Source organism: Talpa occidentalis, unplaced genomic scaffold (genome assembly GCF_014898055.3).
Source record: "Talpa occidentalis isolate TD23 unplaced genomic scaffold, MPIMG_talOcc4v2.1 talOcc4.9, whole genome shotgun sequence".
Lineage (NCBI taxonomy): Eukaryota > Metazoa > Chordata > Mammalia > Eulipotyphla > Talpidae > Talpa > Talpa occidentalis.
The window spans coordinates 6739523-6810326 of record NW_023605305.1 but is presented as its reverse complement, the minus strand read 5'-3'; the positions used below and the strand labels follow the sequence as shown (position 1 = coordinate 6810326).

At 48.9% G+C, this 70804-nt stretch overlaps 2 protein-coding genes across 3 annotated transcripts; one reads left to right on the top strand and one right to left on the bottom strand.

The window, feature by feature from the left end:
- Window positions 1-20879: 20879 nt before the first annotated feature.
- On the bottom strand, window positions 20880-48529 carry PDPN (podoplanin). Of its 2 annotated transcripts, none has more exons than XM_037499302.2 (6): window positions 48191-48529; window positions 30220-30356; window positions 26781-26910; window positions 24055-24093; window positions 23397-23508; window positions 20880-22620 (listed from the first exon to the last, which is right to left on the bottom strand). In XM_037499302.2, the coding sequence occupies exons 1-6, from the start codon at window positions 48255-48257 to the stop codon at window positions 22614-22616; spliced, it is 492 nt and encodes a 163-aa protein (XP_037355199.1). In that variant the 5' UTR covers window positions 48258-48529; the 3' UTR covers window positions 20880-22613. The 2 variants fall into 2 exon arrangements, with proteins under 2 accessions (XP_037355199.1, XP_037355200.1); XM_037499303.2 differs by having other exon boundaries at window positions 23403-23508.
- LOC119235756 (60S ribosomal protein L21-like) lies at window positions 27712-28235 on the top strand. The gene has a single exon (XM_037499304.2). The coding sequence runs from the start codon at window positions 27738-27740 to the stop codon at window positions 28194-28196; it is 459 nt and encodes a 152-aa protein (XP_037355201.1). The 5' UTR covers window positions 27712-27737; the 3' UTR covers window positions 28197-28235.
- Window positions 48530-70804: the final 22275 nt, after the last annotated feature.

Genomic DNA, 70804 nt, shown 5'->3' with positions numbered 1-70804 from the left:
GGGGCCAAAGCTGGAGCAATTTGTCAATAAAATAAATAAATAAAATTGGATTATAAGCCGAAGTATAAAATACCGATGAGTGCAACTAACATAAATAAATGGAGAATAAATAAATAAATCTATTTTGGGTTCAAGAGTAAGCAAGTTTGTTTATTTGTTTATTTAAAATGCCCTTTAGAGACTTGTTAGCAAGTTGCCCATTGGCTGCCCTGGGACTTTGTCCCCTTGGGCAAATGCTTTATCTCCCTAAACTGGTTTCTCCTTTTGCTTAGGTGAGATGAAATAGTGAGGTGTGAGCCCCTGTTAACCTCTCAGCTAGTACAATGGTCAATTTCAAAAACTCCCTCCACTCCCCCATCCCTCCGAATCCCAGTCTGCATTATTTGTCAATACCTCCTTCTCCCGACTGGACTGGAATTTAGCAAGGATGGGGTCTGTGCTCTGTCTCTGAAACGAGCGTCCCCCGCTGTTCTAAGGAAGCCTGAGTTAAATCAAATGAACAAACCAGCAAATGAAGGGCAAGTGTGGTTAAAATATCAGCCCGCTGGCTGCAGACACTGGTGCCGATGAATCTGGCATCCCAGTTTTGAACATTGGGGTTAAGGAAGACAGGGTGGAAACCCTCGAGTTGGGGGGAGTGCTAGATTGGGGTCTGAGGCATTTGGTAATTTCCTGGCAGGAGGGGGCTCAGGGCTGACAGTCTGACCCAGGAGGGGCCAGGCAGGTGAGACATGTGCAGGTGACAGAAGCCTCCTTCGTGAACGGACACTCTTTAGGAAGCTTTGTGCCAATTCCCCTTCGGAGGCCAAAAGCATAGCCTTTAGAATGCCACTGTGTGTGTGTGGAACTTGTACATCTGTCCATACACACGTGTATATCTTTCCTCACTATCAACAGATGACATCGTGGTTGGTCTATCATTTTTTAAATATGTGTTCCATCCTAGAACTGTTAAACAAGATACTTGGCCCACAAAGTTTTATTATTTAATAATAGTCTTTTGAGATGTGTTTTCATTTCAACAAGGTAATTCTCATTCCTGGGAGCCTTCCTAGGAATAACAAGGGTGCATTTTCCAGTGCTCTCCTTACAGCCACAAAGAAGATAGTGAGCAATTGCATCTGATTTAATCCTGCCTCGTGGGCACCGTGAATTAATGCTTCATGTACTTGTGTGGATTTGCTAGATTTTCTGCGTGAGTAAATAGTCACAAGAGTGCAGTGGACCCTGGCAAAGCAGGTTAACTTGCAATGTCAAGTTGACCACAACTCCTTAACTCTCTTTTGTATGTACAAACCTACAAGGTATTGTCAGAACTGACAAGGGTGATTGGTGAGTCTGTTTGAAATTCCAGATTTTCCGGCACAGAGTGTTGGGAATGATGAATGAACTGGGTCTGATGGTTAATAATCACACTCAAGGCCAGGGAGGGCATCCTCCAGGCTGAATGAGGGCGAAATCCCTCGCTCACAAGCTCCGAGAACGTTTACATATGAAAGGGTCATTTTTTTCCAAACGCAAAGATTTTTCATTCCCTCCCTGAGCTCGACCTTCCTCTCAAGATTCTGACAACCGTATCACACAGGCTGCTCATTCGTTTTTCTGGTTAAACAGAACCTTCAGTATTTTAGATCAAAATGTCTATTATTTAGTAAAGAGGGTAAGAATCGTGGACCGTGGAAGGCACCTATAGAGTGATTGAGAAATTGAGACAAAAGGTTTCCTTAGGATGAATGTTCTATTTTTCCTGGCAAATAATGCCTCATTAATCCTTGCCACTAGGTGGCGCCAGGGCACCACCCAGCCAGCAGGTGGTTTCCTTGGCTCAGCCTGGGAGCTGGGGCCTGAGTGGGTCTTGCTCTTTATTGGATTTGATTTTCTTGTGCCATCTCTGCATCTCTGGTTAGGGAGAAGTCCTGTCTCATTCCTGCCAGGTGTGTGCCACCTTACGGGCATCAAAGATATTTCCACTCTTAAAGTCCCTTTCCATGCCAGAGTTTCCTGCTTTTTAAAATCACTTCCAACACATGCATTTATTTTAATATTATCGAATCTTCTAATATAAGTGGCCTATTTGGGGGGAAGGCTAGAGATTTCAAGACAAAGGCATGCTAATAAAAATACAAATACCCCAATTTGTTTTGCTAAAATCTTTCTCCAAAGAAACAACAGATCTATAGAACTAGCCAGAAATCTTTTTATTTTACAATTTTATACCAGACTAACTATGCAGGGTGTGATCACAGCACTTATATGCTTTCTTGTGAATTCACCCTTACACCCACAAACCAACACCCCAGAACTCTTCCCCTCTTCTGTATTTCTATATCCCTGACTCACTGTTATTTTTAAATTGTGCATGGTGTTTCCCCGGATGCCTGTTCAAAGCCTAATCGTAAAGCTGCTGGCAGCTGACCTGGCCTCCAGCAGCAAAAGAGGGGCTCTTTCCAAGAGGGGTTCATGTTCTCACTGCACTGGTAGTCTGCTACGCTATTTACCTGTTGAATGTTATCAAAAGCTCTTTGGGCATCTATTGAACCAATATCTGTTTCTCCTTTACTTTCTGAATGCAGTGAATAGCATTCTGTGATATTTCTAAGGAGAAACCAATCTGGCATTTTGGGGTACAAACCCAACATGGTTGTCATCTTTTAACCATCTGCTTAATACTAGATTTGATCTGCTAATGTTTTTATATGACATTGCCTGCAGGTTCATGAGGGAGATTGGCTGTTTTTCCCTCCTTCCTTGGTTATCCTGGGTGAGTATGGGATGGAGTTTGTGCTGCCCTCCCAAAACAGAGTTCAGTGGTGTCTGTGAAAGGACAGATGAGCCGGGGAAATGTAGGGAAGGCGAGGCAGAAACAGGAATGAAAATGAGACCTCTCTGAACATTTTGTTATAAAGCTTTGATTCTGGAATTGTGAAATATCTTACATATTACAAATGGAAAATTAAATCAAAAGAAGAGGGGAGAATTCCTTAAAATTTGGAAACAAATCAAAACCAAGTGCTGAGGGCCTCCCCGGTGGCTCAGCGGTTGAGCGCTGGGTTGCGAAGCTGCCCGCGGCCTCTGCAGCGCTGGTTCAATTCCCGGCTACTCCCTGGCCACCGGAGGAGGGTCCCACATGGCGCGCAGACCTCTCCTGCCGCCCGCTGCTCCCCTCAGCAGTGTCCTTCGGTCCTTCTGCCTGTTCTGCTCCCCGCTCTGGCTCTGGTGAATTCTCTCACCCTCCCGCGCTTCTGACTGTACCCAGTGCTTGTATAAATAAATAAATAAATCTTAAAAAAAAGTGCTGAATTATGTATCAAACTGATGTGCTCCCACAAAGATAAAAGGGTTATTTCAAGTCATTTCTGGATGCAGGGCTTGGACTGTAGATCATTAAGAGAATATTCTAAGGTCAGAAAGCACTGCAGAGAAAAGTTCAACCTTATTCCACAGTCTTTTTGTTCGTGGTGATATCAATATCGCAATTTTGAAATTATTCTATGTGTATTGTAGGACAGTAAGTTAAGACAGCAGTAAAAATTATTGTTAGGGATCAAGAATTTTTAGACACAAATATAAATTTAAAAGTTAAGAGAAAACCCATGATGTTCAATTTGTTTTTTCTTAATTTCTAATCATTCTTAGTAAGGAATTTTTAAATTTAATTTACAGGAGAGGATGATATTGTGAAAAATGGTCTTGTATCTCAGAAATATCTACAGAAGTAATTTAAGGCAAAGTGGCATGGCGTTGAGGAAAGGCTTTAAATTATTAAACAGAAAAAACAGAGGAAGAGGGCCTCCCCGGTGGCGCCATGGTTTGAGCGCTGCGCTGTGAAGCTGTCCACAGCCTCTGTCTTGCTGGTTTGAATCCTGGCCGGCCAGGGAGCTACCCACATGGCACGGCAGACCTCTCCTGTCTCGCCCGCTGCTCCCCTCAGCAGTGTATTTCGTCAGTCTGCCTGTTCTGCTCCCCACTCTGTCTCTGGTGAATTCTTTCACCCTCCCACACCTCTGACCTGTACCCCAGTGCTTGCATCAATAAATCAATCTTTGGGGGAAAAAAAAGATAGGAAGGTAGGAGGGCTAAAGAATGGTTAGATGAAGCAAGTATGACAAAATCAAATTTTTGGAATTGCTAAATGGAGGCACGGTTGACAGGGTTAAAGATCCCGGTCACTGTGCTTTTGCAATGAAACCACTGATGATAAAATGTAAAAAATCAAAGAGCAATATCATGAGGCCCTTAACCAAGAGAGACACTGCTTGGCACAGACAATAGCAGCTGTTTTCTTGACCTCAAGGTGAATTATGTGGTGCATTTTGAATTTTGGGTCTCTCCTTCTGTACCAGCTCCCTGGGACCTGCTCAAGCCTTTTCTTGGGATGCTCCACCAGAAGGTGCCTTAGAGGAGATACCCCCTCTCCCCTTCTCTCCCCTCCCCTCCCCTTCTCTGCACCTGAATTAGAAGATCTTTCACACTCAGTCTGTTTGCCTTTGTTCATACAATGCCTGGACCTTCTTTTAGAACATGCACCCCTTAACAGTTTGGGGCCCTGGGGGTCCTCCAAGCTGCACGCTTACAAACAGGCTGCTAGTCATATTGAATTTAGCAAAAGCATCCATGGTTCTAAGACTTGCTTCGGCTGCTTAAAATATTCTGTGTAAAACAAAGCAAGTCAGCTATTCCGAGAAAAGAATGTTTCTTTAGTATAAATGTTTCATACTATATAGTATAAACGTCCGTATATTTTCACTTTATGTAAAATAATATATATGTATATTTTATACAGAGGATAAATGTTTTGTTGTCACCTGGACTCAGAAGGAAATAGTGGAGCACAGGACCTGGTGGAGGAAGGGCCGGTGGTGCTGCTAAGCCACTGTGTGCCCTCCGGGGAGCTGCTTCATGGTGCGTAAGACCTTGCAGAGAACCCCAACTCTGCCGCTTCTTCACACATGGTCTTGGGAAATGGCAAACGTCCTCTTATGGGAGGTGCGTGAATAGAACCCGAGCTGCAAAGAAGATAATTCTAGAGTCTCTTCTGACGCCACGATCCTGTGAACCCCTGTAGTGCCAGTAAGGATGGCCACAGAGCAGGTTTTCCATGATCCGGCAGACCAGACAGGGTAAAGGAGAGTCCTGGATTCCTCGGTGGGTTTCTCAGGATTTTACTGAGCTTTTACAGGTAGTGCAGTGTAGGGGCAGGAGGCCACAGGGCAGGTTCTCTATGATTCCAGCAGACGGGTGAAGGAGAGAGTCCTGGAGCCCTCGGTGGCTTTTCAGGCTTTTATTGGGATTTACCAGGTACACGGCAGGCAGGGGTGCTGGGGGCCGGGAGGCTGGCAGGCCTCCGGGCCCCCAGCAAGTCTTCACTCTTTCTGGGCTCTCTGGCCTTCTCTCGCGTTCTCTCTGCTTTGCTGCTCTTCCCTTCATTCTTGTTCTCTCTGCTTCTCTGCTCTTCTCGTGGTTCTGCTGGCGTCCCCGTGACGCCGCCCTTACAAGCCCAGTCTTAGCCCAGGTGAATCCCATCTACCTGTGCCCACACCCTATTCCAGGTGCCGACCATCAGGCATGCATTCAGGACCGCAGGGATCCATCATCCATCCTAATGGCAGGAGGGCAGAAAAGCCTGATGCTTTTTATTTACCCTTCAGCAGCAACCAGGTACACGGCAGGCAGGGGTGCTGGGGCGCCAAGAGGCCGGTAGGCCTCCAAGCCCCCACCAAGTCTTTACTCTGGGCTTCCCTGGCATTCTTTCTCCCAACTCTCCTCCTGCCTCTGCTTCCCTTGGCTAATATCTCAATACTGAGCCATGGCCCACAGAAGTAAACAACACAGCTTACAACAATGTAACAAGCAGGGCCCCATCAGGCAGGGCCATCCTAATGGCAGAGGGTAAAAAAGCCTGAAAATCATTTACCCTACAACCCCTGACTCTGCTGCCAGCTGAACCCTGTGCTGCCATTAGCATGTCAACTGTGTTTTCAGTCAAAGGGCGCTGGGGAATCGTGTTCACAGATGAACGAGAACTTTCCAGGCCGCTGCTCTGGGGCTGGGCTGCCATCTTACCCCATCTGGGCACTTTCCACCTGGGAAACAGGTAGCTTATTTCAGGATGGGCTGGTGGCCCCAGAGCACAGCAGAGAGTGGCGTCCTGGAGTCCCTGAGGGGTCCTAGAGCCCTTTCAGGGGGATCTCCCTTTTCCTAGCTGATGTATGATTGGGGTTTTCTTCAACACCCTCAAGCCCCAGCTAACAGACTAGAAACAGAAATGGGGAAAAGTCCAGCTAGCCTCACTTACCAGACATCATGAGGTCTGTGAAAACAGAAAACAAACACTCCTCACAGAGTGGTTTTTGTTTTGAAATGTATAGTTATTTTTCATTAAAATATATTGCTTATGTTCCTGGGTCATGGTCTTATTGGGTGTGTGTGTGTGTGTGTGTGTGTGTGTATGTGTTTTGTGTAGGAGAACCGGTCGGTGTACAGGCCAGAGGTGCTGCTGGTGAGAGGACTCACCAGAGACAGAGTGGGGAGCAGAACAGGTAGATCCGCTGAAATCCACTGCTGAGGGGAGCAGCGGGCGAGACAGGAGAGGTCTGCTGCGCCTTGTGGGTCAGCCCCCTGGCTATTGTATTTTTAAATCAATAGATAAATATTGAAAATTTCTCTCAGTTGTCATTGCCCCTATGGTAAATATTGGCATCTGCACCACATACGCAATAGCTCTTTTGATGCTAAATAACATTGGAGTGCAAAAGGATCTTGAGATCCAAAAGTTTGAGAACTGTTGTTGGCGAGAAATCTGATCCCATTTACTTCCAGGCTTGCTTCTTTCTCCCCTGTGCAGCTAAAACCCTGCGACAGCACTTCAGGGAGCACACAGCTGCAGAAACAGCCTCAGGGCAAAGCGCCTTGTCCGGAAGTCACCCCCCACCCCCACCCCACCCCTCGGCAGACTTGCTCCCGGCTTCTCTGGAGTCGGGACTGGCTCCCAGGCCTGTTTGACATGCTCACTAGCAAGGAGAACCAGATCCATGGAGGACAAGGACTGCTTGCTCAGGGGTCACAGGGGTCAGGGCGTCAGCCACGTGCCGTCCATTCTCTCTTTTTTTTCCATTTTTTTATTTTTGTGTAGAAGAACTGGGGTGTACGCCAGAAGTGCAGGGGTTGAGAAGATTCGCCAGAGACAGAGCGGGGAATAGAACACGCAGACTGACTGAAATCCACTGCTGAGGGAAGCAGTGGGTGAGACAGGAGAGGTCTGCTGTGCCATGTGGGTAGCTCTCTGGCAGGGGATTGAACTCAGGCCATAGCAGTGAGACCACTGAGCCTGAACCCCTAGGCCACCAGGGAGGCCCCCATTCTCTTTCAAATGACAAGTCCACATCCTGACACAGGCCAGAGAAAGGTGCAGCGTCTCCCCGCGAGTCCACCAGTCCTCACTGGCTCCAGCGGCCTTCGTCCCATGATGTGGCATCAGTGGCTGGAGGTGAACCCCTGTGCGCTGGAGCCCACTACGCCCCCAGCTCAGTCTCAGTGTCCCTCTGCCCCTGGGGCCAGGCTCAGGGGTTTAATAATGGTGCTGTCAAAGTCCTTGTAGTGCAACCCAAACCGACTCCCTAATCGCATTGTCCCCGTTTGCAGAGCTCTCGCCGCTGCCTGGCCCCAGAACAGCATGAAATGTAATTTTCCAGAGCAACGGTTCGGTTGAAGAAACGATCACGTTTCTACTTCCTGAATGCAAGAAAACTGTTTGCTTTGAAGGAAAATTAGCGTCGAACCCAGGTTACATGAAAGTCAGCTGACACATTGAGGAATGAGCACACGCAAATATTTGTTCGGGTTTGCAGGACTCTGGTGCAAGACCCGAGACACTCAGCCTTTCTTCCAATGGCGCCCGTTAGGAGGAATGATAGACGGCCTGAAACTCATCCAAAGCGCCAGCCGGAGCCACTGCCAAGCCGCAGCGTCGCCTCCGGGACCGTCCCGTGCTGTTTCTGGAGGGGCTGGGGCATCTCTGACTTGGCAGCACGCGGATCTGGAAGCACAGGCGGACAGGGCTCCTCTGGGCCCCGGCTTCTCCCATCGTGATCAATCATCCTTTCATTTTAGCCTTTGGCTCATGTCCCTCTGGGTGTGTTACCTGCTTGGAAAGGAAACACAAAAATGAATTGGGGGATCATAAGAAAGGGGTTAGATTGATGTGGCAGAGCAGGGCCATCAGGCTGCCCATGGAACCCAGAATAGAGACCCAGATCCTTGCCAGCCCCCGAGACCTGGCCAGGCCTGGCTTGCCCACAGCCCGGCTGCCTCCACTGCTTCTCTCCCTCACTCTCCCAGGCGGGTCAGGCAGCCTTCCGCCCTCAGTCCACCCTTTCTGCCTGAGGCCTCTCCCCGGTCACTGCCTTCCCAGTGTCCTTCAGACCCCACTCAGACCTTGCGCCCAGGACGCTGGGCCTCTGTGACTCCCCCAGCCCCACCCAACTAGGTACCTGTCCCTGCCAGGTAGGTTCATCTGGGGGGTTGTCTGATAACTGTCTCCTCAGACCCCTGGAGAGAAATGGCTGTCAATACAGGCGGATTCAGTCTGTATTTCTGCTTTTACTGCTTGGTTTCCAGCATCTGCCATGGTCCTTGACATACTCTCTGCACTCAGGAAGTCCTTTTGAAGGAAAGGATGCGGCCTACCTCACTACCTCCTGCTCCACCTCAGAAAGCATGGACTAGTCTCCTTTCAGCTACCACTTGAACGGGGAGCAGAGCCTCCCCGAGCAGTCCCGAGGGTTTATTTGACAGAAGGATGGCTTCCACTCCAGTTCCCTCATGAACTTTTTGTCCTGCCTTCTAGAACTCTCTCTGGCATGGACCGGGATCGGCACCTTTGTCAAAACCCTGACGATGTGCCTTTGTGTATCCAAAGTCTCCCTTATCCTCTTGTTGCCTATGCCCCAATCTGTGGGGTGAAAGTATCTGCCAGAAAGCCCCAGAAGCACCAGGTGCCCCCCTACACCTCAGTGTTACTAGGAGGTGGACCTGGAAATCTCAAAGGACAGTGGGTTTTCTTTCCGGGAGATAAGGATGCTACTATGCGATGAGGTGTCTTGGTTTTTCAAACCACTGTGAGAAGGGGCTTAACCACGGTAACTCTTCATTGAATGTGGGGGACCCCCAGATGAAAAGCAGTCACCAGTCCTCACCCCACTCCCACTCATTACTAGGACTGAGACCCTCTAGGCCAGAAGCGACAAGAATGAACCCTGGATGCTGGATACTTACACCAAAAAATGTCTGAACCCACAAGGGCCCTGGCCTGTTAAAATGTCCTCAAATTGGATTCGCACAGGAGTTTTAAGTGTTGCCTCCTCGGCACAGAAAATGCAACAAGCAAGGGGGTTGTTGAATGGAGATCTTTGTATTTCCCCCCAACTGTTTGTAACCAGAGGGGTCTGTGGGTTTGGGCCGATGCCTAGACCCACACCCGGACAAAGAGACACATAGCTGGTACAATGTGGGGTGTATTCACTGAGCGGTCCCTGCTGGAGCGAGGCACAGACCCGTGACTCAGACCCTCGCTGCTGCCAGCACCGCCTCTGGGTGTCCTCCAGGCTGCCTGCTCCCCATCGTGTTGCCGCCCTGGCAGCGCTTCGTCACCCGCGGTGATGACCCGGGTGAGCTGGAATCATCCGGGTGCCCGTTTCAGGGCTGGGTCACAGAAGGCGAGCTGCCCAGGATGAGCCAAATTCTCCCGTATAAACAGCCATGCTCCATGTTCGGGGTCCCGGGGGGAGGGGAGTTCAGTGAGTCTTGCAAGTCCTGCTACAACCGTCGGGTTTGGAGAGCTAGGGGTCTCTTCAAAGACGTCTCCTCCATCAGTGGATGCTCATGCAGTCGTGACCGGTATCCTGAAACAGGGAGCCTCAGGCACCACTCTCTTGTGGCTGCCCCCCAAAGGTGCCACACAGCAGGGGGCTTATCCCATGAAACTGTGAGCTGTAGTGGTTCTGAGGCCACCAGTGCTACATCACGGGACTGGGTCACCACCGGAGGCTCGGGGAGGGGCCTCCAGCACCTGGTAGCTCTGTTGTTCCCTGGCTTGTGGCCGCCTCTCGGGTCCTGCAACCTCTTCTATCTGTGCCGGCTCCTCTTCCGTCTCCCTGGAAGGACACCCAGGCCATTTAAGGCCCCCGTGGCCAATCCATAAGGATCTCAAGATCCTTAAATCAACTACCTCAGCAAAGACCCTTTCCCAAACAAGTTCCCATTAACTGATTCTAGGGGCGTAGCTGGAGCCACCATTGAACCCAGCACAGCTAGACATGGGTTCTCTCCTAGCACCCCAACCCCTTAAAGTGGGTTGGCGAGCGTGGGGGACATGCATCTGGTTGCTTTTGATCCCGTGCAATAAAGTTTGAGAGCTTCAGACATTCTCTTGAGTTGAAGGAGAAGATGCACTTCCAGCCCTGTTCATGGTGGTGGGCTGTCTGGGGGGACCTGGGGGCACTAACAGGGAGTTCCCACCATGCCCCACCCACAAGCCCCAGCCTCTGTCCCCCAGCAGTCAGGTCTGTGATTTGGTTCTGCTGTTCTCTTCAGAGGGAACCCCCCAGGGCCTTGGGCCACTCGGACCCAAACCAATAGCTTTTCCTTTAGCCACAGGCCCAAAAGAGTATTTCTTTATGGTTGATGAGGGTAGGTGCACCTCCCTCCCACATCCTCCGAGGTGCCGGCTCACCCAATTTGCCCAAGGACTGTTTGTTGATCGCCCACGCGGTAGATGGGATTTTGTTTTCACGAAAGCATTTCTGGCCACTGCAGGCCAGTGCTGAGTAAGAGGGGCCTTTCAGGGTGAGTCACCACGAGGCAGGGGGCTGGGTCTGCCTTTGAGTTCCACTGGGGCAGCCAGGGGCCCGGGCCTTGTGTTCTAGGCCATATTTCTGTCACCAGGGATTCCTCCCAGGGAGCGAAAAGTTGGACTGATGCTGGGGAAGGTCTGGTAACATCTGTCTGTCACAAAGGAAGCCAGGGCTGCCAGCTCATTGTCTCATTGTTCGCAGGCACGAAGGGGAGGCCTGGGGTCAGAGTGGAAGTGGCGTTGATTTCCCTCTGGGAGGGCTGGATGGGCAGGGGCGAGGCCCCGGCCCAGGTGTCACTCAGGGGTGTGTTGGCGTCTGAGGGCAGCTGTGACTACCGCCAACAGGGTGGCGTAAGACAACAAAGTTGAAGTTGAGTTTCTCTCGGTTCTGGAGGCCACAAGCCTGAAAAGAAGACATCAGCAGAAACGTGTCTCCCGCGGCATCTAGGGGAGCCATGCACCCCCTCCAGCAGGGTGGCCAGGCCCTCCTGGGCTGTGGCAGCATCGCTGCCCTCTCTGTCTTCATTGGCCTCTCCCTGAGTTCTTCTTCCACCTGCTTCTTCTCATAAGAACACTTGTCCTTGGATTTAGAGTGTACCTAGTTACTTCAGGATGACCTCATCTTGTCATCCTTAACGACAACTACAAAGACACTTTCTAAACCATTTTCCCCCAGGGATTAGGGATCAGGATATGGAGGTGGCTTTCGGGGGGCGGGGTGTCCTGTTCAACCCTACAGGTGAGGTTGTTTCCTGAAAGTGATGTAGATAAAGTGATATGTGGAGAAATTCCCTATCAACACCCAGCAGAGCCCTCCATTCTTACTTGAGAAAAAATTTTGAATTTAGTTTTGTGGGCCTGGCAATTCTTCTTCATTTCAGAGAAGGTGTCTATTGTAAAATCTTTCCATTTTTTTCCTCTTTTGCATATATATTTTGGACTCTGGGTCGCTAGAAAGATATCTCTCAGGGAGCAATTTCACCTCGTTAAATTCTGATTCTTCTATATCACCTTCTACTTTTAAAAAGTGTTGACTTTGAAATGTGCTAAGTTGTATTTTTATTAGAAATAATGACCCAGTTCAAAAATCATTACATGGAATGTAGAGGAGACATTTCTATCATTTTGAGAACAAATAGTAAACATATTTTAGGCAAATGTTTTCATATAAAAAATTATCAGATGGTTATTTGTCAGAGGGATAAAAATAGAGAGGGAGAGAGGAAAGAGGACTATTGTGAAATGATTCGTCATTTAAATACGATGAATTTAGATCTTTCTATGAGATCACACTTACACGAAAGACGCCAAGTAATTCCTCATCAAGTCTGGATATTAAAATATTTTTTAAAATCTAATTTATTACATTTTAAGTTTAGGGGACAAAAATCCTGCTTTCTAGAAAAACTGAGGTTTCTTTTACTATAACCCCATCAGCTACAACATAATTTGAAATTCAATGATTTAGAAATATCTAGAAACATCTTAACTATCCATCAGCAGGGAAACGTATAAGTAAAGGCGGGGTAGTCAGGACCTGCTGCTCCACACCAGCTACTAGGATGCATTGAGCTTCTGTGAGTGGACAAAAGCAAGTTGCAGAGGATGATACAGTAGATAGAAAATTTGAAAACTTTCACAACAATGCTATTTCCTGACTATGGAAACACCCAAAGAAAATAAGAAGAGTTGAAAACTATCCATGTCCTAAAATAGAACGTACCCAGTTCAGGAGCATGGTCGCTGAGAAGGGAAGAATTGATGTCAGGAGGACACCCAGGAACATTATTTCTCAGGAAGAAATTATCTAGATTTTATGAGAAAATGTTAGGATCTGCCAGAGTGGATTGGAGGGTGGTGGGCCTTTGTTGTTATTCTCTGTATTTTTCTGTGTTTAAAATATTTCAGACTTAGAAGATGTCTTCTGTTTTCTACTGGCTGAAGAACTGTGTCTTCCACAAGGACTCCCGTTGAGTTGATCTGGAGACAATGGGTTTTATTTATTTTTATTTTTTTGAGAAAACACTTGAAAGATTTATTTGAAAGTCAGTTTTGTTTAGTGGTGTGGGTCATTCTGAATTTCAGTTATTATTGTATAGTGCTTAGACAGATGTCAACATTATAGAATATTGACTTGAATGTAAATTCTGGAGATAGCCAGGACTTTTGAAAAAAAAAAAGCATTTTTGCAAATCTCTTTTGTTCCTTTGCCTTATTCTTTCAAAAGAAGTAAGATTTTGTAGTAAAATTTTGATGTTTTTCCAGTTCTGTTTGTTGTGGATTATTTTTTTTAATTATACTTTTTATTTTATATATGGGTTTTAAAATCTGCAGACTAGCACAATTTACAATAGCTCAGCTTTGGAAATAACCCAAATGCCCAAAAATAGATGACTGGATCAAGAAGATGTGGTACATATACATCATGGAACATTACTCAGCAGTCAAAAAAGATAAACACATGCCATTTGCAGCCACATGGGTGGAGCTGGAAGGGATCATGCTCAGCGAAATAAGCCAGAAGGAAAAAGAAAAATACCGGATGGTCTCACTCATAGCAGGAATCTAGAAAATTTAAATAAGGGACCAGGAAAATGAATAACTATAAGAAAGGGAAAATCAAAATCAACAAACAACTATGAACCAGAGACACTCTGTGGGGGGTGGGGGGTGGGGAAAGGAGGGGTTGGGGTCAAAATAAGGGGGTTATAATTGTATGGGGAATATAAAAATAAAAAAATTTAAAAAGAGCAGACTAGACTTTTCATGATGGAGCCAAAGTAAAGAAGGAAGACCCTGTCCCTCCCAAAGCTGAAGCCAAAGCTCCAAAGGCCAAGAGAGGGGTGCCGAAAGGTATCACAGTTACAAGAAAAAGATCGCAGGTCACCCACCTTCTGGAGGCCCAAGACATGACAACTGCATAGGCTCCCTGTAGGGGCGGGAAGGGTCAGTGCAGGATCTTTATGACCCGAGTAGACGGGGTGAAGGAGGAGTCCTGGAGCCCTCGGTGGCTTTTGCAGGCTTTTTATTGGGATTTACCAGGTACACAGCAGGCAGGGGTGCTGGGGGGCCTCCCAGCCCCCAGCAAGTCTTCACTCTTTCTGGGATTTCCAGCGTTCTCTGGTGGTCTCTGCTGCTCTCGTGGTTCTGCTGGCGTCCCCGTGACGCCACCCTTATAAGCTCAGTATGAGCCCAGGTGAATCCCAGCTACCTATGCCCACACCCTACTCCAGGTGCCCGCCATCAGGCATGGGTTCAGGACCACAAGGATCCATCACGAATCCTAATGGCGGGAGGGCAGAAAAGCTTGATATCATTTACTTACCCTACACTCCCCAAATATCCCCGGAAAAGTGCCCTGTAAGGGCAGGAAGGGACACGGTGCAGGTTTTCTATGATCCAGCAGACCGGGTAAAAGAGCAGTCAGAGTCCTCAGTGGCTTTTGCAGTTTTTTTTTTTTATTTAGATTACCAGGTACACAGCAGGCAAGGGCGCTGGGGGACTGGGGGCCTCCCAGCCCCCAGCAAGTCTTCACTCTGGGCTCTCTGACCTTCTCTCACACTCTCTCTGCTCCTCTCATGGCTCTGCTTCTCTCTCTCTGCTTCTGCTACTTCTTTCTCGGCTTCTCTTTCGGCTTCTGCTGGCGTCCCCGTGACGCCGCCCTTAAAAGCCCAGTCTTAGCCCAGGTGAATCCGTTTTACCTAGGCCCACACCCTATTCCAGGTGCCCGCCATCAGGCATGCATTCAGGACCTCAAGGATCCATCATCTATCCTGCTGGCGGGAGGGCAGAAAAGCCTGACATTTTTCCTCACCCTACATGCCCCCAGGAGATGCACCCCCACCCCATCATCAAGTCACCTCTGACCATGTAGTCGGCCACGAAGACAGAAGACACCACACACCTGTGCTCACGCTGGCCGTCAGGGCTGACAGACACCAACAGGCCGTGAAGATGCTCTGTGACATTGACAGGCCAACGTCAGCAAGGTGGAGAGGGGAGGCAAGTGTCCCTCCAGCTTCTGACGATGGTGCTCTGGATGCTGCCCTTTATTTTTTATTTTTTTATTTTTTTTAAAGATTTATTTATTTATACAAGCACTGGGTAGTGTCAGAAGCGCGGGAGGGTGAGAGAATTCACCAGAGCCAGAGCGGGGAGCAGAGCAGGCAGAAGGACCGAAGGACACTGCTGAGGGGAGCAGCGGGCGGCAGGAGAGGTCTGCGCGCCATGTGGGACCCTCGCCCAGCAGCTGGGGATCAAACCAGCGCTGCAGAGGCTGTGGGCAGCTTCACAGCCCAGCGCTCAACCGCTGCGCCACCAGGCGAGGCCCTGGATGCTGCCCTTTAAATACAACGGATTTAATAAGAAGGGATCATCTAAACAGAGTCCAGCTGGCTAATTCTAAATATGTATTTTTTTCACCATAAAATAAATAAATGAATAAAATAAAAGCTGTGGACTAAACAAGGGAAGCCAGAAAACGGGCCAAGACGCCCTGGCTCCGGAGGCTTCGGGCATTTCGAAACTCTGTAATTTCAGACAGCTGGTTGAGCCTTAATTTCTTCATCTGTGAAATGGGGATAATCTCCGTCTCGCCTACTTCACAGGGATGTTGTGAGAGTCAACGAGGAGGTTATGATAACAGAAGCAGGACGTGGTCGTTGGAATAATTGCTGCTAATTATCGAGCAGTTGCTGGTTTTTGGGCGGGCACAAACATTCATTATTTACTTGAAAGCTGATAACATCTCTGTGGGCAGGTAGTTCTATCCACATTTTTCATGAGAAAAAAAATGTAAGGTTCAGAAACAGATGTTTCCCCCACGCTCTCCGTTCTACCCCCGGCCAACAAGAAATGGGCACTGACCGGGGTGGGGGCAGCTGCAGACGTCAAAGACCCATGCGGCCGGGCACAGGGGGTTCAGACCGACAAAGACACGGGTGAAATAGCCGGGATCCGCACACCCCCTGGGCCTCAGCAGCCTTGGAAATGCAGAGTAAATCAGAGAAACCAAAGCCAGAAGAACACACAGAGGCTGGTGCGTTGAGGGGGCGCCGCTGGGCCCAAGTGTGATTTTTTGAGGTGTACATAAGCAGAGGCCAGGAAGCAGGCCGGGGCAGAGAATCGCTTTGTGGGTACCACATGGGAGGGGAATGAGAAGCTAAAGCACCTTAGGCTGGACCTCAACCTGCTTGTATTGGCAGGGTCCTGACAGGAAGAACATGGCACCCCCCAGAGGGGGCTGGAGGAGAGCTGGATGAAGGGGCAATTCACCAAGGCAGCGTGGGGTTAATAAGCCACCAAGTCCTGAAGAGGCAGGAGTGGACCCCGGCCAGGCCGTGGCTACAGGAGGGGTAGCCAAGAGGAGCCGTGGCCTTTTAGAGAGACAACCACACGGGGCCTTCCAGGGCGAGCGGGAGGAATGACATCCACCTGCCCCTCCTGCTGCCCTCGGCTCACCTCTCAGGGCCTCCCGTTGGCCAAACCCAAGCCAAACTCAGCAAGCAAGAGAGCCTGGCTGCTGAGTCCGTGCAGAAGTAGGACGTGGTCGTTGCAATAATTGCTGCTAATTATCAAGTTGCTGGTTTTCAGACGTGTACTGAATCTTTGTTATTCACATTAAAGTTCGGTCACCAAGGCGGGGGGAACGGGGGGGAAGAGACTCTGAGGGGCCCATGAAGACTACAGCGAAGTGTTGAGGGGGCAGGTAACCTGGAATTCAGCACTGTTCAGAGAACCCTCTGTCCCGTGTGACCGAGCCCTGCCTGGGGCTTCTGTGGGCTCTGTCTCCCTTGCTTCACACCACCCACAGAGCGGAGCGCTGCCGTGCAGCCGCCCCTGCTAGTCTGTTCCTTGCCATCAAAATTGCCTGATGGTACAAAAATGTGAAGTAGTTTCCGCCACATTGGCACTGGGAGAGCCTGAACCAGAGTCACAGCCTTCTGGGTCTGCGGCCGTGTTCTTTTCATGATAAAGTGCAGACGCCTGAAATCAGGTTATTTGGTAGGAAGCCACTGGAGCCTTTTTAGAAAGCGGTGGTAGCATGTGCAAAGAGATATTTCAGGAAGGTTCCCCTGGTAGAACACAGAACAGGTTGGGCGGGAGAGAGACTGAATGTGGGTGTTAGCCTTTGCAATAACCATCAGGTTTTGCTCAAGGATCTGCAGCTAAGCAGCAAGGTGGTGGCGTGTGTGTGAAGGGTGAGAATCACACTGGAACGTGCCAGGCATGGCTCCGGGGGCTACTGATGGAGCAGCAAACCCGACAAATGCTGCCCTCCTGGAGCTTCTTCTGGTTGATGCTATGAGAGCAGATGAGCTCTTCAAGGGAAAGACTAGACAGTGAGCAGTGAGTGTTAGTGTGTTTGCATGGAGAGAGGGTGGGGTGAGGACAAGAAAGGACCAGGGGGGCAGTGAGCAGAGAGCCAGGAGAACAATCAGATGGTAACAAGGCACTTGAGCCAAGGAAGGAAATGTCGTTTCAAGAAGTGGTCAGTGGTGCTACCCGCTGCCCGTGAATACCAGACAGGACGCAGAAGAGGGCTCTGGCATTGACACATGGGAGCTCGGGACAGTTTAATGGAGTGAGGAGAAGCCAGCTGGTGGGAGGTCATGGAAGTCGTCCAGTTGGGACTCACAACAGAAGTTCTGCTGGGTGGGAGAGTTGGCTGCCCGACACAGCAGGGGTGACTTGCTGTGGTTACCATTCCCTAATGATTGGGCCCTCAGAGTTAGATCTCTGAAATCCTGTTTACACAGTCCAGCCAGTTCTAGGACTTAACTCATGCCAACCAAATTCATAAGAAACTGATTTCTAAACCTGCGACAGTTTGGTGGTTTTTCGATGAGTGAGATTCATTTCCAGCGATGGGCCCATTTGTGTCCATGAGCAAGGGCAGCAGCGTGAAGCCACTTGGAGGGCTGAGTTACTATTAGTCAGAAGATTGTTAGATAGTATAGAAGAGAACAAAAGGTAGGGGCGAATGCTGAGATGAACTTGGCCCAGGCCACAGTGGAAGGTGCCTCTGGGGACTGCCCTACAAGCCTCTGGCCTCTTAACCCTCCGGCCCACCAGTGCTCAGGTCTGCAACTCGGTGATCTCATCAGTATCGTGGTGCTAAGTGCTGAAAATTCCCGAATTATGTCTCCAGCCAGATCTCCCACTTGCTTGACTAATATGCCCAACTATCTACTGAGCACTCCACCTGGATCTCTAACAGACACCCCCAATTCTTTTTTTTAAAGATTTATTTATACAAGAGCCGGGGTACAGGCCAGATGTGCGGGAGGGTGAGAGGATTCACCAGAGCCAGAGCGGGGAACAGAACAGGCAGACTGACGAAATGCACTGCTGAGGGGAGCGGGCGAGACAGGCGAGGTCTGCCGCGACAAGTGGGTTTCTCCCTAGCCTGCCGGGATCAAACCCGCACTGCAGAGGCTGTGGACAGCTTCACAGTGCGGCACTCAATCAGGGAGACCCCAGAACCCCCAATTCTCGGTGTCCCACACAGAACCCTGGCTCTCCCCTCTCAGACCTGTGACGTCCATAGCCTTCCTGGCTAGCTGATGACAACTCTACTTTCTAGTCACTCGGGTCCAGTGCTGGAGTCCTCCTGCTGCCTGCTTTTCATCAGACAGCTCTGCTGACTTTCCCCAAATATAAGACCCGACCAACCTCCACTGCTGTTAGCTGCCGCCACCTTGCTTAGGTTATCGCTTTACCACAGCTCCCAACCAGAAGCAGAAACCTAAGTCAGATCATATCACTCACTCCTCAGTTCAAAACCTTCACTGGCTCCCCAGTGCAAGGAACCCCCACCTCTCTGGCTTCACCTCAAGCCCATGTTCACTCTGCTTTGGGCTTCCGAGATTCCATGAGGCCCAGCAAACACACTCCTGCTTGGGCCTGGGAGGCTCTGGAAGGTCTGCCGCCAGCTGCTCACTTGACTCCCGCCCTCGCTGCTTCAGGAGTTTTGCTCAAGTCTCAGCGAGGCGTCCCCCTGTCTGAGTTGGGGCTCCAGTGCCCGTCCTCATACCCTCCCCCCAGTGTTCTTTGCACTGTCTCTACCACCCTCTAATTTCTCACGTGCTCTGTGACTTATTGATTCAGGGCAGTCTTCTCCCCACCAGAATGGGAGCTTCTCGCTGGCGGGGAGCAGGCTCTGCTCGCTCTGTGTCCACAGTACCCAGAAAGGGGACCCAACAATAACTGTTGAATGAATGAGTGAATAAATGAGTGAATGAATGAATGAAGTGCCAGAGTTACCTCTCCAGCAGCCCAAATACCTTGTCAAGCCCAGAAAGTGTCTTCTGTTCCTGGGTCTTGCTGGACAGACCCCCACACCATGCATGGCCCTGTGCCCCCACTTTCTCCACGCTTGTATTGTCAGGGTGTGAGTGGGGAGCTAAGGGGAGGTTCAGAGTTTCCTGTCAGTCACAACACCCTTACACCTGACCGAGGGTACACAGGCAGAGCTCTCTGTGGCTTTGGTTGTTCGGGCACATTCCAGAGGAGACTCTCCAGCGGCATTCCTAAGGGACCCTGCTCCCCAACTGACCGCATGTGATTGTTTTCGCAAGGATCTGCATCAGCTGGAAGGCAGAGGCAGTGAGAGAAGGGGGTGGAAGGAAGACAGTGAGAGGAACAAGGTGTCAGGACCACAGACAGCAATGGCCTGAAGCAGGGACCAGGGGAGGCAGAACGAGAACCCTCTGCTCCTCTTCAGTGCCTGATAAGGGGAGCCCATGAGAGCAGTCAGCAGCAACGTGAGCCTGGGGCCTGCAGGGGTGTGAGCGCCTGGCTGTTCCAGGGAAATTCTTCTGCCACTTTCACTGCACATCACATTAGCAAAATCTGCCAAATGTCAGGATATGTGCTATTCCCCATAGAAGCCTCTCGAGAGCTCCACACCCCGAAGACCAAATGCATATGAAAATATAGCTGGAGACAGCGAGGGACTGTTCCCTGTTCACTGAACTTGGCACAGGAAGTAGAAACAAGTCCTGGTTTCCAGTTGCTTCTCCCAGGTTGAAAGAACAAAAATAGGGCATAAAATCAAGGCTGTAAGATCACTGTGACCCTCGGCACTGGCCTTGCCCCCCCACGTTTCTGAAGGAAGTGAGGTTGAGTTGCCCCTTACACTTGCAATGCCTGGGGCTGTTCCACTGGCTCCGGGCTTCCCGGGAGTGGGCAGCTGTCAGAGAACAAACTTTTACACATGACCGTCACTGCCTCTTGACGGACAGCCCCATTCTTTTTCCAAGTCTGTAGGAACAAGGGATGCTCTCTGCACCATCTCTAGTTCTTCTGAAGTCTGTGACCCAAAGGGGCTAAGTGTCTCATCCAAATGATCCCAGCTCCGAAGGAACCTCTGGGGATGAGTCTTGCCCTCTCTGCTCTGCGCCACCACTTCCATGCAGGCCCCCAGGACTAGCAGCTGGCAAACCCCAGTCCTGATTGAGCCAAAATGGACTGTTTATGATGGGGCTCTGCTGTTCCTGGCCCCCTGACATTTCAGTGGAGGCTGTGTTAGCAAGGAGAAGACATGGGGTATGGCCCTGGATCCCCACATAAGTGAAGGAGAGAAGGAGCAGAGCCTTGTTCCTGAGGGCAAGGTGCAGGGCGGGGCCCTAGAATTTGGGGGTGACATGCTGCCCAGGCCCAGAGGCTTGGCAACACTCGCCAAACCCTGCACAGAGGCCAGGCTCCCGGGAGGAATGGCAGGGAGCCAGGTGTAACTGCCCCCTCAAATGGCCCCAGGCTCAGGGCAGAGAAACCAGGAACTAGGCAAAACCTGGTGACCCTTTGTGACCAGGGAGAACAAAGGGAATCCCCAGGTGCCAGGTGCCTTCCCACAAGGGTTTACTTTGCACAACTCCTGCATTGGCAAAGGGTCAGGTGAAAGGTGTAGTTACATTCTCTCCCGAGGAGGCACCTCCTAGAGCCATCAGAACACCCAGAGGCAGACATGTACACCTTCTGTAGCTTATCCGGAGACGTCCTTAAGTGTGACCCCGATGGGGTGGAGATTTCCAACACAGCTGACTCACTGTTAACGCAATCATCTGTTTTATTTTAAAACATGTCCACTCTGCATTGAGCATCAACACAGACCAGACCAGAAACCCACACTCCTGTCCCAGCAGGCGGGGGTCGGTGCATGATTGGGGGTGATGGCTGCTTCCACAGGGAGAGGAAGGCAGACGGAGGAAGACAGACATTGCGTGTTCTTCCTAACTCCTGCTCAGGAATCCCAGGGAGGAAACACGAGGATATTTAAGCTCCTACAGCAATTCTAACCCCCTGTCTCAACCAGTGACATTCAAACAAGGAACCTGGGCCGATGGGCGTGAACAGCACAAGACGGCGCTGTTTAAAGTAACATCCAGGCCGAGGAATGGTCTGTGCTTTCTGTCTGGTGTTTAGTTCCTCCTGTTCTATGAGCTCATAGAGTGGAAGGCTGGCAGAATGCAAAGCCTCACCAGGACAGAGTATCTGCTCAGTTTTAGGGTTTGCTCTTTTTTTTTAAGGAAAAAAAGTCTTTTTCCTAAGTCTTTTTTTGCTTAGGATAAAGACTAAGCTACGGGAAGAAATGTACACTGAGCCGGATGGCGCCAATACAGAGAGGCACGTGGTCTCCTTTATTTTCATCTTTTTAGTTATGACTCCACAGAAATATGTATAGGGTTTAGCCTTTAGACTGGGAATACTTTGCATTTTCAAACCAAGTCTTTAAATCCAGCTATTTTTATAAAATTTGCATTTTATCAAATTATTTTTACATCCCTTGTCCTTCCTCTGTGGCAGAAAGTATAAGTTCTGTCCCCCTGCCCAGAGGCACATGGGGTCTCTGTGTGGGACACTGCGGTTCTGGGTTTCTGGAACACCTGAGCCTCTGGCACTGCTGAACCTCCAGCGGCCTCCAAGGCACCCGGGATGAGATTTCCACATTCCAGAACAAAGCAGCGAATTGGAAGGACTTGCCTCCTAGGAGAGAGGGAAGGCCACCCCCTTGGCTCCCCATGATGTGGAGGGTGTGGAAGGGCAGGTGGGAGCAAACCCCCAAGTCAGCAAGGCATCCGGGGAGCAGGCAGTGAAGCCACCTAGGCCCTGTTGTAAGAAACCAAGTGTCTTCTCCGAAGTAGACACCTCCTGTTTATGTCTAAGATGGATGCTTTTGAGATTATTTATCTGGGCCAGCCAAAGGCAAGGGCTCATTACATATTAGCCAAGTTGAGACACTACTTGACTATTCACACCCTATTAGGCTTTTAAAATAGACCAAAGGACACAGGAATGTGTACATTTCAACAGATCTGAAACTGCAAAATATTCACCCCACATATTGGCAAAGCACTAGATCCCAGGACTCCATGGGTGTCATTATTTCCAGATTCCTTTGCGTTTTAAAGTCACAGAGAGTCAGAATGAAGGCAGGATTATGGCTTCTAACACTGCACTGTCTATCTCAGCTAGAAGTCAGTTTCTATAGTTTGCTCCACTTTCTATGCATGTTGTCTTTTAAGTCACCTTTTACAAAATTTGTATTTAAAAAACTTTTCATAAAACACATGCACAGAGGAGCAAGTCTTGTGAACTAGTTTTCCTTCGGTCACTTCCGGCAGACGGAGGAATCACTATGGATTTGGAATGCGGTGGCCAGGCGTTTCCACGGGTCACCTTCTTCCACACACTCGGGGGTGGGGGGGTGGAAAACTCTCTTTTTCAAAAACATGTTGGCAGAAGGGCACGATTCTTCAACTCTTTAGGGCCTGAGAAAACAAAGAGAAAGGTGACTGTCATTTCTCTTAGGGACCTTGTGGTTCAATTCCCGTGAGCCATAGTTCTTATTGTTCTTATGTCAAAGTCTTCCAGTTTGAGAACCTGGAAGTATTGTCTTCACCTCCTCTCCCCCCTCCCTGCCTGGTCCTCCCAGCACCAGATCCCCAGGCATCTCCAAGTCCATGACCATAAGGTCAATCGTGACCTTCAACTCTCAGTTGCATAAAATCAGTCCTCTCGCCCAACACTCCCATCAAATATCATCTCTCTAACAGATATGAGGAATGTTACCCTCTGGCTATGAAACGGAATATTCTGAATTCTTAAGGAATTTGAATAAAGACAAAGCATCCCTGTCCCTCATCCTTCAGGATGGAGGGAGGGGTCTAAATGAAGAGGTCCACCCCCAGGGAGCCCCTGTTCAGAACAGGAGCAGATGCTGGTCTGGAAGCCACCTACCTCCCTGCACTGGGAGCAGAGAGATTAGGTATCAAGTTAAAACATGGTTGGGATTTTCTCTTCCAGTTCAGTTAGTTGGAAAATTAAAGTAAAGGTCATCTTTGTTCAGATCTCAACAGAAGTTAACTAAAAAGCCATCCCTGGCCGACTCTTCTTGGAAATGTGCAAGGCCCAAGGGGACACCTGTTCTTCTGGGGTTCAGGGACTTCTGAACATGACCTTTACTTAGAGGTGTCGTAGTTCACAGTTTGCACTCCAGAAATGGCCGCCTTCACTTCCTATCATGGGGGGTAAGGAATTTACTTACGAGTACCTTCCCGACATTTTCCTCACGACCACAAGGATGATTCCGCCAACGAAGCCAATGGAGAGTAAGACCCCAACTATGATTCCAACCAGGGTCACTGTCGCCAAGCCATCTACATGCCAGGAGGAAAACATGAGCCCCAGATAAACATACTTGGGTCATTTATAAACACACCACCACCGTGCTCAGTGGCACGACATCTCTATTGCTTCCCTGCACCAAGTGGGAGCTGACTTAGCTGAGAAGACACTTTGAGTCATTCTAATCCATCCTATGAAGGGAGAGATTTGGGGAACTCAAGATCTGTCCAGCGTACAACTCATCCGGGGTGGGGGGAGCTTTATCACTAATTATTGGGTAGCGTTTGTGTCCAGCTATTTAATTATTTTTATTCTCTTTCTTCGTAACAATAAGTTGTGACACGCCACCATTCTGTCTCTCACTAAGTGAACAGACTCCTTTATGCTTTGCTTAATTTCAAATACAAATGATTCCCTTTTGTCTCTTCAAAGAGACTTGAGACCTGTTCTCAGAGGTTTTTATGTTCTGCTTCTGCTGACTGCAACCCAGGAAAGAATGTAATTCATCACAAACATTAAGTTCAAAGAAATTTTTTTGAACCACCATAAGGATATTTTGATACCAAAATCCAGCCTACCTTTCTCAATTGTGACCTCTGTCTCTTTACTCACTCCCTCTGCAAAGAAAGAGATGTAATGATATAGAATTAATAGGATTTAATAACTATAATTTAACAATTGGCAAAAGATGAGTTTACCCTAAGTGGAAGGTAGCAAGACACAAGCTTAGAGGATAATTTCATAAATAAGCTGGATCAGGGGATTTTTCAGCAAGCTCCAGCATGATCTTGTCTTCAAAACTATTATTATTGAATAGTTTTTCACACTGATGGGTCCACAGTGCTTTTTGTGTATATTCTTTTTTTCTCATCCACTATAGAGGCAGAGTCAAGGAAATTGAGCCATAGAGATCGTAAATAAATGGTCACAAACTTTTAGCAGTTAGGGTAACAAAAGAATTCAAGGCTGTTGAGTCTAGGTCCAATGAGAAGGTCATGGAAAACTCATCAAGTGTTTTAAAGGCTTTTCATTTAGTGCTCTAGTTCTGAAAGGTGTGACCAAGAAGATGAGTTGTCTCAGAATACCCATTCTCTGCTTTATCTTAAGTAACAAAATCCACACTTTATAGGTAGCCACATACCCAGATAGTTTAACGAGAGAACATATATACCCATTGATTTGCACCACTGTGATTTTAGGATTTCTATTTGCAACCAAAGCTAATCCAATAGTTAGAACATGAATATTTTCATTTACCTATCACATGGGTATAAATTAGTTACTTATGAGTACATGCTGGGAAGTAATAAAATTATAAGTTTCCTTATAATAATTTTACACAGGGCCTCCCTGGTGGCACAAGGGGTTAAGATGCAACCTATGAAGCTATCCACAGCCACTGTACACAAGTTTGATACCCAGCCAGGGAGCTGACCCACATGATGCAGCAGACCTCTCCTGTCTCACCCGCTACCCCCGCACAGTGACCAAGTATAGTGATGATTCTTTCTCTGCCCAGGTGCGTCCTCTCTGGGGTTTAAATGTTAACCATTTCTTTTGCATCTTAGAGTGACCATCAGGCTTTATTTTCTTTTTCTTTTTTTTAAAGATTTATTTATTTATTTATACAAGAACCGGGGTACAAGTCAGACCCGCGAGAGGGTGAGAGGATTCACCAGAGACAGAGCAGGGAACAGAACAGACAGACTGACTGAAATACACTGCTGAGGGGAGCAGCGGGCGTGACAGGAGAGGTCTGCGCACCATGTGGGACCCTCGCCGGAGGCTGGGGATTGAACTGGCACTTCAAAGGCTGCGAACAGCTTCACAGCGTGGTGCTCAACCGCCTGTGCCACAAGGGGAAGCCCAGGCTTTATTTTCAAAGCACTTTATGAAGGTTTTTTTCCCCCCTTCATAGGTAAAATACATAGAACACAAAATTAATTTATTTTTCACCATCTGTAAGGCACAGTTCGACGGTATTGAGTACATTGTACAACCATCATTAGCACCCAACCCCAGAATGCTCTTCTTGTAGAACTGACATCCCATATTCGTGGCCACAAGGGAGGCTGGAATGCAGCCATTTTCAACCAAAGGGAGGGAATTTAAAAAAAATTGCATGTAGCAAGACAAGCCAGAATGATAAAAACAAATACTGGATGTCCATCTAGCAGCCAGTTGGACAACACAAAACATTTGCAAAGACTATTAGACTACAACAAATATCCTGAGGTTAACCTCAATAACTCTGAGGTCAAGGGCAGGGGAAGGGACAAGAGGACCCAAGGGACAGTGGGAAAAAAAAACAATTAAAATTGCTATAATTCAAAAACCCAGGGGCTCCCTGGTGGTGTAAGGGGTTTAGATGCAGCCTATGAACCTATCCGCAGCCTCTGCACCACAAGTTCAGTCCCCAGCCAGGAAGCAATCCACATGGCACAGCAGACCTCTCCTGACTCGCCTGCTGTTCCCCTCAGCAGTGTATTTCAGTAGATCTGCCTGTTCTGCTCCCTACTCTGTCTCTGGTGAATCCTCTCATCCCCCACACCTCTGGCCTGTACCCTAGTTCTTGTAAATAAATAAATAAATCTTTAAAAAAAAAAAACCAACAAACAAGTTGGATAGAGGAAAAAGGGGGAAAAAGTGATATTATTATTTTTGTGTTGATATAAGAGCTATGGACTTGTACAAATAACAGCTTGAGATTTTTTCAATTGCCCCTAAAAGCATGCGGTCCCTACTAGATCTGGAGACAGAAAAATCCAGAAAAAGAAAAGACAGGGGTCAAAGTCATCTCTGCTAACATTTTGGCTTGTTTTTGTTTTCCCAGACTCAGGGATATAAGTTGTAAATACAGTGACAACAACACTGTTTTAAACAAAAAGATCAGATAATCTTCCCTACATCATGGGATGTCAGAATCATGAAATCACTCTCTAGAAGCAACCTTAGAGATTACCTAGTATGTGCCCCAGTGCAAGACTCAGAAAGCAAAGTAAAACATAAGAAAGAAGGAAAAACTGACACTGTAAATGTTAAACAACAACCCTCCCTGTAGCTGAGGGTCAGCAACATGACACCAGTTGCACTTCACTTGCCCTTTCGGGGCCATTATCCCTAGTCGTCACTTGAGGTAGAGGGCAGTGATCAACACCCCAATAAATCAGATGTGAAACCTGTTACAGAAAGCATGGTTCAGAATGTGCTCTTGCGCTCCAATACATGCCCCATTGATTATTATGCTTGCTCAAGGATTATTATGTTTGCTCAAGTCCCCCCACTAGGAAATTCATTTTCTTACCCATGGAGTGACTAGTGGTCACGCTTGGGGAGCTGGTGCTCGGGCTCTTGTCCTGGTCAGGGGCAGTGCTTTCTGCAGTTGGCAGGTCCTCAATGTGCACGTCTGTTACACTCTCTGCCCCTGTTGACACCTATAGGAGATGCAACGAGGCACAATAGAAATAAACATAATGTTTTGAAATAGATGCTCTGCTTTCAGAAGACAAGGATTAAGGTAGCACTAATATGTAAAATAGACGACATAAATTTAAAGTAGAAACAAGAAAGCAAATAAAAAACAAGAAAGCAAATAAGAATGGTGACAGGAATAAAACCAAGTCTACTCCAGAAACAAATGCCAAAGGCTTAGTATGCTAACCTCCTAGGAGCTTGATTCTTCAACAAATACTGGATCACAAAGTTTTCATTTTTTTCCCTCTCTTGAACTTGAATAGCACTTTTTGCCTGTAACATTTCTTTGATACCTATTATGCTGCATTAATCCTTTAATGGCTTTCCTTCCCAATTAGAGTAATAACTAGCCTTTACTGGGAGGTTATTATGTGCCAGACTCTTTAAATACCCCATACAACCCTATGAAGTAGATGCTATTATTAGTCCTATAGTATGAACACACTTTAAGAGGCCAGATGATATGCCCAAGTTCACAGTCAAGAGCAAGCAACAGAGCAAAACTTGGAGTAATTCTCCTAATGGCAAAGTTGATGCCAACGTAGCATTCACCAGCTATGCCAGCACGCACAGGCAGCAAAAGCAAAAACAGATGAATGTGAGCACATCAACCTTAAAAACTTTGAGCAACCATGGACATAAGCCACAGAGTGAAGAGGCAGCCTGTGGAATGGGAGGACAAAAATAGCAAAACTATATCTCATAAAGTAAAAGTGCTCCTACAACTCAGCAATAAAATATCAAATACCTTTCGGCCAGAACCGCCATCTTCCAGTAAGTTGCCAAAATGACTAACACAAAGGGAAAGAGAAGAGGGACCCGCTATATGTTCTTTAGGCCTTTTAGAAAACATGGAGTTGTTTCTTTGGCCACATACATGCGAATCTATAAGAAAGGTGATATTGTTGACATCAAGGGGATGGGCACTGTTCAAAAAGGAATGCCCCACAAATGTTACCATGGCAAAACCGGAAGAGTCTATAATGTTACCCAACATGCAGTTGGCATTGTTGTAAACAAGCAAGTAAAGGGCAAGATTCTTGCAAAGAGAATTAATGTTCGTATTGAGCACTCTAAGAGCCGAGATAGCTTCCTGAAACGTGTGAAAGAAAATGATCAGAAGAAAAAGGGTACTTGGGTTCAGCAGAAGCGCCAGCCTGCTCCACCTAGAGAAGCATACTTTGTGAGAACCAATGGGAAGGAGCCTGAGCTGCTAGAACCTATTCCCTATGAATTCATGGCATGATAGGTGTGCAAAAAGAAATAAAAGAGCTCTGGACTACAAAAAAAATAAAATAAAAAAAATCAAATAATCTTATAAAAAATGAGCAAACAAAGAGGAGTGGATTAGAAAAATGCAGTATGCATACACACGATGGGATACTATTCAGCTAGAAGGAAAGATGAACTCTTGTCATTTGTGTTAACATGGATGGAATTGAAGGGGATGATGCTACGTAAAATAAGAGAGAAGGAGAAAAACAAATACCTATGGTTTTACTTATATGTGGAATATAAAGATACAAAATAAAGGGTCAGACAGAACCAAACCAATAACAAGCCCTAGAGCCTCCCTGGTGGCCCAGAGGTTGAGTCTCAGTGCTATCACTACTGCAGCACGAGTTCAATCCCCAGCCAGGGAGTTGACCTACAAGGCGCAGCAGACCTCTCCTGTCTCCCCGCTGCTCCCCTCAGCAGTGGATTTTAGTAGATCCATCTGTTCTCCCCATTCTGTCTCTGGTGAATCTTTTCACCCCCACACCTCTGGCCCGCACCCCAGTTCTTCTATGCATAAATAAATAAATCTTTTAAAAATAAATAAATAACAAGCCCTAGAAATCTGACTATGGAATTGAAGCTACCAGATAGGGAGAGGGAGGAGGGAAAACAAAGTTTTCCTACAACTTTCCAAAACAAACCAAAGCTACCATATGGGGAGGGGGCACAATGGACTATGGTGGGTGGAACCGAAGGTGCTGTGGTGGTCAGGGAGGTGTGACATGCATCTGAGATGTGCTTTATGCTTTAGAATCACATACCGTGTTGTAAACCAGCATTACCTCAATAAAGACATTCTTAAAGACAAAAAGTTAAATACATGGTGGAATCCAAAGAGAGCTTAAAAATGTCAAATAACATTTTTTATTGTTATATGTTGAAATGATAATATTGGGGGTATACTGAGCTCAATCAAATATTATTAAAATTAATTTCATCTAAAAAAATGGGCAAAGGACTTGAGTAGACATTTCCCCAAGGATGATAAACAATGGCCAAGAAACACATGAAAGATGCTTAACATCACTGATCATCCAACAAATGGAAATCAAAACCATTAGACTATTGCCTTACGCTGCTGGGATGCCGACAATCAAAAGAACAGAAAATAATGTGTCAAGGATATGGAGAAATTGGAACCACTGTGCACTCTTGGTATCATCAAAATCAGAGCAAAAGTAGACTGGTCATCACCAGGGGCTGGAAGGAGGTCGGAGGGAGAGTGGCATAAGGTCAGAGAGGTGGCCAGGAGCCTCAGTTCCGTGTTACTAACTAAATTATAAGCTCCTCAGGGTGGAAGGTGTGGCTTCACACCTCCTCGGTGTCTCCTTGTGCCTGGCATCCTGTGTTGCCCAAGTGGGCGCTTGAGGCACGTGAATTGATTAGAATTCACGAGGTTAGGAAGTGTCTGCTGAGACTGTCAGTCTACACCAGCATGGTCTGTGGATGGGCTACAGTCCTTGTTTATTACAAATCTCCAACAAGGCAGGAATTTGCAAAGACGTATTTAGGAACTTTCAAAGCATCGATGGATGCTTGGATGCAACATCCAAGATTTTTATTGTATTGAAAATTGGGCTGTAACAGATTGGGCATTTTAAAGCTTACATCCTTGCCACTTTGCATATTCTTAAATCCTCTGTGGTGAGCATACCAGCTGCTGCTAAATAGCTTCTGTTCTAAGCTATATAACAATTTCTTTTGTGCAGTGGCTCACGCTAAATGTACTTATATTTGTTGATAAAATTCTTATCCATCAACCCACTTACCATCTATGTATCCAACCAACCTTCCATGCATCCATCCATCATCCATGCATCCAATCATCCATCCATCCATCCCTCCACCCAACCACTTACCATCCATCCATCCATCCACCCAACCACTTACCATCCATCCATCCATCCATCCATCCATCCATCCATCCATCCATCTTCTTGCATGTGCTCACATGCCTATAGAGCAAAATCCTCTTTTCCCAGGACACTCACCAGACCTGTGGCGCTAGTAGACTCATAAGGCTCTTCAACAGTACTGGGTGTCAGAATGTTATCTTCCATACCTGGGGTCACCAAGCCATCTTCTATACTTGGAGTTAAAACGTCATCCTCTGGCCGCACAGTGATGGCTGAAGAAGAAAGGCAAAGTTAGGGCTTAAGGTAGAAATCATGTGGGCAGACCTGACTGGCCAGTGACAATCAGATCACTTTCTTTTCTATTTCGTATGGAGAATTTTTTTTGGTGGGGTGTGATTTTTCCATCCTACAACAAACCATTTTCCTTGGCCTGGTTCATACAATGATCTGGTTTTCTCCATTGCGAAAAGAAGGAACATGGAAATACAAGGGGGTAAAGCAACCAGCCCCTCCCGGACACCCCACAAGAGATACAGACCTTTCCTTTTCCATAATGAACCAGAGTCTTCCTTGTGCCGTTTCATACGATGAACCAATACATTAGGGTTAACAGAATATCATCTGTGGTTGGTATTTCTTTTTTTTTTAAGATTTATTTATGTATGCATACAAGAACTGGGGTACAGGCCAGAGGTGCAGGGGGCGAGAGGATTCACCAGAGACAGAGCGGAGAACAGAACAGGCAGACTGACTGAAATACACTGCTGAGGGGAGCAGCAGGCGAGACAGGAGAGGTCTGCTGTGCCATGTGGGTAGCTCCCTGGCTGGCCGAGGATTGAACTTGTGCTGCAGTGGCTGCAGATAGCTTTACAGTGTTGTGTTTAATGCCTTGCGCCACCAGGGAAGCCCCTGTGACTGGTATTTCTAAAAACATCAGTCTGCAGGCTCTATCTCAAACCAACTGAATCAGAATGTGCAAAAGTGAGTTTTCCATCTTTCTAAATCATGCTCACTCGTCATCACTTCAAGCCTGCCGCTGACTTGAATGACCAGAACTGTTGGTTTTGATCACAGACCTTGTCAATTACTTAGAGTTCTTGTTTTAAAGTTGGGGTGAACATCAGTAATAATCTTTTTTTTTAAAAGATTTATTTATTTATACAAGCACTGGGTACAGTCAGAAGCGCAGGAGGGTGAGAGAATTCACCAGAGCCAGAGCGGGGAGCAGAGCAGGCAGAAGGACCGAAGTACACTGCTGAGGGGAGCAGCGGGCGGCAGGAGAGGTCTGCGCGCCATGTGGGACCCTCCTCCAGTGGCGGGGGAGCAGCCGGGGATCGAACCGGCACTGCAGAGGCTGCGGGCATCTTTGCAACCCAGTGCTCAACCGCTGCACCACCGGGGAGGCCCTAATAATCTTAACGTTACCCAGAAATCCAATAGAACCCTTTGTGCCATGATAGCTACGCTAATGAAAGAACAACTGCCCCTGACCTTGGCTTTTCTGCATCAACATTGGATGAATGACCCATGTTGTGCCAAGAGAAAGATTTCCAGAGGAGCAGGGGGTGGGAGTGGGAGTGGAGTAGCAAGTTGAATTCCAAGACTGAGAGAACAGGTAACAACAGCAGCTGCCTCTTCTTCAACCTCTGCAGCAATCACCCAAACTAACCACGGCCAGTTCCAAGCACCATCTCAACTCTTCAAATGACCCTTTGCATGAGTTCAGAATCTGACTCACTGGCCACGGGCTCCCTCCCCTGACTCGAGTGGCTCTGAAAATTCCATGACTAAATACAGTTGCAAAATAAGCAAACAACATCCCAGGAGCAAAAGGGAGGGGGCTTAGAGACTTCTTTGTGTAATGAAAGAGCATAGATTTGGATCGAGGCTGTGTTCAAGTTAGCAATTCCATCCTTTCCCTAATACACCTTATTTCTCCCTGTTTTAGCCAACCCGGCTGGAGGCACAGCTAATAAATATTTGATCATAACATCTTTGCTGATGCATAGAAGAATAAATCTGCTTGTTCTACGAGTCTTCTCTTTGCATCCAGAGTCCTAATCCAGTGCTGCAGATCAATGGCTTTGGATGCACCTTCTCAGCATATGCAATTATTTTTCATCTTGAGGGACAAAAGCCTTTCACCAGTTAGTAATAATGGAATACCGCAGTGCATGCAAATAGTGTATGCCCCCCTCTCTGTTTCTGGCTATTTGTGGGGGTGGGGGTGGGTGGTGTTCATCTCCCACTAGGATTTACAACTGTGCTGTGGGCATATGTTGAATGTATTTATGGAGCTCAAGGGGTAATATCTCTTTGCCAGAACGTAGTTCTTATTAAAACAAACAACTAAGCATTCTGTTTTATTTTTCCTTCTCTCCTGGAATGAACACAGTTAACAAATCACTGATGCAAAAAACCATTTTCTGGAACCGTACAGCAAAATCACTTCCTTTCTAGCATCCTCTAACTTTAAAAAACAAAAGCACCCTTGCTTAAAAAAAAAAAAATCAAGTCCTGAATGAAGTTGATTTGAATTCTTTCATAGAAAGTTCAGTTCATTGAAAGCGTAACTTGATAAAAATTCCTCCTTGTTTTTTTCTACTCTTGGCCCACAGAGCTAAGTCCCAAAATCGCTCTGAATAGACAAAGGGTGTTTTATGAATGACACTCGTGATTAAGATGCACGTCTTTTGTCTCACTGCCCTGGCTTTCTTTTTGCTCCATGGGAAAGCTGATCTTTAACAAGAGATCCTCAATTGTCTCTCTTATTATTTTGGCTGAAGGCTTTCCCGGGTGAAGACTGCCTAGGAGGCCAGCTGCCCAGTTTCCAGCCAGCATCTGATGTCTTCCTCTTTGAACAGGGAAATTCAATCATGTGCTGATGCCTTCATTCCCTGATTCTTTTTTCCTAAGACACGTGCATGTGTGCACATGCAAATGCACGCACACACACACACACACACACACACACCTGATTATATAAGCAGGGGACTGCAATGACAGTGGGTCCTGAGAACACCTTATCCTGCCACACCCAGCTTCACCCAGCTAGCGGGGTCAGAAGCCATGGAAGTTTCCAAATAAGTAGGCAGCCTAGCCATTCAGTTTGGAATTTGTGTGCGTGTGTGTTATTCTTTAAAAGGCTAGACCAATGTTCCTTTTACTTAGAAGAAGAGGCAAAACAGCAATTTTACTTTAAGGTTCTTATGTTTGAGAAAAAATAAGAACTAAAGATGCTTCTTTGTAGTAAAGTGCTAATTCTGAATCATTTATATCTTTACTTTCAAGTCTAACATCTCGAAAGAAGTCATTCCAGCTTATATTTTTCAAAAAATGCCATCACATGCACTTAGGGAATGGGGAAGGACATTTTAAAATCTTTAAAATGAAAGTGGTATATTTTAAAATATCTAAGATGTTTGAGAATTTAGATATGATGCTAAATTACATTGTGGTAATTTAATTTTTGGATCATTGTTTTAATTTTTTTAAAGATTTATTTATTTATGCATACAAGCCCTGGGGTTCAGCCCAGAGATGTCGGGGGGAGGATATGAGAGGATCCACCAGAGACAGAGTGGAGAGCAGAACAGGCAGACTGACTGAAATACACTGCTGAGGGGCAGGCCCTGGCAGGCCAGGGGTATCGAACTCATGCTGCAGAGGCTGTGGACTGCTTCATAGTGTGGTGCTTAACCCCTTGCACCACCAGGGAGGCCCTGAATAATTGTTTTCAATCCCTTGGTTTTATTGACATTCCCTGGATTTGTGGTGGTCAGTCTATTAGTCGTTAAGAATGTGTTCTTTTAAATATTTGCACACCATACAACTGATAAGGGACTGCTATCAAAGATCTACAAAGAGTTTACACAACTCCACAAAAACAAAGCAAACAACCCAGTCAAAAAATGGGCAGAGGAGCTAAAAAGCCTCTTTTCCAAACAAGAAATGCAAATGGCCAACCGGTATACGAAAAAATGTTCACCATCACTTATCATCAGGGAAATGTAAATCAAAACCACAATGAAATACCACCTCACACCAGTAAGAATGGCTTAAGTTAATAAAACCGGCAACAACAAATGCTGGCGAGGATGTGGAGAAAAAGGAACCCTCTTACTCTGCTATAATGCAAATGGTCCAGCCACTATGGAAAGCTGTGTGGAGGACCCCCCGCAAATACTAAAAGTGGATCTACCATATGACCCAGCAATTCTACTTCTATGAATCTATCCAAAGGGCACAAAAACACTAATTTGGAAGGAAACCTGCACGCCTATGTTTACTGCAGCACTATTTACAATAGCCAAGATACGGAAACAACCCAAGTGCCCCCGAACAGATGAGTGGATCAAGAAGGTGTGGCCTGTATATACAAAGGAATACTACTCAGTCATCAAAAAGATAAACTCATGCCATTTGCAGCAACATGGATGTAGCTGGAAGGGATTATGCTAAATGAATTAAGTCAGAAGGAAAAAGATAAATATCAGCTGGTTTCACTTATATGTGGAATATAGGAAAACCGAACAAAGGGTCAAGAAAAAGACAAAATTTGCAAGCTGATCATAGATCTGAGGCATCCGGCAGGGGAGGAGAGAAAGGGGTCGAAACAAGGAAGGATACTGTTCATGGGTACTGTGGCGGTGAGAGAACTATGGAGCCTACACCTGAGGAGAGAAACCAAATATTGTACAAAATACAAACAATGATATAGGATGAAAAAAAAAAAAGGATATCTAAAGGATGTCTTCTTTTGTGATTATTTTTCTCTTGTGGTATTCCTCTTTTTTTTTTTATAATTTTGTCAGAGTTCTTTATACCTTGAGAATATATTCTTTGGACTAGATGCTGAAAACTTTATTATAATTTTTTACAAGTTGGGATTTATGTCTCTTTGGTACATGGCAAGCTCTGTGGCTAATCAAACTTATTAGGCACATTTTGTCCCTTGGAAGTCACACTCACTCACCCTATGTCGAGATTTTGGGTGTATTCACCTGTATTTTCCTTGTAGTTTTGTTCTTACACTTAATTTTTTTTAATATTTATTTATTTATGCATACAACAACTGGGGTACGGGCCAGAGATGTGGGAAGTGAGAGGATACACCAGAGACAGAGTGGGGAGCAGAACAGGCAGCCTGACTGAAATATACTGCTGAGGGGAGTAGCGGGCGAGACAGGAGAGGTCTGCTGTGCCATGTGGGTTGCTCCCTGGCCGCTGGGGATTGAACTCGTCCTGCAGAGGCTGCGGATTGCTTCATAGTGCAGTGCTTAACCCCTTGCGCCACCAGGGAGACTCCTACACTTAATATTTCTATGTGTCCCATGTCTTCATCCTCTCATCATTGTAATCTTGGTTATCTGAGGCAATTGTTTCTTTGGATGTCTCATGCCCTCTTAGGAAACCCCATCTTGTTCAAACCTTCTAGCCTCCTTATTAATGACCACAATGTTAACTGCCTCAAGTGACCCTCTTCAACGTGGACTAAGCTTTCCAAAGTGGTAGATTAGGGGAGATAGTATGATATGCTTTACAAAAGGCACCCCTCCCAGCAGCAGCCCTCTGTCCCAGCTCCACAAACTAAGTACCAACAATCAAAAACGGAACCTTTTTGAAGTCCAGTTCTCTATGCCCCACGCCCCACACTTTGGGACTGCCTGCTCCAGAAATAGGTGTCAGTGTGGCTGGAGGTAAGAGACAGACTGAGCAGGGGGCCAGGCTGGTGGTACTCCGAGGATGGAGTGTGAACCCCCCAGAGCGAGCAGGGATCAGACAGAAGCAGGGAGATTGCTTGAGCACTGGGGTCCAGGCGAGAGTGACTGGTGCCAGGACAGAGGTGGTGGAAAGGGCCAGAACTGGACAGGTCATGGCGGGGAGCCTCTGAAGCCATTTACCACCCATGGTGAGAAATAAAGAGGAGACCTAGAGCTGGTTTTTCATTTTACCACCGCTGGCAGCTCTGCTGATAAACAACATTTGGGGTGCAAACCAAGGTACCGTGTGAACATGGTGTCCCTGTAAAGGCTGAGCCCTGTGCTGGTTTCCACCACTTCACTAGGAAATTACCTGGATGGCCTCTAGTCCCCAGTGGGCGTTTTGTTAGAGAAACTCTGCCCCAACTCTATCCCCCCATGAGGGGGTTTTGGGAGCCTCTTTCTGATGACCTGAAGCTTCAGAATCAGATGGCGGAGCAGCAGCTTGAGAGCATTTTATCTTGAAATGGGAATGTTGACTTTAAAAATAACAAAATCCCAAGGAGAGATACCCTCGGGGTTTTCAAAGAAAACCCGTGGGGTTAGCCAGCAGATCAAGGCAGTTTTCCTGTTGCTGGGTGTTTTCTAGTCTCCTGGGTGGTGGCTCCAGAGTCTCAATGCACAAATATGCCTTTGAAGACGGACAAGCACATGGCTGTGGTTGATTTTTGTGGCCCTGGAGGAGAACACTTCTTTTTTTTTTTCTTACAACATCCTAGGAAATTCTGGTTTTCCCCTGTAGGAGCAACTGTAGGATAATTAACAATTAATTTTAGCATTCCTCTCCCAATTACATTTGCGATGAAGTAACGTGTTCAGAGAGAAGTCAAAACACCTATTTGGAAAACAAAAATGCCGCTTCTGTTCCTTTGCCCAGAGCCGGGGTCTGCCCATTATTTTTCTATCGAGTCTCAATACTGTACTCAGAAAGCTGAAAATTAACACTCCCCAAAACTGTAGCAAGGCGCCAGCCCGGCCTCTTCCATGCTCTGAGGACCACCTACTGTGATCAGTGAGGTGCTCAGATCTTTGTGACCCACTTCTTCTCAATTTAAGATGTCCCAAATGCAGCTGTTTGGGGGTGCTGCCCTCACTGCTGGGGAATGGGCTTCCACAACCAGAAGAAAGGGCCAGAACTTTGCTTCTACCCACCAATCTTTATTCCTGGCGCCCTATGGGCTGGCCTGGCCGGCTCCTAACCTTGTGTAGAAACCTTCCTTTGGAATATGAAAAGCCATTAGCTGACCCAAGGTAGTGAGCCAGACCCCCAAGTCCTGGCAGATCTGGGATGCAGTCTGCATAATTACTGATGTGGCCAGTGGGTTCTCCTTCCCCACACACCCACCCTTTCCATGGGTGCCTGCAAATTCCTACATCAAAGGTCTGGCCATGGAAAGTCCATGTAACTCCTGGAGGCCTGCAGGCCACTTGGTATCCCAGAGGAATGCACACTCTCTTATTCTTCCTTGAGGAAGCCAGTGCTACCTAAAACCCACCTGGCCCCATCATCCCATGATAGTTACAGATGTTTGTTGAATGACTAACAGAGTATACTTATAGCCAAGTGGGAAATTTCTTTGAGTTACCCCTTACACTATTCCTGCCATTGACCTCTGAACTTAATCTGGGAGGTGTTAAATCTCTTCCCCTGATGAAAGAGGCAGCATGGCTAAAAATAGAGCAATTTGCCTTTGAGGATGAATTTTCCACCCTGCCATTTGCTACCTGTCACTCACTGTGTCAGGTCCTGTCAGCCTCTGCAGGCCCACGCCAACCAGGAGACTTGACACCTGACGCCGGCACTGGGGACACGTGCCTCTCAAATTCAAGAGAAACGTATCAAGGTTTCAGATAAATGTCATGAGTTCCTCTGAAGAAACCAAAAGCAATGCTACCCATTAAGATTTAGAGCAGCGACTGTCCCCAGATGCAGAGGGGTGACTGTACAAGGACACAGCATCCTGGGGGCTTTTGCAGCTGACTGTGAGCAATAAGGAGGGGCCATGGTCCTGGGGACTCCTGTCACTTCCCTAGCAAGGACTGCCCCCGAGTCTCTGGCAGGTGGAAAGGGACCAGTATAAAGTCCATAAGACCTCACACTGGCCTCCCAGCCTCATCCAAGCCCTCTCCCTTTGGTGGGTGAGAAGAAGCAGAGACCTACTGTGTGCCCTGCACAAATCTTCCTGCTCACCCTCCAAGGCCACCCACCAGGTAGGTATTCCACATAAGGGCTACTTACTGAAGTCACAGGAGCATGTGCAAAATGTGGTGTCAGCCCTCTTTACAAAAGCCTTGCCAATGAGTACGATCTCTTTTTGCAGGGGAGAGGGATGGCTGCCTACATAGTCAGCAGGTGGTGATGCAGGGGTGGGCCTAGGGGCTGTCAGACTCTGAAGTCTGGTTCTACCCAGTGGGCACTAGGTGTCTGCAGTACCGTTACTTCTCTGCAGTTCCTCCTGGCATCCACTCTGTGCAGAGAAAGGGCTGGGGCGGGACTGAAGCAGCTGCCTGGGGGCTTCTGGTGCCAGGGCGCCCAGGTCTGCAATCCTTGCATCATTAACCATGCAAACCCCTCTCTCTACTCATCTGCCAGGGAAATCCCTTCTGTGCTCTCCCAAGGTGCACGGAGATCATCTCCTAAACTAGAGTGAGACTTGATGCCACTGGCATTTGCTACTTTCTCCTATTAGTATTTTCCAGTTCGAGGGCGAGACCCAACCTCTGGACTTTTATGACCTGGTCACTCACGTAGTTTCTGATAATCGACTGAATGACTAGATGAATATTCACACTTTTCAGGGTTCATGGAAGAGAATCAGGTCATCCACTCACCCCGGAGCACAAACAGGACCCCGAGCGACTTGAGTGTTAAAACTAGAGTTGTCAGCTGCCGCCTCCACCAGAATTACTCAACCTGGGGGGATTTCTCTCTTGACCAAGAGCAGAATGTTCTCCGTCAAAGAGGAAATGAGGTCACAGTTTTGTAGACTGGAATCAACACCTCTGTAATCACTCTTCTGGAACCCAGCTGGGGCTGAGTCCTGCACAAAAGGGCCCCTCATAGGGAAGACCGCTGAGTACTTGAATAAGCAAAGACGAGAGCCTATTTCAGGGGTGAGGCAGCCTGGGGGCACAGCGTCTCGTGGGGTGATGGGGTGTTTGGGAACACGGGCCACAGCTGCTGGCTGCGGAGCTTCTGACTCATGCAGGGCAGCTGAGCTGGCAGGGATTTTGCAAGAGTGAAAGAGAAGCCCCTCTAGATCTGACCTCACCCTCCACCCAGGCAGCTCAGACAGTCCAGCGGTGAGCCCGGGAGGACTGAGACTCTGCAGGAATGTGCAGAATGCGGCTGTGTATCCGTGAGCGGCAGTGGCCTTGATCCTAAGCCACGTTTGGGAGTTTGAAGTGTACTTTGCTGTAGATTTAAGAAAATAATTGTTTTGGCTAGGGGGGTGTCTTCTGACCCCCTGGCAATCTTCCCCTGGTGCTGGTGATCTAGGGATCTATCTCCAGGGTTTAGTCCTGATGCCATATTAGTGGAGGGTCTCCCAGATCCCTACAAGGTACATCAAAGCAAATGCCCTACTAGTACTTCTTTTGTTTTGTTTTCTAAAGAGTTTTTATTTTTGTACTTTTACTTTATTATTATTAATGTATTTTATATAATTTTCACATCACCTATTAATAATTCTTTTTTTTAAAGATTTATTTATTTACTTATACAAGCACTGGGTACAGTCAGAAGCATGGGAGGGTGAGAGAATTCACCAGAGCCAGAGCGGGGAGCAGAACAGGCAGACTGACGAAATACACTGCTGAGGGGAGCAGCGGGCGCGGCAGGAGAGGTCTGTCACGCCATGTGGGACCCTCACCTGGCAGTCTGAGCTCAAACTGGCACTGCAGAGGTTGCGGGCAGCTTCACAGCCCAGCGCTCAACTGCTGCGCCATCAGGGGAGGCCCTATTAATACTTCTGACTCTCCAACAGGCTGAATAAACTACTCCTATTCCTCAAACCCGTTCCTGGCTGTCAACCCTCCCACCTGATTTTTATACTTCCATCATGCCTTCTTGCCATTCCTGCCTAAAGCCTTGAGTCACTGTTTCCTTCCTCTCCCTTCTACCAAAAGTTAATTATCTACCGACCATGCGTTCCTTTAAGGAACACATAAGACAGGGAGGCGCCCGGCTCTCTCGACCTGGTCATGTACACAAAGGATTGAACCACAGTCATAAAAAAAGCCAAAGGAATCTTAAAAGAGATGAAGTGGGAGAACTCACCCTTCCCAGTTTCAAAGCTTCCCGCAAAGCAAGAGTGATCACGACGATGGACACTGGCATAGGAGGGATGGAACTAAACTGTGGGATCAGAAATACGTGTGTCCTTTTACGCAGTTGAATTTGACAAAAGTGCTGAGATAATTCAATGGGAGGAAGGACCATCTTTTCAACAAATGGTGCTGGGACAACGGGATAGCCATGCACAAAAGAACAGAGTGGGACCTCTGTCTCACACCACTCATAAATACTGAACCTCTCCCTCCCCCCATCAAGGGCCTGCAGGCAAGAGCTAAAACTATGCAACTGCTGGGGAAAATGTGAATGAATCGTTGTTGAACTTGGAGTAGGCAACACTACAGGGCAATCAAAGGAAAAATTGATAAAGTGAATTTAAAATTTTCATCTTTTCTGCTCTTTGGACACTATCAAGAGATTGAAAAGAAAACCGATAGCACAGGAAGAATGTTTGCAATTCCTGTGACTAACAAGGGTCCAGTATCCAGAATATACAACAAGTTCAAGGATAAAAAAAACTCAACACCAACCTAATTTTAAAATGAGATTTTTAAATTTTGCATCGATATTTATCCAAAGAAGAAAAGTGGATCACAAGCAGATTAAAGGACGCCCATCATCACTAGGGGAATGTAAATCAAAGTTATAATGAGCTACCTCTTCATCCCCATTGGGGTAGCTGCTATTAAAAAAAAAAAAAAGCAGGGGCCTCCCTGGTGGCGCAAGGGGTTAAGACGCAGCACTATGAAGCTATCCGCAGCCACTGCAGCATGAGTTCGATCCCTGGCCAGTCAGGAACGTGACCCACATGGTGTAGCAGACCTCTCCTGACTTGCCCGCTGCTCCCCTCAGCAGTGTATTTTTGGTCAATTCACCTGTTTTGTTTCCCACTTTATCTCTGGTGAATCCTCTCACACACACCCCCATGCCTCTGGCCTGTACCCCAGTTCTTGTATGCATAAATAAATAAATCTTTAAAAAAATAAATAAAATAAAATAAAAAACCAGAAAATAACAAATGGTGGTAAGAATGTGGAGAAACTGGGGCCTTCTGCTTTGTTGGTAGGGATGTTTAAAAGGACAGCCCCTTTGTAAAACAACTTGGCACTTCCTCAAAAAGTTAAATATTGAATTACCACATCACCCAGCAATGCCACCCCTTGAAATATACTTGAGAGAAATAAAAACATATGTCCACACTAAGACTTGTGCATGGAGGTTCATAGAAATAATATTTATAAGAGCCCCAAGTGGAAACAAGCCAAATGCCATTAGCTGGGGACTGGATAAGCAAAATGTGGTGTGGAGGGAAACATTACTCAGCCATAAAAAGGAATAGAATGCTGATAAAGGCCACAATGTGGACATGGTGAAAACATGCTGAGTGAAAGAAATCAGGCACAAAAGACTGAATGGTGCATGACTGTACTGATGTGTAATACCTAGAAAAGGCCGACCCATAGAGGTGAAAAGCAAAGTAGTGGTTTCGGGGGCAGTGGGGGCGCTCATGGGATCAACTGTTAATATCTTGAGGCTGTGGGGAGCAGTGATAAAAGTGATCTGAAATTGGCAGTGGTGATGGTTGTATAGTTCTACAAATATACTAAAAAATCACTGCATTGCTTAGCTTTAGAGGGTTAATTTTAGGGTCTATGAATTATAAACCAAAAGGGTGTTTAAAGATTTATTTTTATAGTTATGCATACAAGAACTGGGGCGTAGGCCAGAACTGTGGGGCAGGTGAGAAAATTCAGAACAGGCAGATCCACTGAAATCCACTGCTGAGGGGAGCAGCGGGCAAGACAGGAGAGGTCTGCTGCACCATGTGGGTCAGCTCCCTGGCCAGGGATCGAACTCAGGCCACAGTGACTGGCATAGCTTGACAGCACTGAGACTTCAACCCCTGCACCACCGGGGAGACCCTCAATCAAAAGTTTTAAATAGTTATGAATGACATAAAAGGTAAATAATAAATCAGAAAACGAAGAAAGATAGTACGAAATCAGGAAATAATAAGCTGCAAGTCTTGCTGGTCTATTCCCCCCAAATCTGATCTCAGCCCCCCTTCTATCGGTGATACTTAGTCTCTTAGCCTCCTAAGCCCCCACCCCCCTCGTGGGGCAGCCCTCAGACTGTCCTCATAAATTGGATTCGGTCCCATGTGGGTTTCAAATTTCCTGACAACAACTGTTCATGCACCACTCCTATTTTCCAACTCAACACGGACTCACCTTCCCCGATTTCCTGCCACTCCCCAGCGCTCCCCCACTGCACTCCCGCTGCCTCGGTGGTTCTCTACACATAACCTCCAGGTTGTCTTTCTTTCCGTACTTCTCTCACGCACTCCCCTGCCCTCACTGCGCGTCTCTGCCAAGCCCAGGCGCCATGTCTCCCACCCAAGGCCAAGCCCCACCTTCCCCACGAGGCTGTCCCAGCCCCAATGAGGAGGAGCACCCCTTTCTCCCACTCCTGCTGGCAGGAGAGGGTGCATGGGCTCGGCATGTGCCATGTTAGCAGCCAGGCGCTCCCATCTCCAGACTCACCTGTGTGTGAGCTGCCACCCACCTCCTCAAACTCGTAAAGGTCTTGATCACTCGTGCTCTCTGCACGCTCTTTAGGGACAGGGGTTTTCACCTCCATCTAAACTGTGGTCCAACCCATTACACCTGGCCTTGCTGCAGGAAGAGGTACTTGAAATCAACCGGCTGACTTTTCTGGGGGTCCTTGGTGGCCTTGATCCCTGACCCCAAGCGGAGCTGGCTGCTGTGGGGCGGGGGCCCCAAGGTGGGGCTGGCTGGCCTCCAGCCTCACCAGAGCCAACCGCCCGCTGTGGTGGGTCCGTAAGTGACTGACCCTCTCTGTGTCTCTGCTCAGTCTCTGAAATATGACTTTATAGGTCTCTGGTGTGGATTAAGTAAAAAGGGGCTTGGAAAGTGGGGACACGTGCAAATCACTCAGCAAATGTTAGTTGTGATGACGTAGTTCTTGCTCTTAACCACCCATCCAGGATTGAGTTCCCTTCGCTTCAGAGCCAGGAGTGGAATCTGACCACAGGGTGCCAGCTCACAGGAAACCAAAGTTTATTTAGAAGGAGAACTAGCTTCCCGACACGATACCTGCTTACTGGCCATCCCCGCGTGTCCTGGTCTAGAGTGCACACCTGAGATGCAGGGGGTGGAAGTGGCAGGGTGTGGCTGTTGGGTGGGGCACATTTCCAGGCTGTGATAGACCGGGGCCCCCTGACTCATCCCAGAACCACCTGGATGAGCATGAGCACACCCGCAGCCACCAGACAGGCCGTCTTGCCTATTGCCGGCCACCAGCCGGGAAACGTTGTCTTGCCTGACTCACGAACAGTCACTCGATAAATATTTGTTAAATAACCGGGTTCCTGGGGCAAGCAGGTTTAATGTCATCTACTCCTTGTTCCCTTCCTCTCCTCTAGCTTCCAGGAAGACCCACTCCCTTCTCCCCTGGCCGGGATACTAGTCACTGGACACAGCTCTGCTTACATTGCTTGTTTTATTCTCCTGGATGGAGAAGCCATAAAGGATCTTGGGAAATGCTCTGTTCTCATCTTTAATGTGTCCACCTGTTGTCCTCCTGGCGTGGCCCCTTCCCCACTTGCCCTGTACATTGGACGTAACTGACACCCCCCCCACAAATAGAACAATGGCCATTATTACCCCCGAGTGGCTCAGCGATTCTCTCTATGCCCCAGTGCCAGCAGCTTGTGCCCCTGGACAGAGGTCGGGAGCACATCTTCCTCCGGAAGTGTGATCATCCTCTGGTAGCTTTGTTATTTGGGGTGTTTTTTTCCCCTGCATGAAATTTAGTGTTGTCTGAGTGATTTCGGTTTTCAGCTCCTCAGAAAGTTAGGTGCTGGCTTCCCTTGAAGGACAAACCGTTCAGCTGAGCAAGTCCCAGGCAAAAGTACTCCTCCCTATACACCCAATCCCCGGGCTGAGGCTCAAGGGAAAGCTTGCCGGCCTGGCCCCCCGAGAAGCGGGCTGGCTATTGGGTTCAGGGGAGTCATAGAAGGAAGCAGCCACCTCATTTTCCTGCCTCACAGGAACTTGGCAGAATTCCAGGTGTTTGGTGGCCTGACTGTCACACGGCCCTTGGATAAAATGCCCCATCATGTTCTTTCCCCTAAAAGGTTTATGAAACCAGAGGACTCAAAATTCCATTCAAGAGCTGCTTTCTCCCTTGTCCATCCTGTGGGCTCCTTGTCACTGTCCACTAGTTTGGAGGTGCTCCCACCCCATCCCCACCCTCCCTGTCATTCAATCCTCCTCCACAAGCTCCTCTCTTTGGACATTCCCTTGTGAGGTCTCAGGCTGGCAGAACAGCAGGGCTTCCTTGGAGAACCTTCCAGGATCTTCTGTGATTCCTGAAGTGAGTTTCCTAAGGGAAGTGCCAGGTATTCGTCTTCTTTCTCTCTGCTCATCCTCCCCCGTCATATTTCCACAAGTTGTAACCTGGCATGCCAGGTTCTTAGAGCCAGAAATATGACAACTATTCAGATAAGCCAATGGAATTTGAGGCACAGGTCCAGGCCATGCTCGTGAAGACTGCAGAGCACACGTTTCAGCTAGGCCTGTTGCTCGCCAATGAGTGTAGTTCAAGTCCCACGTTTAGCACCGCGCTGCACAGCAGGAGCAGCTGAGAGCCTGGAGCTTCTTTGGGGAATGAATTAAGAAATCTGTTCAGGGGCCTCCCTCGTGGTGCAAGGGGTTAAGATGCAGCACTCTGAAGTTATCTGCAGCCACAGCAGCACGAGTTCAATTCCGGGCCACATGGTGCAGCAGACCTCTCCTGTCTTGCCCGCTGCTCCCCTCAGCAGTGCATTTCAGTAGATCTGCCTGTTCTGCTCCCCACTCTGTCTCTGGGGAATCCTCTCACCACCACCCCACCCCTGGCCTGTACCCCAGTTCTTCTATGTATAAATAAATCTTAAAAAAACAGAAATCACATTCAAAGTACATTTCACTCTTAAAGGAATACTGTGCTAAGTATTGAACACGAAGGACTTTTTGTATGATGAAAAGTTTTGTTTCAAGTGTAAAGCGCTTGAAGTCAGCCTAGGGTTCCCTAAAATTGCAAAGCTTGGTGTGATTTTTGTTGTTTCTGTTTGTTTGCGGCAATATCCTGTAGTGAAAACAGCTGGGGGTTTGGATTAGACCCGTTGTGAACCCTAGTTCTGGTATATTCTGAAGATCATTGTCGTGTAAGGAGTTGTGGTGACTGAATGAGGGGACTGTGACCTCAGAGCCCTTGGCGGGGAGGGGGGGGATGGTGATGGAGGGGCGTGGTGTCCCTCCTGCTGTCTGCCCAGGTTTTGGGGTCTCCGTGAGTGTCTGCTATGGAGTTATTCATTTCAAAGGCCAGAGGAGGCCTGGGTTGTATATCTTTGCTCAACTGGGGTTCTGTTCTACTCCCTGTGCCCCAAATTAGTTTCCTCAGGCTTGGATACTTTCTGGGCATGCGCTTTTCTGTATTCAGTGCTATTTTGGATCTCATACGCCAGGCCAGTGTGAGCGACAGACCTGCCTCACCAAGGCCCGGACAGAGGCTGATCTCCAGTGGATGTCAGAGGCGTCTGAAGTCAGAGTCTTAGCAACCCCGAAGATCCAGGGCCTCCGAAACTGGCAAGAGTTCCGGGGAAATCTCAGGGAAATTTGTTCAGCGCATGATTAATCCTGAGTGGACTGGTCCTGGAAAGCGCGTGTGCTTTACGGCAAGCAACAGCCTGCAGGAATTTCACAAAACAAATTCCCCAACAGAGAGGCCCAGAAGGACGTGTTTTGGATGAAAGTTCAGCAGGAGGGTGGAGCCTGACTTGGAGGGAAAAACCGCCAGATGTGGGGGACCACAGAGCTCTGAATCCACTAGCACTCAGAGCCAACCCATCCGAATTATAAAACTGAACCCGATAAAAACACTCAGATGAGAGAAGGGCAGTAGGGTGGAAGAGAATAAAATTCAACACCATAATTACCCCCAACCCAGTTCCCCAAGAAAAGCTGACAATAGCTCAGTTCAATGAAGTTATTCATCCATATTCAAGCTGCCCGACTCATTATCCTCAGACAAAACCCCTCCAGGGCCTCAGCTTCTCACCACAGCCCAGTGACTCCACATCACACCCAGCCAGCCCCCCACACTGCTGGGGGGGGGGAGGGGGCTGCTGCTTCTTTTTTAACAGGGCAGTTCTAGGATCCACGTGACTGTTTTCTCTGACAAGGTTTACCACCCTCCCTACCCGCCCCACCCCCATAGTTGATATGGGAACTGGCTTAGCCTTCCCGACAGCTGCCCCTTCCTTGGAGAAAGCAGAGGCTGTCACCCCGCTGCCTGGGTGGGCAGCAGCAGGGCTGGGGTCAGTGGGGGACCCTCCCACATCTTATATCACAGGCCCCAAATGTCTGGTCAGAGAGGAAATGTGGCTAGAACACCAGGCCGTGCACATGGCCGCAGAAGGAGAAGTTCCAAAGATAGGAAGCCACAATTAGCCTCCGGGGCCTCGGAAGAGTCACCGGGAAGCAGACAGCCCAGCCCAGGTGGACACCCTGTATCATTTCCCCAGGCTGGGTATTTTGGTCCTTTAGTGGAATTATACTAGGTTAGTCTACTCCTCCCTCGAACCACTCCCTCCAAGGAGTCCTCCGGCACGCTCTCCACCCTCAATCTGGAAATTGTCTAAGAGTTTACCTCTCAGGGGCACCTGCTCAGCAGCTTTCGCCTCCAAAGATCACGACTTAGCTTCCTATTCCTTCACCCAGTCGGACACACCTTGTTAGAGCAGCCTGCACTTGATGGCGCTTGGCAGTTACTGCTTTTGTATTTTGTTGTTGTTGTTGTTTTACAAATTGCAGGTCTCTGACCTGGGTGGGGGGCCTGTGGGCCACAGTTCCAACAGCTCAAAGGGTGGATAGCATTTCTTAGCAATAAATATTTTTAAATGAAGGTACAGACTTCTTTCCCAGGACATAAAGCTACTACACGCTTACTAGGCTGCACTATGGCAGAAGCATAATGTCATATGCACTGGGAAGACAAAACAATTCGTGTAACTTACTTCACTGTGATACTGGCTTATGGCAGTGACCTCAAACCCAAACCACACCATCTCCACATGCGCCTGCGTTTAGAGAATAACCATGTGCTGGCATTTGTTTTTGCCCAGGCAATGAGGGTTCGGACATAAGACAGAGCTGTGCCCTGGGGGGCTTCTATTCTATTGGAGAAACATAAAAAATAAAACCCGAAAAAAATAAAATATTGACAGATGTTCAGGGATGCCACCAACATAGCAGGCAGGGCTGGAGGAGGCAGGGATGAGAAGGGAAGGGGTGAGGGAAGGGGGTGGGCGTGGTGCTGATGCGGGGGCTGCGGGGCCACCATCGCAGGCTGAAGCCTGCGGAGTAACCAGCGCTCACTGTGCGGCTGATGTTGGCCAAGGTCAAGGCAAGACCCCAGACCAACTTCAGCCTCAGCGTTCACAGCTCCTCCCCATTCCTTCATGCTGCTCAGGAGGCTCCCCACTTCAGCCCTAGCGCACAGCGATCCTGTCTACAAACCCTCTCCATAAATGGGGCTCCCCAGTGTGCCCAAGATGGGGCAGAGGCAGAGTATCCTCCCAGCCCCCCAGCACCCCTAAAAGTCCCCATCTGAGGCTCTGTGTCCTCCTGCTGGCCGGACAGCCCTGTCCAGCCAGGGGGAGGGGGCTGGGGTCCCTCCCAGCCTGATCCCTGGGAGCGAGCAGGGGGCGCAGGAGGGGGATGACCCAGAGGGATGCCCCCTCCCTCCTTCGCTGCCCCTGGATTCCGGGGCTCCTCCGGGCACCCCGCTCAGCTGATTCTTCCGGACTTGGCACCGGCGGCACCGGTCTCCCGCCCTCCTGCCGGGCCCTCCCGACGGGCGCGCGCTCCCAGCTCCCCTCCGCGCTCCTGGGCAACTTCAAACAGCAGGCCCGGCTGCCAGCAAGTCGGGGCGCGCGCGCGGGTCCCCTCCAGCAGCCGGCGGGGGCCGCTCGGCCGGGTCTTACCTCCTTCTGCCGGGAGCCAGAGCCAGGCGCTCCCCAAAACGCAGAGCAGCGCGGGGACCTTCCACATCTTCTTGGCCGGCCTGTCTGCGGCGGGGCTGGCTTCGGGGCTGGGGCAGGAGCAGCAGCCGGGCCCCAGGGCTCCCCGGCAGGCCGCGGAGGGGGGCTGGGATGAGGGGAGCAAAAAAGAAAAACTCCCCGGCCCCAGAAGTTTGCCAAGCTCGCCTCGCCCGCCCGCAGCTGCTGGAGGCGCAAACTTCGCAGCTGGGAACTTGGGGAGCGCCTGAAGCGAGCATTTATCACCCCGCGAGCGAGCGCGGGCGCGCAAGGTGGTCCCGGCCCGGCCCCGGGCCCGCCCCCCGCCTCTGTTTGGCCAGCGCCGGAGCCCGATGACCTCAGGCCAGGTTTAAAGTTACAGGGCCGGGCCGAGGCCGCCGGGGGAGCCGGGCGAAATGGGCTTTTCTGCTGCTCCCCAGCAGGAGGGAGAGGAGACGCGGGCAACAAGCAGTTTGTTTTTTTTTTTTTTCTAATTTTTAAACTTGATTTATTATTGTTTGCAAGAGGAAGGCAGAACCCTAGATTCTTCTAGGGAGGAGGCATAAGCTGTTCCTTGTGTGGCCGCCCCGCCGCGCGAGGAGCGTTCCTGTAAATCCTGAATTTGGTGACAGCAGCTGGGCTCGTCTGGGTGGGCCGGGGCCTCGCGCTGGGACATTGAGCTCTTGTCCTGGGGACCCCCGCGGCTGGCGGGGCCCCCCTGGAGGGGAATCAGCGGGCCCAGAGGGTCTGGCAATTTGGGGGTGAGGGGTGTTCAAGGGTAAGGCAGAGATCTACCTCTCCTGGCTGTGGATACAGCGCTGGGAGGCGAGGGCGCAAAGATGGACAGAAGGACACGGGCAGCTCTGGTGGGATGAGGCGCTGCTGCCCAGGGACATCAGAGGACCCTCCTGGTCCCCAAACGTGGGTCCACTTCTTACTCCCCCTCATCTTAGGGTTTGGTTCCCTAACCCCTGCTTTCCTGGTTTGGTCAACGTGCTCAGACCTCAGGGACCAGATGTTAGCAGCAGGAAGAACTTTTATATTTTTTGCTTGATTTCCATCTGAGCTGTTAGAATCTACAACAAAAAGCTTTTTCAAGAAGACGGGTGGGCAGGTGCTTCCCAAATACCACGAATTCCTTTCAACAACAACAACAAAAAAGCCCCAAGGTGAATGCTCCCCCCTGCTGCTGATGTCAAATTTGTTGTCCATCCCTATCCTGGACTCTGACCCCAGAAGAGCTTTATCAGAAGAACGAGGTGGGGAGGTAGCTCTGCAAGCTCAGGATCCCCTGGGGTTCCACTCCCTAGGGCGCAATCTGATGCTTGCAGAAGGCGTGTCCCTTCCCCCCACCACCCCCGACCTGCCTGCAGAGATATTGGGCAAACCCCACCCCCTGCCCCTGCTTCTCCAACAGCAGCACACCCTCAAGTCACCTGGGGGCCTTCTAAGATGCAGGTGTGGATTCTGGGGTCGGGTTGGGGACTTTGGAGGGGTGCCTGCACAGCAGGAGCCCGTTTGCTGTGATTGCCTTTTCTGTAGGACCCTGCCTGCTTCTCAGTCTCTGAGTCCTGCAGTGCTCACCTGTGACCAGTTGTGCCCACCTGAACACTCAGCGGGCCCCAGCCTCTAGGGCACAGGTTCTTAATGTGTACCCAGTGGAACTGGTTCCTTTCACTTTCAAAAGTCCAGCACAAGGGGCCTCATCATCAACTCATCCTCTGCAAGTCCAGCCCTCACCTTGCGCCTACCTGATCCCAGGCCTGCTCCTGAGCCCAAGATTCCTAGAAAACTGGATTATCTCCAGCTTTCCCCCCAACTGATGTATCCTGGGCCCCACTTGCAGGCTGGCTCCTGTCCTCCAAATAGGGAGCAGCGTGGATTTCTGATCCATTGGGGTGTTCCTATGTTCCAGAGCACCCATTGCTCTCCCAGGAGACTCCCTATGCAGACTGCTCCCTCCTATCATCAAACTCTCCTGCCCCCTTGGGGGGGCGGTTTTTATGCCATTTTGCATACAGACCTCCTAAAAGAATTTTGCAAAACAAAATTTTTTTTTTTATCATGGAGTTAAAAATCAGTACGTTTAACTAGAGGGAAAACATATTAAACACGTCATTGAGAAGAAATCAGATAAAGACTAATTGTAACTGAAGATATTTCCTGATATGATTTGATAAAACTGAATATGCATAATGACCATGAAAAGATGTCCGCAAAAGTTCATTTGTGAACTTTAATTTCCACATTTTGACACTCTTTGATAGATCTGGAAAACTTTCCAGTTGCATTTAAAAGTCCCTGTCACCATTGGATATACTTTTTTTAATGATGTGCTTTTATTAATTTTTTTTTGTTTTAAGAATATACCTTCAGTAGGGGCCTCTCTGGTGGCACAAAGGGTTAAGCGTCAGCACTATGAAGCAATCTGTAGCCACTGCAGCATGAGTTCAATCCCTGGCCAGGCAGGTGACTCACATGGCGCAGCAGACCCCTCCTGACTCGCCCGCTGCTCCCCTCAGCAGTGTATTTCAGACAGTCTGCCTGTTCTGCTCCCCACTCTGTCTCCCTCTGTCTCTGGTGTATCCTCTCACCACCCCCCACCCCCCGCATCCCTGGCCCGTAGCTCTTGTATGCATAAATAAATAAATCTTTACAAAAAAAAACCACACACACAGAAAGACTATGCTGCACATGGACACTGGGGTGAAGGGAATTTTTCACCCCACAAATTGCTCCACACTAAGATTTGGGGTGCATTTGGACCTACTTTTCTGCTATATGGGGGAGCAGGTTATTGTGAAGGTATTGCATTCTCCCCAGAACTTGAGAAAAAAAAGTCGAAATTAAGGACTTGAGAAATCCTTCCCGTGCTGGCTTGCTCCAGGGAAATCTGTGCATTCTGCCAGCCTTTGAGGACCCCTGCTATCTCCTTTCCAGTAGAATCTCATCCTAACATCAGGGCCTCAGCCCATCCTACTGCAGGACTAAGCCCAGGGATTCAAGCTGGAGTCCCCTGCCCTTGTGGGGGGCCATCAGGAGCTCCCTGCATCTTTGCAGCCCCTGCCTGTGAACCTTGCTCCAGAAACAGCTGTGGAAGGGAAGCTTGTGATTTTATCTGACCTGCTAGAAGATTCTCGCATGGAGGATCCCTGCCCAGTGCAGCCCAGGGGTTGAGTCGGTGGAGCACAGACACCTGCGGCTGGCCTGGCAGGGCAGACATACCATGAACAGCGGCCTGGCGACGGCTTCTGGGATTTGTGTAATGCTGAGAAAGCCCCATGGCACCTCCCCCAACCCTGTGCTCCTTCCTCCAGGCCGCAAAATGCCTAATGGCTATGATTCCATGGAGCTTCATCCCGGGAGCTCGGGGCTTGGTCTTTTGGGGATGGCTGGTGAGTTGGCAAGTCTGCCTGGGCAGGACGGCGCTGAACCTGCAGTGTTTGGTGCTAATAAGTTTCTCTCCCTTCTCGAGAGTGGTTTCTGGGAACCAGGGGGTTTACTGCAGCACTGATGGAGTGGAGAACATTTGAGAATGAGTTAAATGTCCATCATTACAGAAATGTACATTGCTGATGATGTAAATATTTTGCCCAGGCCGTGAAAGTGCGTTTGATTAAGATGTCCAAGAGGCTGGTTTCTTGGCTACTGCCCCAAAGGGAAAAACTCACAAACTAGAAGCTCTGCGATGCTAAAGACGCATTTAACCCACTTCATACTTTCTTCTGGGCAAGGGTCTGCCCAGGAGGCCTGCTGTGGCGCACCCCTGGTGACCTGGCACCCCACACCCCTGTGGGCACTAGACACAGGGCCAGTGGCATCTGCCGGATTTGGCTGGAGCTGGTCACACTCACTGACCTCTGTGACCCGACAGAGCCGCTGCTACCACCCCGCTCAGCAGCCCCACCCAACCCCTTACTCTGGGAGGAGAACGCAGTTGGGCCTGGTTGGGCCCTCTGGCTCTCTTAGGGTGAGGAGCAAGGGGCGGTGGGGGCGGTCTATTAGAAGTTGTCTCGGGTCTATTAATAACATCAGGCTTTTGCTCAGAGCTTCAGCAGTGGGGACCTACAGGCTCCTGTGCACTTTATCCTCTTGGGGAGCCCTGGGGCCTCTCTGCTGGACAGAGGAGACCCACAGACTTGGAGAAGGGAGAGCACGGACTAGGCCCAGGGGGCAAAGGCCCCCTTTCTGGGAAAGGTGAAACACCCCCTTAGTTCTCAGCTGCTGACATCCAATGAAAGGCCCCACACTCGGGACCAGGGGACATTTTTTTTGTTTCCACAACAACAAGTTTCTTATTTACATCTTCCCGGTCTCCCCCAGCCAGAGAAAGAGCTGCTGAACCCTGCAGGCTATTTGAACTCAGGTCTGCTGGGTGGTTCTGGAGAAAAAGGTAACTGATTCTTGGTTTTGGGAGCAGAAAGTCAGTTTTTTATTTTTTTGTTTTGTGTGTTTGGGATTTGGGGTTTTTTTTTTTTTTTTTGTTATTTGTTTTTTTTGGAGCAACACTGAGTTTTTAACAGACAGACAAGCAGGGGGAGATGGACTTTTTTTTTTACTATTTAGACCGAAGAGCACAGAAAGCTCCTTTCATCGGTGTGTTTCCAGCGTCCTTCGTGACCAAGACTCTGCTTGGAAAACAATCCGAATGAATCAGATTCATTCACTCAGTGTGGGAGGCTGGGAAGTCGCGTAGGGACAGGGCTGCAGCCTGGGGTTTAGTCCGCTGCTCTCTAGAAGGGTGTGGACTTCAAGGGGACTCAAGCTGGATTCAAGCCCAGCTTCCCTGGCCTCAGTTTCCCAGGGTGATAATGTTACAGGGCAGGGAGAGAAGCACCCGAGACCCCCAAACCTGGCCCCTCTAAGTAGGTTCTGCCATCCCCACATCAAGACAAAACATACTCTACTGCATAAGACCTTTAACGGAAAGGAACTTTGATGTAATGAGTGTGCAAGAGAGAGAAGGGGAAAAATAGATAAAATAGTTTCCAAACCAAGCACCTGAAGTTATCCATCCCCTTGTGGGTAAATGCCCAGTCAAACAGGGTTGGCCCAACGCAGGGCAGCTGAGGCCCAAAAGCTGCCACACGTCTAAGGCACCTCCTGGTGGGGACCCATAGGAAAGTGCCAGAAGGGGCCAGGCAAGTCTGGGAGGAAAAGAGTAAAATTAAGATCAAGATAAACACTGCCACTGCTAACCTACCACGGGTCTCTCACCCACGTCCATTTCAAGCGTCTCCGTTCTTGCCCCCACGACCCTGGTACTAGTCCAAGGCGGAGAAGCAAGTGCAGCTTCTTCGCCAGTCTCTCTGCTCCACGTGCCTCCTCCAGGTCTTCTTGCTCTCCATCCTCTTCCTTCCTTCTCCAGTTTCCTCTCCAATTTCTTCTCCTCCCTGCTCAGCTCCACCCTTCCTTGGGTGGGGCAGGGAGCCCTAACCTCCCCTTCCCCTGGGGACCCCCGATACAGTAAGACCCCTGATGTCAGCCATGGGGAGAGGAGTGCCTATGCGCAGGGGGTCTTGAGCCTTATCACCCTGCTGGCCCAGGGTCAAGACAGCAATTCACAGGGGGAATTTCTCTCCTGAACTTCCAGGGACTCCCTCCCCAGAGAGGAAGCCAAGGGCCCCACAGACATGCACCCCTCCGCCCTCTACCGCCAGTTCCTTGGAATAGTCTGGGTTTTGCTGGTATTTTAGAATCTCCTTTGTTGGGGTCCCAAATCTGTTTTAATCACCCTTCAGGAATCTAATTAAAAAATTTAGACTTCAGTGTCTGCCCAGAGGTGGGCTGGGCCATGACAGGAAAAGGTGGAAACTTAATAATGCTGGAAGGAACAGCTTTCATGTCAGCCTTCCAGGAGCCACTGAGCCCACCCTCTCCACAGCCACCTCAGTGGGGCCAGGACACTTGCACTGGGAGTGGATGTTTAAGGTTCTGGGAGACGGGAGGGAAGCCCCAGGGAGCTTCCGGAGATGTCACAGCGGGGAGGTAACTCTTGTCCTTAGCAGAACCAGGGACTCTGGTTCCCTCTTGATGGTTGGCACCAACAGCAGGGACTTACCATACAGATTGGTTATACTTTCATTCAACAACTTCACTGAACACGGGCTGCATGCCAGGCAGTGTCCGGGCAGCAGGGCTGTGCCAGGGAAGCAGGCAGCCCGGTGGCTATTTCTGAGCCTCTGACATCCTGGGGGAGACAGATCATGGGGACAGAACGAAGGTAAGTAGAGTAGCTGTGCTGAGTATTCGGGAAAAAATCATAGTGATCTCCAGGATGGCAGTCTTCCAAGTGGGATTGACACCTCTGGGGGTGGTGGTGGGTAGCCTCCATGGGGACACTAAGGCAGGAAAGTCTAAAGGGCAGCCATTCCTTTTTTTTTTTAAGATTTGTTTTTTTGGTGTGAGTAGAAGAACTGGGGTGCAGGCCAGAGGTACTGGAAGGGTGAAAGGATTCACCAGAGACAGAATGGGGAGCAGAACAGGCTGATTAACTAAAATACACTGCTGAGGGGAGCAGCGGGCGAGACAGGAGAGGTCTGTTGTGCCATGTGGGTCAGCTACCTGGCCAGGGATCGAACTCATGCTGCAGTGGCTGCTGATAGCTTTGTAGTACTGAGACTTAACCCCTTGAGCCACCAGGGACACCTTGTTCTTCCTTTTTAATTGCATATTTTTTGCTATTAATATTTCCTCCCTTATATTTTGTATCTTTCACTTCAAATATCAGAAATTCACACGCGTTTAAATCTGTATCTTGGTAATTCTGCTGGTTTCACTCAATGAAGCTTATTTCCTGGAATATTTGGTCATTTTTTATTGTGAGTGTATATTTGGCTGATCATAATCTGTAAGGATCCTAAGAGCCTTAACTGGTGATGCTTTCTTCCGGGGAGGATTTATGTTTGCTTTTCTCAAGAGCCAGAGGCTGTTACCACACTGGGCACACTTGAGCTCCATTCAGAGAATCGGGGCTTAAAGCAGAAATCTCAGATTAGTCTTCCCAATTTGCTGAGAGCCCAAGGCTTAGTGCCCTGATCCCAGGGCCGGTACCCATGCCATCTCCCACGGGCACATTTGCTGATTGTTCCCATTCTACTGTTTTTTCCTCTCCCCCTCTTCTCAGGAAACTTAGAGACTGTCCCTGTTTTCATGCAAGCCTAGCAGTCACAGGAGCATGTTTACTGTAACCTTGCCAGGGTCCAGTAATAATTTCGAGGGAGTGGCCTTCTGAGACCTCTGTTGCCTCCTCCTGCAGGAGGAATTCAGTTCATTTCTAATCTCAGGATTATATCAAGAGAAAGTCTGAATGAAGTGTTCTTGCGTCTGGAACACTTCTAGCACCTGTGATGACTCAGAGACTTCCCGGGCAATGGTAGCTCCTGGGCTTTGATGCCATTGCTTTGTTTTCATCACCTTTATCTTTTGGCTACATTATATATGTAAAGCAACACTAGTTTTCCATTGACCATTAGGATATAAAGTTTCCTTTAAAGAGGAATTAATTTATCCATGAAAAGTTCTTCAGTTAAAAAAAAAATTAAGATCGGAAGTACAGGCTATAGACAAATATGCCAAAGCTCATAATATGAGAATAGGGGAAACACTGGTTTGAGTCTCCCCAATTCCTCAGATGCCACACTCTCTGAAGACCCCCCCCCATCCATCCAGCCTTGAGGGTTCCCTCCCTCCTCTAAGCAACTAAAGTATCGTGATGGATACCTCTGTCTTTCTCCTGTGAATCACCCCTTTATTCAGTATGTGTCCCCTAAGTCACCCTAAGGCTGAGTCAGAGTCAGTCAAACACCCCACAAGGTAAGTGTTCACTTCTGCCTCTTTGTCTCCCCGTGAGTCCTTGTCCTCCCATGGATCCTTGTCTCCTGTGGGTCTTTGTCCCCCCAGGAGCCTTGCCTCGTGCCTTACACATAAGCAGAACTCTTGTGTGAACTCTGGCTTCTGACATTAAAATGAGTTGGCATAACCAGGAGGATGCTACAAGGACAGGCAGGATAGCAGCAGTCAGAGCACTGTGTCCTGCTTCCCACAATCTGTGTGGAGACACTAAGACCCTAAACAGGGCCTCCCTGGTGGCACAAGGGTTAAGACACAACCTTTGAAGCAATCCGCAGCCACTGCAGCATGAGTTCAATGCCCGGTCAGCCAGGGAGCTACCCACATGGCGCAGCAGACCTCTCCTGACTCGCCCGCTGCTCCCCTCAGCAGTGTACTTTGGTCAATTTGCCTGTTCTGTTCCCCACTTTGTTGCTGGTGAATCCTCTTACCCCCGCATCTCTGACCTGTACCCCAGCTCTTGTATGCATAAATAAATAAATCTTCAAAAAAAAAAACAAAAGAAAAACCCTAAACAGCTTGTCTCTTGGCTTCTCATTTGTTTGTCTCAGACAGATAAACAAACTCCAGCTTCTGCTGCTTGAAAAGGGCAGTATCGCCCTCTCCGTGTCCTGTGCTCCGCGCCAGCAAGCATCTTCCCAGGCCACTTCCCAGGGGCATCCAGAGGACCAGACCCTCACCACTCCTGCTTCGCTGCAGCCTCACGAGGAGCCTCCTTCTAGTCGTGGAACCACACGTGAGAGGCGAAAGAAAAAGCTAGCAGACTGAAGGAGCAGCTTGAGGCTGAGGAGGGAGCCACATCCTGGCCCATGCTGCAGCCAGAAGGAAACCATGATGCAAGATGCTGGTCATTGTTCTCAACCTTAAGTGGATTCCCCAGGCCTGGAAAAAGCTCTGGGAAGACTCTACAACTTCCTGTGCTCTTCTCTACAACTGAATTCATTTGGTTTTCTTTCCTTTTCTCAAGTCAATAGTTATTTCTGAATCCATTTCAACAAATATTTACTGAACAGCCTCACTGGTATGAGGTTGAAGAGCACCCCACCTCTGCCACCGGCTGTAGGGGTGGGGGTGGGTACATGATCTTCTCAACGGTGGGTTTGCTTTCACCACTAAATGGGAAGGTAACAGCACCTGCCACAGAGGATGACGCTGATGGAATGTGAAGGAGTTACACACGCTTGACACACGCCAGGCACTTGGTGATGGATGATGACAATTATGATGATGAAGATGATGATGATGACAATGAGGATAAGGGTGATGCTGGCACACGTCATGCACCATGTTAATTTCTAGGGACAATAACATCAATGAGAAAATTCTTGTCTGTGGGGGCCCATAAAACACCCACCAGATGTAGCAGGCAGTGAAGCAGAGCTGATTGGATCGGGGTGGAGTTGATGAAAGACCCATTCCCTGGCCACATGGCCATGAGGACTGTTCTGGTAGGGGAGCCTCTGCCAGAGACGGGGAGGTGAGTGGCTGGCTGAGCAGTTGGAGATGTTACTGAGCCCGCCACGCTTACTCTCTTTGCAGAATATTTTGTCCCTTTGTTAGGGGGAAAGGATGTCCTGAGCAAACTCCATGCAGGCTTTGTGGACTTCGCCCCCACTCCATCAAGACACTGGGAACTACAAATCCCATGATCCCCAAAGAGAGGGTTGCAAGGACCTGAGGGCAGAGTTAAGCAGCCATTTTCTCTGCTTGTGTTTATAATCAGCCTTATGAGTGGGGCTTGCTCTCTTGGCTCGCTCTTTTGGCCATACAGCGCTTGGTCTCGGTGGGTCATTTGGGATTCCAGGTCAGCAGAACAGGTAGGACACATTTAAGAATTTATCTGCCTCTTTTTCTCCCTGAGTTAGTCATTTCCTCATTTCCCCTTTCCTTGTAAATAAACCTTTGATTAAACTTTTGTGTGTGCCTGCAGTCTAAGTCCCCCTTAAGTGCACAGGTGAGGACCCACAGTCAGGCAACCCGTTTTATATCGGGGTTGCCCTGTAACACCTGGAGCACATCTCCACTCCTGGACGTGGCCCCCTCACTGGCTAATTGTGCCCCTGGAGGGGGCGGTGCTTCCCCAGCCCAGACTGTGACTAGGCTGCTAAGTGTTGTTCTCCTTATTAAGAAGTCCCTCCTGTCTACACACCTTGTGCCACATCCTTTGATGTAGCTTTTTCTCAGTTTTGAAACCATCCTTTCATCCTCCTTCTTTTCACCTTCCCTGTGTATGTGGTAGGCAGCCTCCAAGATGGCGCCTGATCATGCCGGCCTCCTGGTATCCTGCCTTCAGGTGGTGACATGTAGTATGGGAGGTGGTGGGTATGTGGTCGTTAGCATATGGCAGAAATGATGGACTGTCACTTCTGTGCTCGCTCACTCTCTTTCTCTCTCTCTCTATCACTTAGTCTAGGGGGAGGCAGAATCTTCATCATGAGGACCCCTCAGGAGAAGCCCACAGAGCAAGGAGTGAAGCCTCCTGCCTAAAGCCAAATGGATAAGCTTAGACAAAATTCCTCCAGCTCCAACAGAGTTTTGAGCTGACCCAGGCATGGCTGATCTCTTGACAGCAACCTCAAAAGAAACCGTGCCTCGTCATCACCCAGCTAATCCACTCCCAATTCCTGCCCTCAGACACTGTGACATAATACAGGCTCATAGTTGTTTGAAGCTGCTGAATTTTGGGAAAATGTGTTGTACAGCAACAGATGACGAATACAGTCTATCTCTCAATTGTTCATGTGCTCCAACTGGGAGTGAAGGGGGTCACTTGAGTGGCTCCCTACATTTCTAACTGATGGCAGAGGCTCCCAACAGTTGTAGCAGAGAATCTGAGATATGACACCTAGCGAATGCCGCCCTGCTCAGGCGGCACCCAACAGACAACCTGAGTTGAATCTTGGCCATGTAATTACTCCCTCTGCAAGCTCGCGGCTGAACCACTTAATCACTGTGAAGCCTCCACTTCTTCATGTACCAAGTGGGGATGAGTATATCTTCCTCCCAAAGTTGTAAGAATTAAACGAGGGCCTCCCTGGTGGTGCAAAGGGTTAAGTCTCAGTGCTATCAAGCTATCCGCAGGCACTGCAGAACGTGTTTGATCCCTGGCCAGGGAGCTGACCCACATGGCGCAGCAGACCTCTCCTGTCTCACCTGCTGCTCCCCGCAGCAGTGTATTTCAGTCGATCTGCCTGTTCTTTTCCCCACTCTGTCTCTGGTGAATCCGCTCATCCCCGTACCTCTGGCCTGTACCCCAGCTCTTGTATGCATAAATAAATACAATAAATCTTTTTAAAAAAAATTATATGAGATGCTGCTTGTGAAGAGTATAAGGGCAAGAGCCCCCTTATGTGCCTGCTATTGACATGAATTTATGCCAACTCTTTGCTTAGGTGATTTCCAGAGTGGCCAAAGGCCAAGTCCCCAGTGGTCCCCCATAGAGTGTGGGAGAAAGAGGAGAACTGGGTATCAAAATCTAACTGAGGGGCCTCCCTGGTGGCTCAGGGGTTAAGATGCAACCTATGGAGCAGTCCACAGCCACTGCAGTACTAGTTCGATTCCTGGCTGGCCAGGGAGCACCCATATGGAGGGACAGACCTCTCCTGTCTTGCCCGCTGTTCCCCTCAGCAGTGTATTTTGGTCCGTCTGCCTGTTCTGTTCCCTGCTCTGTCTCTGGTGAATCCTCTTACCCCCTGCATCTCTGGCCTGTACCCCAATTCTTGTATAAAAATAAATGCTTAAAAAAAATCTAACTGAGATGTGCTTATAAAATAGCAAACACATCTGCCTGTTGGAAATCAGCCCAAGGCTCACTTTGATTTGTGCAGATCATAAAAGCCCCATACTCGGGGGTGAAGGCAAAAGACAGCTCTCCTCAACGGTCAGGTTGGAAGACTTTTGCCCCTTCAGGACAGGGCCTTCTTTTATTTCCAGGGAGGATAGAGCCTGATTATTTGATCAAGAGCCCATTCCCTGCGATGCCTCCCTAGCAGACATCCAGGCACTTGAAAGCAAGCATCATGCCCCGGGATTAAGTTTGCTTGGCTAATTTTAAATCTCTGAGCATCCATCATGTACTTAGCTCCAAATTATATGGTGGATCTGGGTTTTTCTTAGGCCTCATCTATGCAGCAGGTAAATAAAACAGCTCCGTGCTGGGACAGAGTCATGTAAAGCCTCCCTGTTTTCCTGCAGGAGAGCTGTCATCCAAATCCTGTGCAGTTTGGCAAACTCGGGCCTGCGGGTGACCCAGGATAAATAACAGCCCAGGTCAGTGGAGGCCACTAGCCAGAGAGGCCCTCGCCCCCCCTCGCCCCCCCAGCCTCTCTGGCAGCTCAGCGCTCCTCCTGGCTAAAGGCTTCACCATCTAAAGCATCTTGTTCTTCCTTCATTAAACCTTTGGAAAAATTGCTTTCTGGGCAGAGGCAGTGCCCGCCCTGACCACTAGAGGCCGCCTTCCTTCTGGGTGCTGGTTTTTCAGAGAAGTGCCTTGGCCTGCTCCTTGCTGTCTCCCAGGATGATGCCTGGAGACAGGACAAATATAGAGTAAACAAGAGTCGGAGGCTGCAATTTGGGTGCCACAGCTTCGGATGCAGCTTCTTTCTTTTTTTGACCTTTTTGTTTTTTTAACATCTAATGAGAGGGAAACTTGCTGAGTCTGGAAATAGAAGCCTCCCCTCTCAGGTCAAGGTCGAGGCCCAGCTCTGCCAGGTGAGATAAGGCCCTGCTTCTCCAACATGAGTTAATAATGTTCATTCACTCCCTCCACAACTCTTGTTAAGCACCAGCCATCCAGCCTGGGCCCGATGCTGGAAGCACAAGGGATTTCCAGGTCCAGCTGGGAGGGGGTGCTGTCTGGAGGTGGGGGATGACAGGGGGGCACTTTCACATGGGGAGGGGGCAGGGCACAAAGGAAAAGCTGGGGCCAGGTCGGGCCAGTCCGTCTCCACCACCTCCTTTCCTGCCTTGGAACCTGCCTGTCTGCTCCCTTGACCCCCGACACCAACCTGCACCCAGTGGCCAGTTCTGTCCTTAAACACATTCACCAGAGAACCTGTATCCCTAAATCATATGCAAAGCGATATTACCTCAATAAAAAAGAAAGCGATGAAAATTTTTAAGTGAAAATATTGACCAGATCAAGCCCTTCCCTCGTGCAAAGCTGCAGCTGCCCATCTTAGGGGCTCCCCACCTCTGTGTCCTAGTGATAGGGTCTTGTGGGGGGGGGGGGAGATCAGGTGAGACACTAAGCTAGTAGTGTAGGAAATCTGTGCACACATATTGCCCATGGCCTGTCTGCTCTGAGTTAAACTTCCAGCCTCAGCACACTGGAATGAGCCTGGGGTCAGGAGGGCAATAAAGAGCTCCAGGGCTGGACATCACAGTCTCCTGGCAGCAGTGAAGGCCAGGTCAGGTCACTTCTGAACTCTCTTTGTTCAACTCACTATAAAAAGGCAGCTGGAAATGAAATGTTCAGATGGTTTCTTGAGGGTGTTAACCCCCGTCTTCCAGATGGCCGCTGTCTGATTAAAACGCACCTTAAAATTTCAATTCCTGTCTCTTCTTTATTGGCATTGGGTGGTGACAGGTAGCCCGAACCCCAGTTACACTAGGACCTGCCTCCCTGCACACACTCCGTTCTGATGCCTCTCCTGCCTCCTGTCCTCCACTGACCTTTCTAATTCTGGAAATTTCCACGCCCATCCACTCTTAAGGCTCTCAGTCTGACTTCTTCTGGGGCCTGCTCCACTGGTGTAACGACCCAGGCAGCCACACAGGCCCCCAGCTGGAGTGGCGCAATGCTGGCTGAATGCTCTGCCATGCCCATCTTGAAGTTCTTAATGTTTTGAATAAGCCCCCCCCACCACCACCATTTTCCTGTTGTCTGGGACCCCAAGAACCACATGGCAGGTCTTGCCTCTCTCTGGAGCCTTCTGCTCTGGGCTCGGCCAGCTCTTGAGTCTTGTGGCTCAAATGCCACCTGTCCAAATGGAATCCCACCTGGTGTCCCTCAGTCACAGAACTGCTTCGTTTCCCCCGCCACACCACCCCCGTCTGATGGTGGCGACCACTTCTCTGCTTGCCTGCTCCTGTTCCCACCTCCTGTCCACGTGTAACCCTCTCAGGCACAGAGCTGGCCCCTGGGCTCCCGGGCCTGGGGCGGAGAAGAGAGGGCAGTAGGGTAGGAGAGTGGGTGGCTGGCAGCCCCTGGGAGTGCAGGGGAGGGGTGGGCATGGGAACTGGGCCTGCCATGCCAAGAGGTGGGGAGTCCTCTTTCTTTTAAAATCTTTGCCACATGCCCAGGCACAGGCCGGGCCAGCCCAGAAGGCGTCCCTGGCCGCAGCGGCTGTGTCCGTGTGTCCTTTATGTGGCTCAGTCCTTCCCGGCAGGAACCAGCTGTGAAACTGGATACCGGGACAGGGGGAGCAAATCCCCCTCTGACGTCAGCGGTGTCCTGACGGCCCGAGGAGGCACGCCTGGCATTTCTCTCCACTCGGAGTCTTTCAGATGCCATCCAGGAGATGGAGACCCAGCAGAGGGAGGGCCCGTGTCCAGAGGACTGTTTATAGCTTCTGGGCACTCGGCAGCTTGATTCGAGTTGTTCAGGCTTAAGTGATTGACTTGCATGTTCGTCTCCAGGTTAGAATTATCCTGAGCCCTCCAAGGGCGTCTGGAACCGCACAGCTGCTGCTGCTGAGTCTGTCTTTGCTAACAGGGATTTCTCTTCTGAAATTTCTCCCACCTGGAAAAGAGGATGGAATAAAAGCAATGGCTTGTGAGGCCAAGGTTCAAATGGTGGCTGTGCCTGTGAAAAGCTGACTTCATTGTTATCACCGCCATCCTCAAGGTTGGTGGTTGATTTATCCAGAACTAGAGTTCAGGGCTGTCTCCCTCTCCTGCCTCAGGGCCAGAGAAATGGAGTCTTTCATTCCATTAATTCAAGACATCCCTGTGGAGCATCCACACTGTTAACAAGTAGGGTGTGGGACTTGCCTGGGGGCAGGGAAGGGAGGCTGGAGAGATTAATAGTTGCCTTGGTCAGGCCACAGTGAGCTGGGTGTGATGGAGGTGTGAGCTCACTGGACCCCCAAGCTCCTCTCCAGGGGATGCTATTGTGGTTCCCTGTGCTGGTTCTGACTATAGACCTTTAAAGCTGAGATCTGAATGGAGGGGAAGTACAACAGACCCAGACTCCCCCAGACCCAGGTTCTGGTGACCCCAGGGAACTCCAATGAATCCCGGCTTCACCACTTGCAATTTACCAGCACAAGTAAGTTCCTCAATCTCCCCAAACTTTATTATTGCATCCAAAAAATAAATAATAATAATAATATCTAGCTCAGGATTGTTGTGGGGATTAAATTAGATACCACAAGAAAATGCCCAGCCTGATACCCTGAACGCAGAAACAGCTCAGGAAACGTTGGTTGACGTGAAGCTATTGTACCACCTGGAGAAATAACCCTCGCTGCTTTATTTTATGTTTTCAGCTTTTTTAATGTAATTTTTAATATAAGAAAATGATCTGTTTCAGCTATAAAGGTATAATGGAGTCTGCTACAGTCCTAGCTGTGGTTTTATGACAGCCCAGAGCTTAAGAATATACCCAGAACCCATTTTTGCAAGGAAAATAATGGAAAAAATGACTTAGGCTAAAAAATTTCCAATTGGCAGTTCACTTTCCAGGAACACGTCTTGTCCTTAAAGTGAGGGGCATATGTATCCCAGACGAAATGAAAGCTCTCTCAGCCCCTTTCTATTCATTCCTTCCTTCCTCAACAGCAGTGGGTGTCTTGGCCAAATAGCTGCCTGTCTCCACGTGTGATTTCACAGAAACAATCCTCTCAAAACTTCTTTTTCTGAGCTGCAAGGCGCTTTCTCATCAGAGATACATTCCTATTTTCAAGGCAGCAATTTTCCCTTTTTCAATATGCATTGTCATTCTGAGCAGAGCGCTCCCTCCCCAAGTGCCACACTTTAGGATATTGAAAGACGCAGACTCCACGGCAAGTGTCGCCCATCAACAGCTCCCGAATAACTGATCAGGAGTGGGAGGTGGAGCCTCACCACCAGGGCCCATTTTCTGCTCTTGTAGGGCTCATGATTAAGCTAAGGAAAGGCCTTGGTTCATCCTGTGTGTGTGCGTGAGTGCTCTGCACTGGGGGGGGAGGGGGGGGGAGGGTAGACCAGATGTCCACAGGGATTTTGTCTGCAGGGCCTGGAAACAGAATGAGAAATTGGTAATTAGGTGTCACTTCCTATGAGGGCTCTCCCAGCACCTCTTCCCATCCTTTCAGGCGACAAATCCACCCTCTCCTGAGGTCATTTGCTCCCTAAGAATCAGACCCCAACCTCCAAGTAGACACTGGAGAGTTTCCAAATCCAGCATTTCCAATTTGATTTGAGTGGCACTGCCTGAGGGCCTCTTTCTAGACCCAGTGGTGATGCGAGTGTTCACATTGAGGCAGCCGTGGGAAGAGTAGATTTCAGGATTGTGGCGAACCAAGCTCTCAGGCCGGGGACTCAACCAGGTCTTCCCTCCTGAGTGGTAAAGGTGTGCACACAGGAGGCACCTGGTAAATGTTCTTTTCTTGCACACACTGAGCTCATTGAGCTTATTCTACTGTTTCTTGAGTGACTCTAGACTTGCTGCTCCCACTCACTCTCTGTCCTGTCAGCATCACTGTGGAGGCCAGTCCCACCTTACTCATCCTCAGACCACTTGTGCCTCGCCTGTCACTGCAAGGCAGAGAGTGAGACTGGTGGTGACAGCAGAGGCCACAAATCACTGTCTCCTTCCAAGCTCTTGTCAGTTTATCCGTGAGGGCCAGGAATGCGTCTGAGCTGGAATGAGGCAGGTGATAGGGATTGGGAAGAGAAGACAGTTCATTGACACAAAAACAAAGCCTGGCTTAGTTAAATCCTGTCAACAAATCTTCCTCATTGGCTTCATTGGAAGAGTGAGTGGAAGCATGGGGAGGTCAGGGGACCCACATAAGACACCCTGGGAGAGAGGCAGGATGGGAACCGGGTCTACTAAGCCCTGAGCCAGAGGAGGAGCTAATTCTCAAATAATAACAACCAAAAAAAATGTATTAATTACTAAAAACAATACAGTCTTAAGAAAGTGGTGGAAAAACATTAAGAATCTAAGTTAAACTGAAAAGCATGCCGTGTCTGAGGCTACTACACTGAGACCAGCACAAGAAATTAGGGGAATATTCTCATATTTGAAAACTGAGCTGAAGTTCCTTGCATTCTTTTTTTTTTTTTTAATAGAGGCATGCTTTATTTATTTGTTTGCTGGTTTGTTTGTTTGTTTTGTTTATACATGCACTGGGTACAGTCAGAAGCGCGGGAGGGTGAGAGAATTCACCAGAGCCAGAGCGGGGAGCAGAGCAGGCAGAAGGACCGAAGTACACTGCTGAGGGGAGCAGCGGGCGGCAGGAGAGGTCTGTGCGCCATGTGGGACCCTCCTCTGGTGGCCGGGGAGCAGCCGGGGATCGAACCGGCGCCGCAGAGGCCGTGGGCAGCTTCGCAACCCAGCGCTCAACCGCTGCACCACCGAAGAGGCCCATGAAGTTCCTTGCATTCTTAATGAAGTTTCACTATGGATCATCACTGTTGTGTTTTTAGTTTACTCGTTCATGCAAATGAAGAGAACGATCAATATTCAAGGTGGAACACTTGATATATTTGATTATCAGTGACATAAGCCGCTCCTGGGCTGATGAGATCGTGAACGAGGAGTATCCTTGTCTGACTTGACAGTCATGCTTCAGGTGCTCACACAGGTTGGCTAGACATCGAGATGTCTGCAGAGATCACAGGAAGCCTTTGGTTGATCAGTTGACTAAATGGAATTTACAAAAACAGGTATTGTGTAATTTATGATCTCTTGTAAATGGTGTGCTGGACACCATTTATGTCAGCCAAGTCTTTACTAACTGATGTGTGCCTCTATTCGCATACGTGTCCCCTGGAGAGTCAGGTGGTCACTTGCATATCACTGGCAGGATAGGGTGGGGGGTGGCCAGTGTAAATGGATGATGCATATCACTGGCGGGATCAGGGCCCAAAGTAAATAGATGAAATGCCTAAAGACCCCCACCCCCAAGTGTGACTGCCCCAGGAGAGCTGCCATTAGCCACCATCAAGTTCCAGAAGCAGAGTGTTGGCAGCATGGAGAGTAAGAAGCTGTCACCTCACAGAGTAGTAGAGTAAATTGAGCAGGAGACATCTTGTTCACAATGGCTTTGATTTATTTCCATGCGCCAGGTGGAATGAATTCATTTCCCCACTCAGAGAACCTACAGTATGTTCTCCCAATCTCCTTGCTCCCCAGAGCTCTGTCAAGGGAACCAAAGTGTTTGATGTTTAAGGGGCACCATCACTTATTTAGGCTGTGCTGCAGGAAATCCCAAACAAGACATCTTGGTCCCCAATAGCTTATGGGTTCCTTGCATGATTGTCAAGAGAAGCACATAATCTTCTGAGTAATCTGGAAGGATTTCCACAAAGTGCCCTCTTGCCAGCTGCCAAGGACCTCAGAGCTCATTGGATGGACCAAGCCATCCTAGGAAGAAAATAAATGTGGCAGACTTTACTGCTCTCCAGACTGAAGTGAAGGATGGGGACATGGGTGCCGTCCTGGTCGGGGGAGGAGCACCTTCCACTTGTGCTGATCTTAGCACTCACCAGGAGCACTTACCTGCAAGAAGAGGGTGTCACTGGCATTTTGTACTTGAAGTGAGGAAACTGGGGCTCAGGAGAGACTAGTTGTCTAGCCTCTTAGGAAAAAATCAGGTTGGAACTCATTCAACAAACACACAAGAACCTACTGAAAAAATGGGAAGGAAATAGTATTATGAATTTTCTAATGATTACTGGTGTCCAGAGTTGCAGAGAGTTGCTTTAGAGGGGTCCCTCCAGTAGCAGGAGATGTCACCCCTGTGGGAGCCTCGGCCCTTTGAGGACTGTGACCACCGTGGTCTTGACCGAGCTCCTTTCTAAACCAGCCTGTCCTGTATATAATCTATCACATTACAACATGCATCTAGCAAATAGGATCTGGAAAGGAACAAGTCCCTTCCTAGCTCCAAGCCTTGTGAATTAAAATTGATATTAAAAACTCAGTTGCCTTTCTCAAATGTTTGTGGCCAAATTCTAAAGCACTTCGTAAGACCTCTCTGCCTTTATGTACACAGATCCCTTTCTCTCTGGAACATAGTTCCCTTACCTGGAACAGATTCCCCATCAGCGTGGAGAACTCCTACTCATCCTTCAAAACCTTGCTCAGACATCACCTCTTTGTGGTAGTCTGTCTGTTCACTCCCTTCCAAGTAGAATTATTTCCTTTCTCCTCTACCTCTGTATTCAGTACCCACTTTTATTATTGTATGCTTGACAAATGATTTGCATCTGTGTCTGCTCTGCATACCGCACTAAGCTACCTATCAGAGTTTCTTGGGAAGCCACATTACATATCCCCCTTTTAATCCCAGTTCCTTGACACATTGGAGCTCCACACAGCTTAGTTTTTTAACTGAACAGAACACTCTCAAGCCCTACATTCTCCCATTGTCAAAGGGGGATGACTAGAGCTGTCCATGCTACCTTAGAGAATTTTTTCAATGACCACTAAATAAAAGTACTTTGATAAGAGGCATGAGAAACGGCATGAAGGTCAAGTCCAGTAAACTCTGACTTGGCCAGAGCATCTGGTTATTCAGCTGGAAGTGAATTGACCTTATTTAGTTCAAGAAATGTTTGGGGCACTGTCAGTCTGAGCACTGGCATGGTTGGTTAGGGGTCAGCTCAGGACAGTGACTAGAATGCATGATTGTCGGCAGTGTGACCCCCAACATCCTCTAACCCCTGGTTTCTTTCCCTCATTGCACTCAGGGGTCTCTGACATCCTCCAACATGCCTCGTAAATGTCACTTGGTGGCAAAGGCTGCTGGTTGCCCACAGACCCATTTTTCCTCCCCCTCAGCCTTGGGCCTGAAGCAGATCCCCACCCCTTGGAAGGTGGATGTGGCCACAGGACCAGGTTTCCACCCACAGAGAGGAAATGCAATGACGGCTGCCTCTCTCCTGGGCTTCAACACACAGGGAGACTCCTCCAGACTCCCTTCCACCTGCCCATTTATGTGTCAGTTGCCCATCAGCACATGACCTTAGACCTCAGTTTTCTCACCTGTAACATGGGAACAGTAATTGAAACAACCTTTTAGATAATTGAGACTAGACCAGTGCCTCACACGGAGTGAGCACTCAGAAAGGATTAGATACTGTTATTGCATGTTTTCAGCAACACTGGGTTTCACACTAAGTTAGAAGGAACTTGGAGGTAAAGAAGCCCCAGGAGTTGGAGAGCAGGTGTGTCCACTGGCTGCACAGCCAACAAGGATTTACCTACTAATCGTTTCACAAACTCAGTGTAATCGATTTGGGAAGCACATGCAAATTTATGCAAATAGCATGCAAATCCACATAAAAATAGCCTCCTGTGTGCCTCTGCATTTACTAGAAAGAATCCTGGTGGCTTTGTACTCTTTGTTTGGCTTGTCAGGCTTCCTACCTATGCTTTCAGGAAGACACACATGGGAGGAGAGGGGGTGGTCACGTGGTGATGTACACGTGAGGGTGTGTACGTGGGGTGTGCTTATGGGGGTGCAGGTTGGGGTACAAATGTAGGGGTGCATATGCATGTGGTATGGTGTGGGGAGAGGAGACTGGCTCAAATACTCTGAGGAAGTTTAAACACTGCTCAGCCATCAGATATGCATGGCTGATGGAAAATAAATTTTAAAATCCGAGGCTCCCCATGCAATCAGTCTTCCTGAACAACCGCATCAACTGGCCTGCCATTAGTGTAGAACTGCATGTTTCTTCAGGCCAGAAGAGCTGCAAAAGGAGCCTTGAGAACTGAGTGCTGGGTGGAATATGCCACTGTCCTTGGAGTTCACTGGTTGAGCCTTCCCTGAGCTGCTGGGTCTTAGTTTCTGTGAGAGGGACTCATGAGCCCACGCCCTGCCACCTGACCATGGCTTTGAGGAGCAACAGAGACTCTTGGTGTAAGAGAGCTTTGCAGTCTTGCAGAGGGCCCAGGTTGAGAGTGCCTGGGTCACCACCATTTAATTAGTGGGGCGGGGTGAGCCAGGAGCAGAAGCCACGCCCCGTGGCCTGCAGTATTTGTGAGCTTGCACAAATGGCTGTCACTGGGCTGCAGAGACCCATGCCTGTTGGGCTCTCCAAAGCAAACCAGAGTTCAAATCTTTTGTCCAATTATCTTTCCATCTGGCAGAATGATCAGGGCACACGTGCGTGTGCTCACTCACTCGCTGAGGATGCACTGAGCGCTCACCTGGGGCAGGGCCCTGTGCCGGTTCCAAGACATAAGGTGGAAAAGACACGACCTTTGCTCTCAGGGCCCTCCTCCTGCGGGACTCACTCGGCGGGACCCCCGGGACCCCACACCAGAGCTCGCTAAGGGTCCAGCGGGGGAGAAAAACATGTAGCAAATGCCACAGCACAGGCAAGGGGCAGAAATAGAAGTGTGGAGGCCAAGGAGGAACAATGATTCGGCTGTACCTGGAAGGTCAAGGTCTCCTGGAAAAGAGTGTGGTCTCTGGAAGGGGGACCCATAGCCGGCCAGGTGGACAGGCAGAGGGAACGTGTGAGCCAGGGCACAGAAGCGTGAAGCCACACGGCTGTGTGCTCAGGAGCTGATTCTCAGAAAATGAGTGAATGGAATCCAGACCTACCTTTCCCCAAACCCCAGCCCAGGCCTTCCGGAACCCTCATCCCTGTGCCTGTGGCGACTCTTCACCCAAGGACTGGCCGGGGTGTTGTCATTCGTAGGGGGTCCCCGACCCGTCTGCTGTGGCTGCTGTGTGTCCATCTGGTTGAGGGGATCGGGTCGCCTGAGAGCTGCAGCTGTCTGCTTTCTGTTGGTCTCCCCAGGAACCTTTCTTTGGAAGGTTCAGCAGAGAACAGCATCGGTTGCTGGTGGTGTCCAGTGAGTGACCCCTTCAGGGGCGACAACCTGTCAGACACGCCCTCCCATCTTATGCCAGCTTAATGCCGACACAGTCTCATCCACTCCTCACTAAACCTCACCAGGCGGGTGCTGTGAACCCCATTTGACAGATGAAGGCACTGAGAGACAGAGAGGTTTCCTCATTTGCACAAGCAGTGATGGACAAATGCAGGCTGGCTGGTCAAGGTGGACAGTGTCTCTGACTGAGACCTCACCTGAAGCTACTGAGAAACGGGCAGTCTAGTTGAAAGGCATCATTTCTAGGTAACAGTTAGTTGGTAAGTTATACATTTCTGAGGCTCAGTATGTTCTGGGGTCAGTTCTAGGAACTGGGACAACATAACGGCCTCATAGGTGCCCTAGTGCCGCGGGGGAAGGTGGAACAAGTCAGCTAGGTAATGTCAGGTGGGGGAAAAAAGCTTTGAGGAAAATAAAATAAGGAGTAGCCGAGTGAGTGACTGGAGAGAAGGTCAGGACAGGCTGGTTGAAGAGGGACATTTGGGCTGAGAAGGCTGAAAGGCCAGATGGCAGCCCCCAAGCCACAAGCTGGGGAGAACATGTCCCGTCAGAGGTCAGAGCAAGGGCGAAGAGCCTGGGTGGGACAATGGGATGGGCGTGATGGACCAGGGTGGCTGGGGTAGGGGCCTCCTGCCCTGCCCTGGACCAAACTGGGGTGAGGGAGGCAT

Excerpts from the sequence above, each read along its gene's own strand:
- LOC119235756 (XM_037499304.2), top strand. The coding sequence starts at position 27,738 with ATGACTAACACAAAGGGAAAGAGAAGAGGGACCCGCTATATGTTCTTT.
- PDPN (XM_037499302.2), bottom strand. The coding sequence starts at position 48,257 with ATGTGGAAGGTCCCCGCGCTGCTCTGCGTTTTGGGGAGCGCCTGGCTC. Across the intron at positions 30,357-48,190 it reads CTGGCTCCCGGCAGAAGGAG|CCATCACTGTGCGGCCAGAG; the intron begins GTAAGACCCGGC and ends TTTCTTCTTCAG. Across the intron at positions 24,094-26,780 it reads GACCACTAGTCACTCCATGG|AGGGAGTGAGTAAAGAGACA; the intron begins GTAAGAAAATGA and ends CTTTCTTTGCAG.